The 72,089-nt window shown below is 42.8% G+C and overlaps 1 pseudogene; it reads left to right on the top strand.

Annotated features, from left to right (window-relative positions):
- The first annotated feature begins 50,136 nt into the window (after nt 1-50,136).
- LOC136646407 (5S ribosomal RNA) lies at nt 50,137-50,253 on the top strand (annotated as a pseudogene).
- The last annotated feature ends 21,836 nt before the right edge of the window (nt 50,254-72,089 follow it).

Genomic DNA, 72,089 nt, shown 5'->3' with positions numbered 1-72,089 from the left:
CAATCTGGCTGGCCTAAATAAAAGCCATTGTTTTGGGGGAAAGTGGCATGTCCTAAATTGTTAAGAGAAATTGTGAGACAGGCTAAGGTTAACAACTTTGAATATATCATTTGCAAAAGTGGTGCAATACCTGATCAGTAGATACTCACTCGCTCCCCCCTCCCACACACACAGTGAATCCTATTTGTTCATGAGGATTTAGTAGGTGGAGGCCTGTTCTATTTGGCCCATTTTTTCTAATGATGCAAACACAGTTTGGAAAAGTGGCATCTGTGGTAACAGAATTTGCTGGTAGGTAACTCTAGGAGGAGAGCGGAGGAACTTGCAATATAAGTCCACCATCCCTTGCTCCTCCACCAAAGCAGAAGGTCAAATCATGCAAGATACAGTGATTGGTGTGTTGTATTACTATTCAGGACACAAATGTACAAGATCCAGCTAGGTAGTTATGAATTCAGACCCATTGAGCATCAGCCACGCCTAGTGAATAGGCATAACAAGATTGGTACCATAAATAACCATCTGATAGGGGAAAGTTTCTTTCATGAACTACTAACTAGCCCAGGGGTGTTAAACTTGTTTCATACAATGGGCTGAATGGCATTCATGGTGTCTTCTGAGGGTCAGAAGTTACGTTGTTAAGCAGGAAGTGACATCATTAAACTGCTGCTGGCCAGGTGCTTTGTTCTCAAATAGGAACATCGACTGCAAATGATAGAAGAGAAAATATGAAAATCTTGATCATATTTTCAAGATATGAGAGAGTTTGGCCACCTTTTCAACAGCGCTACTTATGCTGAGGTGTCACTTCACAACTCAGCACCTGAGAGAAACTCTGCAAAATGTTACCTTTTTGAGATGAGGAGGACCTGTTGAAATCTCTAGTATGGCTTTCATTGGTCACCTGAAGATCAATGTTGATTTCAGTCCATTCCTTGAGGATTGGCAATCCTACTTGATATAGTTAAGTGGAATGAGATTTTGACTGTAAAAACGTTGGGGGGGGGGGTGAGTCTCAACTCTGATGAAAGTTAATGTTAAAATTTCTAAATCTATTGTTTTCCAGAACTTCTGAAATAATTTTTTGAATATTTATTCACAGACAATACCTCACTTCATGAATCATCACCTTATCTTTTTATGGTTTTGTCATTGATTATACAAACTTTTCACTGCATTTTATTGTGACACATTTTGGATCTTAACTTTGCATGATAGATCCCTTGCATAGTTTAATGCTCCATTTGTATACAAAATAAATCACACCACCGTGCACAAGTCAAACATAACTGACACTTATCCTTTTTAACATTAAATACAACTTCCAAACCTTGAGACAAATTCTGTAAAAGCTCATTCAAATGGCAGTTTTACTAATGTCCATGTAATATATATGATCATCTTCTCCTGTGCAGCAGAATTTATGATCTCACAATAATGTTGCCTAAGTGCCAGTAATTCTTTTTTAAAACAGCCTGTCCCCAGCCTTGTATGAAGACATTATACAGATCTGTGGAGCATTAGAATTCACAACATCGGTAAATACTTTCCTAAACTATTCTGATATGCAAGTTAAAATGTAGCAATATGATTTATATTCTAATTAAGCATTCCAAAATTATACCGCATTAAGCGTCTGAACTGTCTACTCAATCTTGAACAATACTCAGATATTCATTTTGCTATGTGTCACATTTCCTGTCTCTAGGCACACTTAAGCAGTTTAGCATTGGCAAGAAAATATTTTGTTTTCCTTTCGTAACTTGGCAAGCTGATCAAATGTGCAGCCAAGAATGATATAAAGAACCTCCAACTCTCTCTGTTCAATTTGTCATTCTTTCATCCATCACACTTCAAGAAGATGAATTATCAGTCTTTTTTCATTAGAATCCAACCCAGATCATTCAAACAGGGATGCAGAACAGCAACATCCCTCTGGTGGGGTGGTGGAAAACTAAATTTCCTGCTCCCATCCAGTGGGAAAACTTGGGTTTTTCAGCTGTCAGGATGGTGTATATTTTAATGATGTGTTTGAATAAACAGAGCTATGGTTTTGAGTGTTCATTCATCCACAACTGGCTTTTATGATATGCTCATTTACTTGTACTCACCAGGGTGTGCATTCACAGTTTTGTAACTCCCAATAAAGGGCAGGTTAAGCAAGTAGTTTTTGTTATATGACCTGCTAACTGGGCTAAGGGGCACCTTTTAAAGTGGTAGATCCCTTATACTTACGGCCCAATCCTACTCTTGTGCTGCACCAACACAGCAGCCGCTATGTTGGCACTAGATGTCGCAAATGTGCCATAAAGCATGTTTTAAGCATCCTCCCATAGACCTCCCACTGCCAGCAGGAAGGCCTGTACTATTACGCTAGTGCTCTGTAGCTGGTGCAAGTATGAGGTGAAAAAAGGGATGGCGAGGCTTGAAAAAGAGGGGATCCAGCACACCAGGGATCCCTCCTGCTGCCTCCTTGCCCCATGCCTTTCCACTCCCCACTCACCCACCCCATCCCTGTTGCAAGGCTGATAAGCAACTCAAGAACAACTTGGTACACAGGGATGAAGGTTCACAGTATTTATTTGAATTGTATACAATTGGCCCACCGGACTCATGTCCAAAGCATGGACCCCGAAGTGATGGGGTCCAGAACTCTTATACAATTCTTGGTCCTTTGTTTGGAAATCTAAGAACATAAGAACAGCCCCACTGGATCAGACCACAGGCCCATCTAGTCCAGCTTCCTGTATCTCACACCAGCCCACCAAATGCCCCAGGGAGCACATCAGATAACAAGCAACCTGCATCGTGGTGCCCTCCCTTGCATTGGCTTTCTGACATAGCCCATTTCTAAAATCAGGAGGTTGCACATACACATCATGGCTTGTAACCCCTAATGGATTTCCCCCCCCAGAAACTTGTCCAATCCCCTTTTAAAGGCATCTAGACCAGATGCCGTCACCACATCCTGTGGCAAGGAGTTCCACAGACCGACCACATGCTAAATAAAGAAATATTTATTTTTATTTTTCACATTTTTGTACCGCCCTTCCTCCAAAGAGCTCAGGGCGGTGTACACAACTGCTCCCCTCCTTCTTGTTCTCACAACAACCCTGTGAGGTAGGTGAGGCTGAGAGGAAGTGACTGGCCCAAGGTCACCCAGGAAGCTTCATGGCTAAGGGGGGATTTGAACCTGGATCATCTAGGTCTAAGTCCACCACCCAAACCATTACACCACCCTGGCAAAATATTTTCTTTTGTCTGTCCTAACCCTTCCAACACTCAATTTTAGTGGATGTCCCCTGGTTCTGGTGTTATGTGAGAGTGTAAAGAGCATTCTCTCTATCCACTTTATCCTTCCCATACATAATTTTGTATGTCTCAATCATGCCCCCCCCCCAGGCATCTCTTTTCCAGGCTGAAGAGGCCCAAACACCATAGCCTTTCCTCATAAGGAAGGTGCCCCAGCCCAGTAATCATCTTAGTTGCCCTCTTTTGCACCTTTTCCATTTCCACTATATCCTTTTTGAGATGCGGTGACCAGAACTGGACACGATACTCCAGGTGTGGCCTTACTATCGATTTGTACAACAGCATTATAATATTAGCTGTTTTGTTCTCAATATCTTTTCTAATGATCCCAAGCATAGAATTGGCCTTCTTTACTGCTGCCGCACATTGGGTTGACACTTTCATTGACCTGTCCACCACCACCACAAGATCTCTCTCCTGATCTGTCACAGGCAGCTCAGAACCCATCAGCCTGTATGTGAAGTTTTGCTTTTTTGCCCCAATGTGCATGACTTTACACTTACTGACATTGAAGCGCATCTGCCATTTTGCTGCCCATTCTGCCAGCCTGGAGAGATCCTTCTGGAGCTCCTCACAATCACTTCTGGTCTTCACCACTCGGAAAAATTTGGCGTCATCTGCAAACTTTGCCACCCCACTGCTCACCCCTGTCTCCAGGTCATTTATGAAGAGGTTGAAAAGCACCGGTCCCAGGACAGATCCTTGGGGCACACTGCTTTTCACCTCTCTCCATTGTGAAAATTGCCCATTGACACCCACTCTCTGCTTCCTGGCCTCCAACCAGTTCTCAATCCATGAGAGGACCTGTCCTCTAATTCCCTGACTGTGGAGTTTTTTCAGTAGGCTTTGGTGAGGGACCGTGTTGAACGCCTTCTGAAAGTCCAGATACATAATGTCCATGGGTTTTCCCACATCCACATGCCTGTTGACCTTTTCAAAGAATTCTATAAGGTTTCTTATAGAAACCTCCCAACTCCTACCACCTAGCAAGGAGATCAGCAATGCAGATGACAAGCAGCAATAGGAGGCTCAGCTAAGTGGGCTGAGCTCCAGCATGCACTTTTTGCAAGCTCAAAAAAGCCCTTCCTTATGGCACGTTTGCAACCCTCCTGGCCCGGCACAAGGGACTTGCGCTGGCCCAAATCATTTCTAGGATTGCACCCTAAGGTGGCTCCTTTCTGACCACAAACATGATTCTCTTTCCCTGCAGTCAAACTGCAGTGATGAACACTGACGTGAGCAGCTGAGCAACAACATGGCAACTATGACTATGTTTGCTTCTTCTTCTTCAGACAATATGGGTCTCCCAGTCTCAGGGTGACCAGATGTCATAACCACAAAAGAGGACATGGCACCCCAAAATGTAGGACAACCAAGAAAATGTAGGACACGGCAAAATAAAAGCTAAAAACACTCATATTGATTTCATGTGGTTAACTTAAACACTATATTACTTGTTATTAAATTCAAAACTATATTACATATAATTTATTACATATTTACAAGAAGGCTCTGCACTGCCTGCTTACAGGAAAAAGGACATTTAAGTTCTCTTCCAGGACATGAGGCTAAAAAAGAGGACATGTCCTGGAAAAAGAGGGCATCCGGTCACCCTGCCCAGTCTGCCTGCATCACTTTGTCCCAGGGCTTTCCAAGGACACCCGTACACGTATGCACATTCAGAAATCTTTATTATTATTTATTTGTTCTAAAGTACCAGAGAGATAGGTGTGAATGGAAGCGAGTATTCTGTATTTCACCAGCCTGTATGGAATTCAAAATGGCATAGAACTGTAATCTCTCTAAAGTGAAATATGTGTGGACCAACCAACAGTTAAGCATTTCTTCTCAATGTATTTGAGTTTTCAAAAGAAAACAAATATTGAAAAAACATAATACATACTTCCCTACAGTTTCTAACTTTTCACAGCGGTTTACTAGGAGTTCTTGAAAATTAGCTCCCTTGCTTATCATTCTCTGTTGGTTTTGTTTTTTTTTAAAGCAAAATAAAACCAATTAATACAGTATCAACAGTTGGGAAATGGTATGGTTTCTCATTATAGCAGTCCATGCTGTGGCTCTACATGTAAAGTAGTTTGGCAAGCAGCTTTATATCAAGATGTTTTCACAACCAGCATCATATAAACCATACACACACACACTGAGAGGAAATTGCTCTAATGATGTAAATATTGCCACCTTCAGAGATGCATGCAATTTTACAAAAGTGAGCATGGGTTAGTCTATCATTTCATTTTCTTTGAATTTCTTTGGAATTCTTTTGTTGGTTCTGGAGTTGCTGCATCTAGACAACAGACAGCCCATTACCATACCCTAATCCTGACAAGCATTTTTATTTCTTTGCACTTAATGCATGAATAATAATGTGTATGCATGTGTACATGGCACTGGATGCCTGCCAGAAGAGCACAACCCAGGCCATGACTTAGAAGTCGGAATGATGGCAAGAGACCTTGGATCCACAGGCCAAAAAGAAGGCCACACTTTTAACTGTCAGAGCAATCACCTCCCCATCAAGCTGATTTGGAAGAAGTCTCTCCTTGGACAATTCCATGAGTGGCCACATTTGCTTGCACAGCACATTTGACCCTGTGAACAAAAGCAGCAGGTTGGGAGCTTCATGACTTGGAACAAACAAAGTCATTAACAGCACAAAAGAAAGGTCTCCAACCTTAGGTGACTTCACCAACTCTATGGCCAAATTCAATCAAATAGGGACATGACAGTCAAAGCTACTAGACTCAAAGACATCCAGAAAATCAACCAGATCCAACAGTGCCCCAGCTCCAACTGACCACTTTTATGTTTCAGGGCTCTGACTATCCCTCTTAGACTCTTCCCACCCCCACCCGTTTGCAGAGAAATGATCCTCCAAGGAACAGCCTTTGAGTCTGGTGTTGGACACTCATTCACTTGTGTCTGACATGTTCAAGCACCAAAATACAAAAAGTTCTGCCCATGTTGGTGTCTTGATGCTTCAGGTGAGTCTGGTTCAAAAGGGGGTTCAGGTTCAGTTTCCCACTGTTAGAGTCTGGGCTGTGCACCTGACAGCTAGTGCCGGTGACAGAGATCTGATAGCCTTTCCCTCTCTGAATCGGAGTACTAGCTGTCACTCAGGGGTCATCACACCACTCTGAGAAGTCTTATGTTCATGTTACATGTTTGATAGTATGGCAAATATGTTTGTGTGTGATTGTCTCAACTGTGTGAACGGTGCAATTGTCTCAATGTCCTGGGAAAGTGTTATCAGTGGCCTCTCGCAGTGTACAACAAATAACACAGAAAGAAACATCATAGATGATAACACAAGACAGGCCCAAGTCTTTAAAATAGCCCTTTGGATTATGTCCAGTGTTTTCAGCTGCAAGAGACAGTCTATATTTCCCAACAACAGCTCTATCCTGGTTAATCCCGAGGAAGCCTTCAAAATTCAATTTAATTCCTATTTTGAAAAGTGAAGACAGGCCAAATCTTCAATTTGAAAATAACAGGAAAAACTGGGTGCTTGCCTGTGAGAAAATCTGAAACAAATGGTATGAACCAGAGAGACAGCCATGCACAATATTGTGCACAGCCAGGCACCATTTTCTCCCACCTCTACTAATCGAATGTTGCTTTGTTATGGATACTAATTTGCATCTAAATGCAAACAAACAAACAAAACAAACCATTCAGAAATAGTCATTATGTCAATTTCCATATGTACACCACCTTAGACATGAGTCTGCACATTTTTTTTTATTCTGCCCCTGGCCTTCATGAGTTACATTTCCTACCCACACATAGAGCTAGTTCCCATGTCAGTTTCTAAGGGGGGAAAAGCAGTGATTTGCTCTTTTTCATTCACCATAAAAATTTGGAAGAAGGAAGGCACATAAAACAGTTGTTTGCTGTGCATGACACAGCTAACTGGGGGGGGGGCATATATTTGCAGACTTAGGCTTCCATGTGTTTATACCTAGCTAGTCATGTGTGCAAAGAACACATGCTGCACACACCATTCTCTTTTCAGATCCAGATTTCAGAGTTGTGCGATAAGGACCCTCTTCAAGATGCAGTCTTCCACCCTCCTCTCTTTCTGAACCCCTGGGCACATGATTATTAAGTATATGGCAACACTACCATGTTCTTGGTTGTTTTGTGTATGCCTAGTTGGGTTGTGGAATACGATCATATATGGTTGAAGATCATTGGATCAAAAACTTTAGAATTTCAGAGAAAGTATGAAGCACAAAATACATCAGAAAATGCATGAATATCACAAGTACATTGTCAGTAAATCCAAGGATGGTTTTCAGCCAGAGCTGTCTGCTACATTTCAAATTCGAATAGTATTGGTGGAGTTACTAGTGAAACTGACATAGCCTCATAAGATAATGTGTTTCCATTTGTCTGATGCACATTGATGAATGTGAATCATTCAGCAAGACATTCAGTACTGAATCCCTTTTCTGTAAAATCTCACAGGATGCCAAGAAATGCAGTTTCTTGTCATGGTGTTAAAGCAAAAACTCAAGAGCCCCAAAGCATATGGTTAATCCTTATTATTTGTGATAAGTTCTGTGCTGGAAAAGATTTTCTGCTTTCTGAGCTGCTTCTCAATGGCATTTCTATTACCAAAAAAAGCAATAATAATTGGTAACATAATTCCCTGAGCCCAATCATGATCAGTCAAAACCTGAAGAAAATGTAAATTCTCCCCACACCCCTAACATAAAACAGCCATAAGGTAAAGAACTGTCCTTCTACTTGCACTTCCCATAAACATAGCTTCCAACTACTGAACTTCTCACACATAAAATATACATCTGGTCTAAAACTGTCACACACTGGCTGTTTCACTGCCGCTTTTATATACCTTGATTCCACAACTCTAAAACAATGTCAGGCTCATTCTGAAATAAAATTTACATTCCTCTGTGCATAGCAAATTAAATTTCCTTCCAGAACAAACAAGACTGACATTTTTTTTAAAAAGACCAAAAACCCTTTTCTTTTGAATACAGATGTGGATTACACTAATTGGAGTCTTGTCAACCAAATATTCTCAGCACCCCATCAGTCAATTTCCCCCCTTTTCTCAGTAAACATGCCTTCCCATTTACAAATAGAATTAATTCAGTCTTCTTTCTTGCTTCTTACAGCTGAAACTTGCAAAGAGAAAGGACAAGGCAAACCATGTCTCTTCTGCCCTAGCATATGCAATGAAATGGTACAGGACTGAAATGCTCCTGGATTCATTTATTGATATTTTTTTTTCACCCCACTGCAACCTAAAGGCTGAGGGGACGTGATAAGCGAGAACTTGTTTCAAAGTGAATGATGTGCTTAATGAGGAGAGGAGATCTAAATATTAAATATTGCAGCAGGCAAGGAGAGGATTTGAAAGATATAATTTCAAATGCAGAACATCTTTAAAAAAAAAAAAAAAAGCCTGCTTCTTTGGGCATAGCCTCCAAAATTCATTGAATAAAGTGGCCAAAACGAAAGATGTGTTGGCAGTACATTCTAAATTACCAATAACTTGTTATTGATTCAGTTTGTATGTAAACTCAGATAAACCATCTTGGATGTGGTGCTACGGCAACTCGGGACCCAATCCTATCCAACTTTCCAGCACTAGTGCAGCCACAATGCAGCCCCAAGGTAAGGGAACAAATGTTCCTATACCTTGTGGAGGCCTCTGTGACTGCCTTCCCACCACAGGATGCAGTGCACACCCCATTGGCACAGCTGCATCAGCCCTGCAAAATTGGATAGGATTGGGCCCTCACAGCCCAAACAGCTGAAACTATAGACTGCCTAAAAATTACAGAGTCCTTTTCCATATAAGGAACAAAAGTGATTCTTATTAACAGAGAATAATGGAAGTTCCTGACTTACAGTTACAGATGTGGTTGTGAGGATGTATGGAATGCCAGACAAATTTCAAGGGTAGATAATACTACGCTTAATACTAAGGGTGTGAAATAGTAATTGACCTGGGGGAAAGCATCATAATCTTTAGACTGATAACAATGGACAATCTTGGTTGAGATCAATAGACTATCTTACTTGGTTTTTTAAACCAGATTTAATTTTCATTGTTTTCTATCTGTATTTGATTCATTATCTATATAGGTTCCCCTTCAAAAGCAGTAATGTGTAACAAAAAAGAAAACCACTCAGTTCAGAGTTATCCAACAACCTAGGAATGTGTGGCTGCTGTCAGTGCCATACTACGCAATAATTCATTTCTAATTATTTCGAATTCATTTCCAAGCTAGGGTGCAAGCAGTTTCTCCTCATCACAGACCCACAGAAGTTCTACAATGAAGAGGTAAATGTGTTCAGTAGTGCTCCCTTCGTTACTGCATGTATTCTATCACAGTTAAATTGGGTTCTAGGACTAGGGCCTAATAAGCTCTGGTCCTTACCCAGTTTGTATCAGTAAGACACCTTCAGTAAAATTGTGGAAATGGAGCCAATATCACAAGCTGTGTGCTGTCTTTACCATATTTGCATCCCATTTCCAAGACCAATGCTGGCTTGAGGCTGAAATCATTCACATCCTGAGAGAACAGGTTTCCATAGCAACTCCTAATTTGGAAAAAGACATATGTTTCTGAGTAGTTCAGCAATACTGCAACATCAGGCCTGCTGAACATCAGGCCTGCTGCTATTTGGACACCACACCAATGATGCACTGATGACAGCACAATGTTTTGTCTTATCCCTGTCCAGGCAATGCTGTCTTTGGAGCAGCCCTCCCAGAAACACCAACACTATCCATGGAAACCCTGACACAGCAGGTCATCCATGGATCAGTGTCCTGACATTGGCTTGTCATTGGTGCTATGTCAACAGGTCAGCAATGTGATATAGGTGTGTCGGCAATGTGATGTCCAAGAAGCTAATCACATCCACCCAGCCCCAGTGCCAGAAGTCAGAGAAGTGATAACAGGGTGAACCAAGAAGAGGGAAGTGTCAACAGGGTGAATCAAGAAAAGAGCTTGGACAACACAGCAACAGGAACCACCACTAACCATTGCGAGATGATCTAAGAACACAGTCAGTCTCTCTCTCTCTCTCTCTCTCTCTCTCTCTCTCTCTCTCTCTCTCTGTTTCTCACACACACACACACACACACCTGACATGACATAAGGTTGCCATGGCACCATATATGCTACAGGAGCTACTGTTGCATCAGCAGCAAAAGCGCAAAAGCAAAGAGCTACTAGGAATCTCCATAACCAAGATTCAAGTCCTCATATCCCACTCACACCAGCACACACATCCAAGAAATACCTTTGGTGAACAGAGAAAGGGTAATAAGGTAGCTCTCTCAGAAGAGGACAGCCATGTGAAACACTCCATGACAAGGAGCCCCTCTGGGGGCATTCATCAGCTGGAAGGAACCCTTCTGCCAGGGAAGAGACTGGGATTATTCACAAGGGGAGCCTCAGTAGCATTCAAGCAAAGCAGGGTGCTGAAAGCTCACTGCACAAAGACACTGGCTGGGAGCCAGGCAAGAGAGGTTTGAGCCCAGACACGGGATTTGCCTTAACCAGAGAGGCACTCACCTTCTGGACAACTTTTCATGCACCTTTTGCATGAACAGCCATGGCAGGGGAAAAAAGATGGGGAGGCAGGTCAAGCCAGGTATGCCACAAAGTTACTCTCTAACCCAGTGATTTTCAGCCTTTTCCAGCTCAAGGCACACTGACAAGGTGCTAAAATTGTCGAGGCACACCATCAGTTTTTTGACCATTGACAAGGCACACCATGCTGCTGGTAGGGAGCTCAAATTCCTCAATTGCCCTCCTAATAAATGACCCTCCCCAAGATCCTGTGGCACACCTGAGAACCATCTGTGGCACACCAGTTTGCCATGGCCCAGTGGTTGAAAATCACTGCTCTAACCTCTCCCCCAGTCACAGCAGGCCAAAGAGTACCTCATCTGGCATTAAAATTTTGTATCAACACAGAGACATCTGAGAGTTTGCAGCACATGGTTCAATCATTGGGCTGGCATGAGACACATAGTGTCGAACACAGTGGCAGGCCTCCCTAGTCACATCCACACAAACCCCATGACCTTTGCTTCATCATTGGCACCAGCCAGTGCAGCTGTCAGAATACTGTCTTTCCTGTTCTCTGCAAGCTCCTGTTATACACCATGGTGCAGAGAACAGGGAGCGGATGACCTCAGAGGAATGTCTTCTCCTTGGAGCCCAATGAGTCTTGGAATGAGGATGCTGCGTATTCAGACAACAGACAGGCCCCTGCAGAATCCCACCCTGAGACTAGATGAAGTAACTAAGGGCCCAATCCTATGTGTGCCTACTAAGAAGTAAGTCCCATTATAGTCAATGGGGCTTACTCTCAGGTAAGTGTGCATAGGATTGCAGCCTAAGGTGGAAAGAAGGGATCTTATTCTGCTAACAAGGAGATGGCAGTGTTCTAGTTAAAGTTTTTACTGAACTCTGTCAGTGACAGAGTAGCCTCTGAAAGAGAAGCATTCAAGTGGGATTGCCAGCTATCTCCTCCCAGCAGGGCTGCTGTGTCATTGCAAGTTATCCAACAGACAGCCAAGTCACAGGTGCCAGTGAATATATAAATTCACTATGATATAGTAAGGCAGTGGTTCTCAAACTGAGATACCGCGATGCCCCAGCCTGAGGGCCCTGGACTCTGCCCCCTTAAAGGGCAGGGGCAGGGGGAAGGCAGCTACATGATCCCCAGGATCGTGTCGCTAAGGGGGGCACAGGAACGGGCATGCACTTACCAGTCCCTGCAGCAGCCTCCTGGGGGTTCAGGGAGCCCTGCGCAACCCTCTGCAAGGCTCCCCAAGCTTTAGAAATTGAAAGTGGAGCAATCACACCCCACTTCCCGGTTTGCAATCACGAACTGGAGGTGGGGTGCAATCGCCATCATTTTATAAAGCTTGGGGAGCCCTGCGGAGGGTCATGAAGGGCTCCCTGTACCCCCAGGAGGCTGCTGCAGGGACTGGTAAGTGCATGCCAGTCCCTACACCGCCCTTAGCAACACGATCCTGGGGATCACATCGCTGCCTTCCCCCACCCCCGCTGCCTGCCCTGCTCCCCCATAAGGACTTACAGCGGTTCTCAAGCTCCCTGGGAGTTTGAGAATCACTGTGGGAAGGTAGAACCAGGCCCTCAGCTGTCATGATGAGGACACAGTTTTGTAACAGAATTTTGTGTAGTCATGCAAAACTCAATAGCATGACAGTGCACAGGAACTGGAACATTCTTTACATTCTCAACAGTTATTTTGGCCACAGCCCCTTAGGCGCTCTTTTCAGGTTCCAGGGCCCTCCTGTCAAACAAAGATAGCACATGAACAGATAAACATAAAATCCCCTTCTCAGTCTGTGAGACAGTCTGTGGCACCCTTCAAATGTGTCAGGCTCCTCATGGGCCATCTGGTCCCCATTAGAATAGCTGCTTACTCTATATTCTGAAACTCTCACAGACAAATTATCAGGACAGTTCTTCTGGATTGTTGTATGACAGTCATTGTGTAAGGCCACACCTGGAGTATTGTGTCCAGTTCTGGTCTCCACATCTCAAAAAAGACATAGTGGAAATGGAAAAGGTGCAAAAGAGAGCGACTAAGATGATTACGGGGCTGGGGCACCTTCCTTACGAGGAAAGGCTATGGCGTTTGGGCCTCTTCAGCCTAGAAAAGAGGCGCCTGAGGGGGGACATGATTGAGACATACAAAATTATGCAGGGGATGGACAGAGTGGATAGGGAGATGCTCTTTACACTCTCACATAACACCAGAACCAGGGGACATCCACTAAAATTGAGTTAGGACAGACAAAAGAAAATATTTCTTTACTCAGCGTGTGGTTGGTCTGTGGAACTCCTTGCCACAGGATGTGGTGACGGCATCTGGCCTGGACGCCTTTAAAAGGGGATGGGACACGTTTCTGGAGGAAAAATCCATTACGGGTTACAAGCCATGATGTGTATGCGCAACCTCCTGATTTTAGAAATGGGCTATGTCAGAAGGCCAGATGCAAGGGAGGGCACCAGGATGAGGTCTCTTGTTATCTGGTGTGCTCCCTGGGGCATTTGGTGGGCCGCTGTGAGATACAGGAAGCTGGACTAGATGGGCCTATGGCCTGATCCAGTGGGGCTGTTCTTATGTTCTTATGTTCTTATTGTTGATGGTCTTAGCCCTCCCTTTTGCTAATACAACCCTCTAACTTGAAAAAAAATCTTGCTTTTTTTAGTTTTGTATAACTTCTTGCTAGTCTTCTCAAGCAATCCCAGCTTCTGAAGCATTACTGGGTTGCTTCTGAAAACACTCACCTTCCTTTAGCTAAGGTCTTGGAATAGAAGAAGTGCAATGCAACAAAAGGGAGTCTAAACAGGCATAAACTGATCTGACCAGTAGGTGTCACTGCTTGCCCCACCATGATAACACAATAAACACCATGCAGAAAGTGTAAGCAAAACAGGTGGGGCTTGTGGTCGAAGAGGCAATCTGTTGATTGCATATATATTTAAACCTGTACAAAATAGAGATTCATGCCGTCATTTCTATATGCTTCTCAACTTTCAGTCAAATTTCATTCTACATAAACCACAACCACTCCATCTAGGTATTTGCAGTACACACAGGTTAAAATTATTGAAAAACTCTCTGTTGCAAGTAATGTGCTTGCCTCTGATGGATGTCACATAAGAATATGTTACTATTGAGAGGAAATTGGTAAATTAAGTTGCATTTTAATAAATTTTGCAAAAACACACAGAAAAGAACTTCAGTCTTTGTACCCAAAGATCTTTTTAACAGAAGCTTTTTATTGTTGTTAATTGATAGATAGTACATGATCAAGCTAGTAACCACAGAGGGGTCTAAGTGTCAAAGCCCGCTAGACACATTCTGCTGTGGTTTTGGGTTGTTTGGCATGCTGTCATCACCCTGCACTATTTGTTCAAAGTGAAAAAAATATTCCAGGTGCTGAAGTCCACATTTGCATTCACATACAGTTTGATCCACAAGGTATAAAGCAAGACAACATATTTAGGATCTCTAGACAGTTAAAATATAGCTAATTTCTAAGTCATTGGTAAGTCCCAACTTTTAGGATAGAAGCAATAGCCCAATGGAAGAGCATTTGCTTTTCATGCAGAGGGTCCCAGTTTCAATCCCTGCCGTCTTCAGATTTGGTAGGAGCCCATTCTAGAATCCTAGAGAGCTGCTAGACTAAGCAAGGGGTATCACTTGGTATGAAGTATCTGCCTCTATGCCTAAGAATAAAAAAAGTATCTTGTTGAATCAACCCATGGTCCTTCTCATCCCACATTCTTTGTACGTATGCACTAATGACTTCTCAGTGGTCAAGAGTGGACATGGCCTGCATCCCCTACTGTATATAACTCAGGGGCCCTTGATTAACGCAAGTTTATAACACACAGTCTTTGTTTTGCTTTTCTTAGAAAAAAAGGGGGGGAATAAGAATCACTTCCAGTAATATTGTCAGAAGAAATATTAGATCTGACAGGCCCTGAAAGGAGCACTCAGCAAGTTGGGCTATGACATTAGTTTCTCAGTGGTGACAATTGTTTAGTGGAAACAATCTATTTAAAAATGCCACCACAAAGCAATATTTCTGTCCTATAAGCTTAATAATGGGCAAGGGTAGCAGTTTAAAATAAGGTATCGTCTTCCGTTCTATCCGTTCATAAACTTCTTCCTGCACTTCTTAACTGTTTGCATTGTGGCTTTCCCTCCAGGGTCTATAATAGTCTTACAAAATAAATCAGCAAAAGCTAGCATTCATTTCTTTCCATCACACTGGGATAAAGCAGATGCAACTAAGAAGAATGTGCTCTAGTAAGCCATAACTGTGGAGAGGGTTTGTTGGAGACATAATGCTAGCAAAATGGTTTAAATGCAAAACAGGGCGTGCATTTCATTTGCATTAGTGACTCTCCCAATGCTAATCTCAAGAGATAAGTGAAATTACAGTTGATTGCACCTAAACAGCCTCTTGTGCAGCATTTCTCAGAAAATCAGGAACCCAGCAGCAGAATATAGTCTCGTGCAGAAGCTGTTCAAGGGTCAGGGAGCAAAGCTTTATGAATTTGGGGAGAGGGAAAAGATTATCAAGGATAAAAGGATGATCCTTCATATCAGGTTTTATGACATTGTGTAAACGGCATGGATTCAATCTAAAGATTATTCTATCCATACAGACAGCATGGCAGGAAAAAGCATTGGGTCAGCCAACATGTGTCTTTTGGTTTGCAAAAGGCATCTGTCATCTTCCTGGATAAGTTAACTTTCTTGGACTTATTAATTTTTAAGTAAGTCTATATCACTATAAAACCACAAATACCACATTTGCAGAAAGGCAAGCTGTGGAAAAAAAGGAAGCATCCGTCATGGTAGAATTAGACTGGCAGAATCTTAAACTTTGAAAGAGTCTCCATAGGTCATCCCAAGAGTCCTTACAGGTGCAATATCCTAATGTCCATCCAAGCTTGTTATGGATAGCCTTGGGCAGGATTCAAGAGCCTGTCTATATATCTGATTCTGGGGCTGCTGCTGTTTAAGAAATGGTTACACTTACACATAGGCACTACTTCATTAAGTTCAATGGGGCTGACTCCCAGGAAAGCATGCACAGAATTGCAGCCTAAAGGCCCAATCCAATGCAGTGCATGCTGGCTCACTGCCAGTGTTAACTGTCGCAAACATGCCGTAAGGCATGTTTGCAGCCCTCAGCACCTGTACTAGCTCAGTGCCAGCTGGCTCTGGGATAGCAATGGTGGAGCACCGGTGTTTCGCCGCTTGGTAGTTGCATGGACTGCCAGGCAGCGAGATAGGTAGAGGCATGGGGGATGCAGGGAGGTGTTTCGGGGCGGGGAGGCAGAGGGAGTGTGGGAGAGGGCGGAGAGGAGGCGTGCCAGCGGAGGGAGCAGGGTGGGACCAGTGGAGCTTTGCTCTGCCAGATCCTGAGCCTCCCTTTAATAAGTCCCTTATTCTTTTGTTGTATATATACAACTGACAGATGTATTCATTTGCTTTGTGTCCTGCCAGCAATGGAAGAAAATGTACAGAATAAGTGGACTCCAGTCTTAGTTGATTCAGGGTCCAACTAGTTTTTGTTGCTTGGGTGGACCAAAGAAAATGTCAAGCCAGGATGCTCCACCTTTTTCATGAGATAAGCCACAAGTTGTTGAAACAAGAGCATCTGCCAAAATGACAACAGATTTCCAAGCATTGCAGTTTCTCAAGTTTGTTATGCTAATTGAAGCCTTGGGTGATGCATGGTTTTTAATGTGTCAATGTACATTCTGCTCCAGTTCCTTTCTAAGATGGGATTTCTCAAGTCTACATTTTTTGCATTTGTTCAGGATCAAAAGATATTCTGATCTGTATCTATATCTGTAATGTAATCTTTATAAGAAGTTGTGAATCATATTGCATTTGCAGAGCCTGAATGATAATGTTAATTTTCTTTTCAGCACTGCTTATCTTTAGTGAGCAGAGCAAATTGGCTATCCCTTTTAAAAACACATAGGTGATGGGATCTCTTAACCTTAAATCTTTCTAAAAATAACTTGATTTCATACCTGGTTAATATGAACTGTTTGTACATGAATAACTTCTGCGAGGAAAATCCCAGCAATGTTATTCTTACAATTTGCCATCATATTTATCTGTATAAGGACTTTGTAAGTCAACCTGCACCCAGAATTGAGCAGCCAATTAGACTGCAATGAGCAACCAGTTAGTCTCTAGAGGACTAAAGTAATGGACTTTGAACTGCTCTTGTTATATGATGGGCATTGATATGGGGCAACTCAGAGCAGTCCTAACTCTGTTCTCGACCAGCGCAGCAGCTGCTGTGCCAGCCAAAGGTGTCGTAAACATGCTGTGAACCACATTCAAGGCATCTGGAGAGGAGGCTATGCTGGCGGTGAGGCCTACGCTTTCCCACTGATGCTGCATCCTGATGATCAGCCAGATGGCGAAAGCTAAGGGTGCGCTGGGTGGCAGAGGGGTGTGGGGAGGGCGGCGGGGAGGTAGGAGGGGTATTTCTGGGAAAAGGGAAGGTGGAATGGGGATGCATAAGGTCAGGGAGGGGAGCAGAATTGGTGAAGGTCTCCTCTACCATATCATAACCCCCCTCCCAGCTCTCCTGGTGTTACACCGGGCTTTGCGTCAGCTATATAGCTAGTGCAAATCTGAGAAGCTCCATAAGGCAGGCTGGGGCTTGACACGGAGAAAGGGAAAAATATCCCCTTATCCCAAGGAAACCTTCAGCCGCTTCCTAACCTGCACCGGATACAGCACAGGTCATGTGCCAGTGCGGGTTAGGATTGGGCTGTCAAGGTCTTTTGTCACCTTCACAAGGTGACAAAACATCTCCTTCACCCCACAAGCGTGGTTATATACTGGACAGCATGATAACATGACCTCATGCGTCTGCAGATCACATAACACAATAAAGTCTTCAACTGAGCCACCATCAGAAAACAGAAATGCAGAGCAGGGAACATAAGAATACAATCCAAACTGTGAATGACAGGTACAATTATAAGGTTAACCATATTAACCATTTACGAATCTCTGGAAAACATTTATCCATGTTACAGATAATGACTGAGAGATTACTTCTGTACATGGAAGCTCATGAATCTTAATCAGAGCACTCCTGAGTAGCAACCACAACCATAAAAGGCAGCCTTTTAATGGCAACCAAGCATACTTAAGCTTAGCAAAACACACACACGGGACAAATGCAGAGATGTCACAAGAGATGTTGGTACAAGGAAAACAGAAATATAGAGGTCATGCATAGAGGGCACAAGCAGAAGAGAGTTTAGAGGGGACGGAGAGAAACACAAAAAGTGGTATTTGAAGCCCTGAACACACAGACAGACGCACATATCAAGGCAATATCAGGAAGAAAGATGCTGATAATGATACTGAAAAGTGAAGCTTGACCACCACCAGCTGCTGGTCACCATCTCCAGGCCTGCTGCAGTTTCCCTATCACTATAACTGGCCTGCCACTACTATCACTTTTGCCAAGAGCCCCACTACCACTGCTACACTACTCCAGATGAGGGTAGGAGATGATCCATTGTGTCTGTACATGTACACAGCGCCACAGTACCCCCTGACCTCTCCCAATGCAACTCTGGGCATTACCATGTCCACCAGTGCTCAGGGTTCAGTCCAGCCCAGGGAACTCTTTGGGCATTGGCCGTGGCTGACACCAACCCCAACCCTGCTTGCTATTATCTTCCTCTTGACTGCCTGAGCCTCCTTCTTGCCACTGTTTTTTCATCACCACCATCCTACTGTGGGCTGGGCTGGGCTGGGCTGGGCGTGAGCCAAGTTGTTTCATGGATCCATGATAAAGACAAACTTTGATTACTTGTTCTACTGGAAATTGTACAAGTCACTGTCATTGCTTTCCTTACAAGTTTTCACAGTTCACAAACCAGCTTAAAACCCCGTTGTTATGTTCAGAATATTTACAGTATATGCTACTGTAAATATGATTATGCAGGTCTGTCCTCCCCCCCCCCCCCGTCTTGGGAGGCATAAGCAGAATGAGTATTCTTTACCCTATTTCTGTACAGTATTATTTAGCCCTTATGGGACATGACCAGAACATGCAGAATCTCATTGGAAAGACCCCATGATTAAAATAAGCACCACCTCCCCTTTTCCTGAGCAGGAATGAACGAGAAATCTTACAGATGCCTACCAAACCCCAATCAACAGTATCAAGTGCTGCAATCCTGTACACACCTGGGAATAAGTCCAATTGAACTCAGTAGGACTTACTTCTGAATAGAGAGGCAAAGGCTTGTACCATCAGCTAATCTGAGACAAAACTGTAGGCCAGTGCTTCCCAAACTTGTAAGCACTGGGACTCACTTTTTAAATGACAATCACAACCCACAGACAAAAAATATATCTAGAAATGAATATTTTATTAATAAAATGTTAATAAAGTCCTGTGCTCCCGAGGCTGCTAGAGACCTTACATATAGTATGTGTGTGTAGACCAGAGATCCTCAAACTTTTTGGGAGATTTACTCCCTCTCTTACAAAAAGAGAGGGCAGCAACGCAATCCCCTGGTTCATGTTGCAAAGGGAGGGGCGAGGGGGGATGCTTTCACTTACTTTCCACAGAGTTAGAGCTGCAGCAAGCTCCAGGAGGTGTGGGGAGCCCTATGCGGCCCTCCTCAGGGCTCCGCGAGGATTGGAATCTTCAAACGGAGCAATTGCAAAGCACTTCCATTTTAATACACTGAGAAAATATTGGAAAGATTAAAAAGAAGTAATCTTTGATGTCTGGTGTGGATACTCCATTTGTTCAAATCATTGCAGTTACTGTGATTATGCTATACTGTGATTATGCTAGAAGATCTGCAACTCTCATTTCTATATTATTATTAAAATCTTGGTTTCTTTGCATTAAAAAAAACTGAAAATAAATAATGCAGAAACACGACATGCAAAAAGGAATGTTTTGGACATATAATGTTAGATTTAATTTACACCTGGGTGCCAGTATACTTTATGCCCACTTAAAAAGCTCATTATACTGCTTTTCTAGGAATGGGTTAGCAAGCTTATGTCCAAGGTACACTAAGCACTGATAGGTACTATGGCTATGAGTGCTGGCAATATTAATTTCATTTCCTTTTTTTTGTGTGACAATTGGGAATAGTTTATGCTGGGTAAAAATAGTTATTTCAGGAGGAATCCTGGGGATGGGGTGTTGCTTTTGCTTGTAGATGTAATGTGTACATCCAAAAATAATCTGTGGCCAGATGGCAGGGAAATAAGCCACATAAAAGCTGAAAAGAGCAGGGACTGACATCGTTTCCTTAAAGTCAGCAGTAGTAGCAGTATAACCGTATATGATACAAAGAACTCTTTGATCAACGTAACTTGTACAGTGGCATCTGGGCAATCAACTTGCTAACATGGAACAATCCTTCATTCTAACTTTGCTCTCTAATCACCTTCACCCACATTCCAAACCCTCTTCTTAATTTGTAATGGTCTTTCTTATGTTCTATTACTGCTAGTAGTACTTAAATACCCTCTGTTATTTCTCCCCTATTCCTTAATAAGTCTCATCATTTATCAAATGTTTGCAATCTATTGCAAATTAAACGCCCCTTGTTCTTCTGATGGATGAATTTGCCATTCGTGCAGTGCAATCCTGGCCAGATTTACTTGGAAGGAACTCCTATGAGCTCAGAGACACTGTCAAGTCAGGATGCATGGGCTTCAGATTATTTTAGTATATTATTATGAATATTTATATATACTTTTCAACAAAAAAAAGCTCACAAGGTGGTTTACAGAGAAAATCAAATGACTAAATATATCATAGTACTGGGCTGCCCAACACTACCATCCCCCAATGGTTTTCCAACTGTTCCACAGATAAATGATTACAAGGAAAGGAATTCAATTAGCCTAGAGGAAAGGAAGCATGTCTGTTAAGAATAAGCCACAAATAGCCATGAACAACAACAGTTTTAAAGCTGAAAGTACTGAGTCATCTGAACTACTCACATGTACCAAGTGGGACCAAATCCTGTGGTTTCCTTGGTATGGGCAAATTGATTTAGGACCTAATCCCATCCTGGACAGCCCAGACCATACACCTCTGCTTGTCAGTGCATACTGCCTGCTGTGGGGGAGGAACCAGACTACCCAGAAGATGCAAGTCAAAATATTTATTTAGCTCTCTGTAGGCCATCTGGTCTTCATTGGGTTTCCTCAGTCCAACACCAGCTCTTTAGCTGGTATAGGTTGAAGGAGACTTCTGGTTGTGGGTCCAGGCCAGGAAGGGGGATAGGATCTCAGCATGCATGCTGCCACCAAGATCCTCCCCTTCCCACCCCTGACCCAGCTTGCTCACTGCCCTGATCTTCCCACAATCTTCCCCTGAACTGCTGCCACCACTGCCTTACTGGTCACAGTGGAGAAGAAGGCCGTTCAGCAGGTGGCTGTTGCCCACGCACAGTCTCTAGTCATTTGCCCTGGTGGTTGCAGCCCACCAAATGGTGGAGTGGCTTTCCTGCTGTAGGCCCAGTACTTATCTGATGGATCACAGGATCATCAAAGTAAGCAATGGATAGGACTGGGTTGTTAATCTATGAAACCTCATTCAAGAACAGAACAAAGTATTATTTTTGTTTTGCTTAGCGGAGTGACTGTTAACCACAGATTGATTCTGTGGTGTTTACAAAGGAACTCCAGTCAAATTTAATTGTACTTGCCAGTAGAAGTCAGTATGTGTCACATTACACAGAATTCAAAACCACATGTTTAAACACAAATGTGCACAGTGTGCAATTGTGTCTTGTGGAGTACATCTGTACTCCATGTGGACATTCATAGTGCAGTCCAATATACGTCTACTCAGCAATAAGCTCTACTTATTTCTGTGGACTTAGGGCCCAATCCTATCCAATGTTCCAGCACTGGTGCAGCTGCAATGCTGCCCCAAGGTAATGGAACATATGTTCCCATGTCTTGAGGAGGCCTCTGTGATGGCCACCCCACCACAGGATGCAGTGCATGCCCCATTGGCAGGGCTGCACTGGCACTGGAAAATTGGATAGGATTGGGCCCTTAATCCTGGTTAAGAGTGTGTAGGATTCAATGTCTAGAAATCAGCTATTTTCCCTCTTTACAAAGATCACTTTTAGCAACCCGTTCACATGGCTTGTGTTTGAAAGAGGGCCAATGAGGAGCCCTTTCAAACAGCATAAAGAAATGATGTGGCTGGGGTAGAGGAACAAGCTGAAGCAGCAACATGAAAGTTAGCAAGAGTATGCTAACGAAGTAGTGCAATCCTAACCTGCGCTGGAACAGGCAGACAAACTGGCCTGTGCTGTATCCAACACAGGTTAGGTGTGGACTGAGGTGCAACGGAGTAAGGGGACTTAAGTCCCCTTACCCTGAGTATTGTCCAGCCAGCCCTCTGGAGTTACTCGGATTTGCGCCAGCGAAATCGCTGGCATAGATCCAAGCAGTCTGTGTAAGACCAGGGATGGGGGTTAGGATCCGGCCTAAACCCCCCTCCCTGGACCAGTTTGCGCACTGGCCCATCCTCCCCCACCTAAGGAGGCGCAAATGTGCCTTATGGCTATTTTGCCAGATTCATGGTCCAAGCTTCACTTAGAGAATTATGCCCACTTTAAGCGAGTTAGCTCCCCTTTATTCCCCCGACAATGGCCCTAGTTCTGCACTGCTGGACTCCACCACTAGCGTAGCTTGCCTGTTCAACCTGCAGAGGTCCTCCTTCCTCACCTCTCCTACCAGCAGCTTCTTCAACCACCACAGCAACACTTTGGTCCTCAGCAGGTCTTGGGCATGGCAGCCACACACCAATCAGTCCAGCAGTCCCCATTCCAGCAATCCTCAGAAGTCCATTTGCCCAACTGTCCATTAGTCAGTTAGTTCATTGGTCAGTCAACAGGTTCAGTAGTCCATCAGTTAGTCCATTAGTTCCTCAGCCCATTAATCCCTCAGTTTAAAACTTGCTTCTCAAGCTTTCTTCCTTCTACTACCCACAACCTCTTTCCTTCCTGCAGGTGATGCTTTTAACCCTGAGGGTTTTTTTTTGCCTCCAAATGGCTGCAGCTGTGCAGCACATTCACTGCAATCTAAGGCCCTGGTGCTAACCCTATGCTTGGCTGCCAGAGCAAGAAGCCACTGTTGACACCACACCCTATCTCCTCGAGGGATCCTGTGCATTTCCATTACCATGGCACAGGGACTTGTGATGGCCCAACGAGCGCCTAGGATTGTGCTTTAAATTGTTGAACTTAACCAACAAAATGAATCAGGTCACCAAACGGAGCAATACCCAAAATGAATAGTTTTAATTTTGTGTTGTACATCTCTAACCGTGTCCAAGGAACAGAATGGTTTTCAAGAGTCAGGCAAACAGGGAATAGAAGGATGCTTGAAGATGGGATGTGGCTGGACTTAGCTTGCCAAGTTGTAATGCTTATAAGCCCTGTTGGCTACAGTGGAAGGTTTATACTGGGGCCCAGTGGCAGCTGCTTCACATACCAGGAACTTCAGAACTGTATTCATGGGCAAGAATGTATGACAAGAACTCAACCCCACTTGCTTTATATTCTGACTTGTATATCTATACATTTTAGTCAAAAAAGATATTCTGGTGTGGTAATCAAAGAGTTATTGTCGAGTAACAAGAAAATGTTTTTCTTAAAAAATGCAGGGGGAAAAAAATCCCACCTTGAAACCATGATTATATCCTCAGAACACAAACAAGATTTGTAGTGTTTAACGTCTGCGGTCCAATTTTTCAAAGCCAATACTGAAAGCGCACTTGCCAATTGTGACCTGTGGACAGTTTTTCATGATTTGTGGAATTCTCAACTCCCAAGAAGATTCAGGACCTGCCGGCGGAATTACATTGCCCGATTGTCAAATGTTCTCATCGTACTGACTTCAACCATGCTTGAACTTGCTTTGACCTTGAAGTTTACAAGCGAATGAGATTGGTTATGTAAGTGAGAACATATAAATATGACCGAAACAGCCAGCAGTATAGATTCATGTGTGTCTCTCTGGCAGACCTGGAAGCCAACTGACCAAGTGGAGAGAAAACCATTCTCCATTGCCTGCAGGGCTCTTGTTAATAACACTTGACTACATCAGTTACTTAAGAATATTTTAGTAATAGAGAAAGACTATGTTTAACCCTTTCATTTGATTATGCTGCATTTTGATTGATGCATGTAAGATGACATGCAGTCTTTCATTCAGAGGCATGGGGCACATCCCATGTGGGATGAATTTTCTGGGCTTATTTTGCACATATATTTAGCAACAACAACTCATTGTTATATTTAGTTGACACAAAGTCCAATCCTATGGGTGCATTATGCCAGCAGAATGTGTGTTCCACCAGTATAATGCACTTTGCAGCTGTCGCAAGCACCGCACCACCAGACTGTGCAGCCTGGCCAGATGGCTGTCACAAATGTGACATGGTCAGAGCAAGCAGCAAGTGGCTGGGTTCATGTAAAGATGGACCGAGGATACCTGCTGGCGTAGGTAAAACTGCAAAGGGGTTGGAAGTGAAGCAGGGAGAGGTGAGTGGTGAGTGGGCAGAACAGGGAGGAGATGGGGCAGGTGGAGGATGAATTGGGCCCAGGTCAGGGGAAGGTTCAGTAGTAGTGGCATCTACTGAATCCTAACCTCCCTTCTCAGGCCCAATCCACCTTAATGGGTCAACGTGAACTTGCACCAGTGATATCACTGGCGAAGGTCCAAGGTGACCCATGGCAGCAGTGGGGGATTACCACAAGAAAGCCCCAACATGCCAAAACTCCTTTGCAGGATACAACAGGCACTACGTTGGCTCTGCTGCATTGCCACACAGGGAGTTATGGTGGATTGGGCTGCAATATTGCCTCTTGACAGATCAAATACTTTTTTATCTTACCAAAGGCCAAATTTAAATGACTTTCTCACATTCTGAAAGAAGTATACACTGAGATAACTTACAACTTAATAAAGAAAAACTAACAGTGACTGTTAAGAAGCAAACCATTTTTAACATGTCTTTCTCAGTCCCTATTACAGTAGCACATCCGAATCAATATTCCCATTTAAAAATACACTGTATGTAATTTGCAGCACTCACCAACTGAAAGTGATCCCTTGCTTGATTTAAATGATTTATATCCCACCATTCTCTCCAATCAAATATAGAGCTCCTAGCGGCAACATAGAGAAAAACATAGTAAAATGCCAAAATTTCCTTTCAAAAATGTCAATATTCTTAATAATAATATTAAAATTGAAACAAAATATAAAGTGCAATAAGCATAGCACAATAAAGAATAGAACAATTAACAAAAAAAAATTAAAACAAAATATAACCAAAAAACCCGAAAGCAACTAATTGAGACGGCCAGGCAGAAAAGAAAAATCTTTTCTGGGTACAGGATGTCACTGGAAGGTAAACGGGATGGGGCAGTTCTTAATCACACTTGGAAAGCATTCCATACTAAAGGTGCTACAGCAGAGAAGGCCCTGGTCCTCATTGCCATCAATCTGGCTTCCACCAGGAGGCAGCACACACAGCAGGGTCCCCACGGCTGATCTTAGGGGATTGGTCACTTTGTTTGGGAGAAGGTGGTTACTCAAATATCGTGGTCCGGAGCTATATAAGGCTTTAAAGGTCAAAACAGCACCTTGAATTGGGCCCATAAGCAGATTAGTAGCCAGTTCAACTGGAGAGACAGCAGATGGGCCGAGTCAAATTGCCTAGTTTCCAAGACTACGTGGGCCACCACATTCTGCACGGTAACTTTTGGACACTCTTCTGAGTTTGATGTCACCAAGGCATGGATAGGTCCAATTGGCTCAGATATGACTGCAGTTAGTGCACCAGCCTAAACTGGACAAAGGTCCCCTGGCCACTGAGACCACCAGGGAATTCAGGAGCAGTGGAAAGTCCAGGAAAGTCCTCTCTCAAGTTGTAGACTTACTCCTGCAGAGGAAATTCAACCTCATTCAGAACAGGTTGATATTCCTATACTTGCATCATGGGTTTCAGAACCCAGAGGACCTCCTTGTTGTCCAGGTTTAATCTCAGCTTGTTAACCCATATCCAAATCCTCACCGCCTCCAGACAAAGCTTCTGTTAACATTAATCAATTATTTTATTATTTATACACAGCTGAAACCTAGTCAAGCTTGCATCTCTAATTGTCGTTCCTGCATTAAATTACAAATCATATTCACAACCGAAACAGACATCTCATTTATAGATATTCATATTTATTGTGTGTGGTCCTCGTGGAAACGAATGTCAGTGTAATCCTATGCGAGCAGCAATCTGTTTATTCAATTTTTTCATTATTGCAATGTTTATTACTCACATCTCATTGATTCATCAGCCATATAATTAAATTAAGCTGGATAGTACTGATTTTCAAATCCCATTGTTCAATTTGAGTCACAATTTGTTTGGAAGCATATTTCAGATTGTATCATGTAAGACTGTAAAATCACCCGACGTTAATTTGAACTTACGGTATGTTGAAATACTTCTCAACCCCTTTGTTTTATGCTCTTCCTTCTTCTGATACTTTCTCACCAATTGTTCCATAATAGTCACTTTTACTCTATCAACTGAAATATTTTTCTATATCTACAAATCAGTTCTGCATTGGGGTAATCTTTCTCCTCTTCATAGAGAAAATGCCTGATCTATCCAAAGTCTTATATCTTGAACCATAAACCATGTACAGTGCCCCAAAGAAATAGATTAGGATAGACATCTAGAAATCTTTGCATTAAACCAAGTGTTTCCCTAATAGCATTACTAACAACTGAGGGCCCAATTCTGAGTTCCCCTGAGCACCAGTGCTGAGCCCTGGGTGTTGCAAACATACTGTAAGGCATGTCCACAGCACCCAAAGAGGAGGGGCCGCCGGCACTGTATTCCCACAGCTCCAGGTGGCAGTGAGTAGTTTTGGGGCGGGGGGAGGTGGGTAGTGGGCAGTATGGGGTAGGGGGAGGGTGGGGCGGAGTAGACACTAGCCTGGGAGGCTACACAGAGGATCTCAGGTCTGTGCCAGCAAAACAGCCAGTGCAGGCCAAAGAAGCCCCATTGCGGAGCCTAGGGCTTCCGCCAGGGGAAGGGGACGAAAGTCCCTTCTCCCAAGGAGACCTCCACCAACCTCAGCAGTGCTGCTGAATGCAACAGTAGCTGTTTTGGTGCCACTACACCCAGGGAGCCACAGAAGATAGGATTGGGTTGTAATACTCCTGTAAAGCAAGTACAATGGATACCTGCTTCTTTGACATTAAATTATGTATGGGGGGGTATAGGGAAATGAAGACTGCCTGAAAAATAGTCAAGTATATCAGTCAAATCATGATCATTTCTCTAGCACAGCACATCTACCCTAGACAGGCTTACTCAAAGTTGTATTCCTGTACTACTCTATTCATTCCCAAATAATTTCAAAGTAAAAATAAGAAGACTAAACTATTCATAATAAGATAACATACCAAAGATGAGAAATATTTGGGGGGAGGGGGGACTATTTGTGCTTAAGTAGGAACACTGACATTATATGTATTGGACAAAATCTTTTCTTTATGACTATAGTACATTGGATCCAACAAACAAGGTTGGTGCAAGAACACAGCCCTGCTTCACGCCGCTTCGGATGTCAAAGGGGTCTGATGTGGAGCCATCGAAGACAACAGTGCCCTTCATGTCTTTGTGGAAGGATCTGATGATGCTGAGGAGCCTGGGTGGACATCCGATCTTGGGGAGGATCTTGAAGAGGCCGTCCCTGCTGACCAGGTCGAAAGCCTTCGTGAGATCTATGAAGGCTATAAAGAGTGGCTGTCATTGTTCCCTGCATTTTTCCTGAGTACAGAGTACACTTCTGTCCTGAGTACACTTCTGTACTGCAGCGAGTCATGGACTCTCCGCTCACAACAGGAGAGGAAACTGAACGCTTTCCACATGTGCTGCCTCCGACGCATTCTCGGCATCACCTGGCAGGACAAAGTTCCAAACAACACAGTCCTGGAACGTGCTGGAATCCCTAGCATGTATGCACTGCTGAAACAGAGACGCCTGCGTTGGCTCGGTCATGTCGTGAGAATGGATGATGGCCGGATCCCAAAGGATCTCCTCTATGGAGAACTCGTGCAAGGAAAGCGCCCTACAGGTAGACCACAGCTGCGATACAAGGACATCTGCAAGAGGGATCTGAAGGCCTTAGGAATGAACCTCAACAGGTGGGAAACCCTGGCCTCTGAGCGGCCCACTTGGAGGCAGGCTGTGCAGCATGGCCTTTCCCAGTTTGAAGAGACACTTGGTCAACAGTCTGAGGCAAAGAGGCAAAGAAGGAAGGCCCATAGCCAGGGAGACAAACCAGGGACAGACTGCACTTGCTCCCGGTGTGGAAGGGATTGTCACTCTCAAGGATTGGCCTTTTCAGTCACACTAGATGCTGTGCCAGAACCACCTTTCAGAGCGCGATACCATAGTCTTTCGAGACTGAAGGTTGCCAATACATTGGATCCAAACAAACCAAAATGGGAACAGAAGACCTCTCCATTCACACAAAGGCCATAGTTTTTGCAGCAGTCTCTTGCAGCCCATACCACATCCTAGTCTAGTCTGGAATTACTGATGGAAGACCTTAATTACGGAAGGTCTACTCATGCTCACAAAGTTTACTGACCTCAGAAGAGACCTCAGAAGTAGCTTTTTAGGACCATGGAAGGCACAGCAGAGAGGGAAAGCCCCACTCCATGGGGAAAACTCTACCTGCAGTTCTTAGGATCCAACCCAAATTTTTATCTCCCTGTCTAAGTGGCTATTGAATGGAGAATCAGCCACATCAGATAAAATCATACAAACTAAGAATCTATGCATGTCATCTGTAATTCATATGCTTATCAACTCTTGACATGTAAACAACTGAGTAAATGTGACCTACCCATGACACTTAAGTTCAAGGAGCACAGAAGTACAGAATTCTATGTGTGTCTATATACTGGCCCTTAGTTTCAAAATGTCTCCTTCCAGTCTGAATATTGTTTTGAAGTAATAGGGAAGCTTTGATAACTAAAGGTGCAATCCTAACTAGTAGTAAACAACTGAGTAAATGTGACCTACCCATGACACTACCGTGACACCGTAAAACACTTTTGAGCCACCCTGGAGGCAGTTAGGCTGGCGCAAAGAACTTGCGCCAACCTAACTGTGCCATTGTGGGCCCCAGGGATGGCAAGTTTGCCCCAGCTGAGCTTGGCCAGAACAGGGGGGAGCTGGCAGGGAGGAGGTGCTTTGGGGCCGCTCCATTCTCCTTGGATTTGCGTCACATCTTGAGGAGGCACAAGTCCAAGGAGACCCATTAGGGCTTTGGTGGCTTACCCAGGGGTAAGGGGAAGAGTTTTCCCTTGCCTCTGGCTGAGGCAATTCTGGCCCCAATCTTGCACTGGATGCAGCGCAGGCCTTCTGGCTGCAGAGGAAGGTAATGCAGTACATGGCCATGTACAGTTTCTCAACCATCTAAAATACTTTCCCAAAATAACTTCAAATGGGAGGGGAGCTGTTTGCAAAATCAGAACCCCTGGTTCAGCTCAGTCCTTGATCAAATCCTTCCATGGGTTACCTTAAAGGCATTTTTCTGCCCAGCAGCTGGAGACAAATAACTAGTTTTCTTTGGCACAAAACAATTACTTTTTGTTAATATGTTCTTTCTGTATTGGTGGATTGGAGCAAAGCAACTCTTTCTTTTAAAGATGAGTGTAGTTCACATACACTTCAAATTACACTTTACAAAGGGAGAATGAAAAAAGAAAGGGAAAGGAAATCTAATTACTCTGTTTCCTAACACTGTTATTTAAAACGTTTAATTTCATAAAGTATAGAATTAAACAATTAAGTGAACCACTCATCTTGCAACAAAGAGGCTATTACCGAGGAGACCACATCAAACACACACACAACACAAAAGTTCAGAGTTCCTTAAATTCACCCTCAACTTCACTGTTTTTCATACCAATATTTCAAAGAATGAAATGACACCCATAAAATGTAAGAATTAAACACATGAGCCACTTGGCACCACTTCAGACAAAGGAGTTCAAACATTTTGCTCTTTGTCTGTCTGTCTGCACTGCTCATACTACCTTTTCAAGGTCTCTGAAAGAGTCGGGGTTTTTATATGAGTCATTTTGGATGAGATCTTTTCTTTTTGACAAAGAAATCCTGAACCAGGAACCGATCACAATAGTAATTAAAGCAGACTGTGTTTCTATGAGTGTTTTTCTCTCTCCCCCCCCCCCATTACAGATTTGAATAGAGCAAGTCTTTCCACTTGAAAGGTTTTCACAAGCGCATCCGGACCTGTGGGACTATTGTTTAAAAAATCTAGTCACCTGGAAAACAAAACTACATGCTTCATAAATATCGGAGGACTGCTCTTCACGTTTCTCCTCCCTTCTGTCTGTCAGGTGACAGGTTTATTCAGGGCCGTGATTATTTTCTGTTTTCTTAAAAGGTTAAAACCCAAATGAACCGAACTAGGCCCTCAAATCTAAAAATAAACATGCTTCATCTGAAATAGTCTTGTTCTTGTGCAACAGTTACCCAAGTTTATGACTTGTGCTGACAGAATAGTGTTTTGTGAACAAGTAACCTAGTGTTACAAGAAGAATCAAAAGGTACGTATTTGCCTAAGGAAGGTCAAGCTTTTGGGTGCACACACACACAGAGAGTTACACATACACACAAGCAAACAAGTTGAAATGCATACAGCAGGAGCTTAGCTTTGGAAGACACTGAAGTTCTGATGGGAAATGGCAGGTATTTCCTTATACAATGTAAGAGCTGAGCAAGGCAAACATGTTTGATTGACAAGACAATTATTTACCCTTGATGGAGAACAGCGAAGGAAACAAAAGTCCTCTTTGGTTCAGGAAGCTTGAGGAACACTGAAGCTGGCCAAATCACTGGCCACTGTACCTGTTTCTATGTGTGCTTGCTCAAACTATAAATGCAAAAAAAAAAATCCCAGAGGTGCTAGATTTATTTAATTTATTTATTCTACAATATTTCTATCCCGCCTCTCATCCCACAAAAATGGGAACATTGTGTTGCCTAGGATCCAACTAGAACAGTGTTTCCAAGGTTTGTCCGCTGTATCACTTCACATGGTCCACCTATTCAAAGTACCACTGGAAGTAACTGGCAATGACATCATCACCAGTTACTTCTGGGTTAGGAGGCCAGATGCAACGCGACAAACACTGGTAAGAGGCTCAGAGTGGACAGGTGGGCTTTTTTGAGCGCAGAAAAGCATGCTTTGGAGCTCTGCTCACTGAACTGAGCCTGCTACTGCTGTTTGTTGTGTTGCATTCCTGGAATCGCTGCTGAGCGGTAGGTGTCCCTGGGTTCTGCAAGTACCACCAGTCACCACCTCAAGTACCACTGGTGATACCTGTACTACTGGTCGAGAAGGTACAGGTTTCCATTTCTGGCCTGACAACTGTCAGGCTATTTGGCATATTCAAATCATGTTGGTTTTATAGGCCTAACAGTGTTCTGAAAACATACCCAATGATCTCCTAGATTTTTGTTGAATTAAAGGTGCAGTTATCAGATCAGCTCCTTATTTGCAGCACTGCTGAAGTCAAAAGGGCGACACCAAAGAGGGCAAGACTGAAGTGTTTCTGAATTGTTGGAAAACTACCAACAGTCTCCTTTTTAGTTGACTTTTTAATTGCTACACATGCTATTGAGACATAAGTGTTGATTGGAAATCCTTAGGTTGTTATGATTTGAAATCCTATGGAATTTATTTCTGACTGTTGTTTATTTCACAGTACTTGATACTGTCTGACACAATATGCATTCCCATGTAATTTATGTTCTGAATAAGTTCTAGATGATTGTCATAAAATTCTACTTTAAGATTTAGGATGAAATTCTATCCATACTTATCTGGGAGTAAGTTCTATTGACTATAATGAGACTTACTTCTGAGTAGACATGCATCGGATTTTGGGCTGTTAGTGCTGAACATTTTGTGCTTATCATATAAGTTTTGGAGATTATCTGATGAACACATAGACTTAGCACTTGTCTCAGCATTAGTTACCTAATAACAAATTCTGAGGCACCTTCTGAGTGTAGTAACCAGATAATCTCTAAAACCGATCGGATAAAACAAAACCTCAGAAAAACACCTCCTATTTGATTCAAGTAGTGGAATAGTTGTCTTATTTGAGGACACAATACCAACTCAGAAATACAGCACATTGAGCTAAGGCTAGATCTGTGTTCAAGCTGAAGACGTACAAAATATGCCTAGCTAACCTTATCTGAAGAAAGCTGACATTCCTTTTTGACATTCAACATCTTATGTTCTGCTGACATTTCAAAGGTTTCATCCACCGGAAGGAAAAAAAATAGCTTTTTTAGTATCTTTCCCTGTTTTAGTAGCTATCAAATGACACTAACCTACACTCTTTGACTGTAGTTCAAGTGGATTTCAAATAGTTTATTTTGATTATCTGAACATTGCCATTTCAACATACTGGCAGCCATCTGAGAAGATTCCAGAAAATAGTTACTGGGCCAGACCTTATAAATGTAGCTAATTACTAATGGGTAAAATGACAACTGGTACACTCTTGTTATTTTAGGGTTGTTTCAGTAAATATAAGCATCATATCACTTGTAGTTATTTACTGCACAAGAAAAGGATTTGTTTAAAGCAGTGGTTCGCAGACTTTTTAGCACTGGGACCCACTTTTTAGAATGACAAACTATCAGGACCCAACAAAAGCGATGTCATTAACCTGGAAGTGTTGTCATGGTTGGAAGTGACATCATTAAACAGGAAAATTTTAACACCCCCATATGACAAAATCAAATCAAAACACAACAATTAATTAAATAAATAAGGGTACAACCCTGACTTGCGCTGGAGCAGGGAGGCTGACAGGTCTGTGCTATATCCGGCACACGTTTGGGGCCAAAATCGGTGCAACCTGAAGCAAGGGGAAAACTATCTCCTTACCCTATGTCACACTGCACTGGTTCCAATGGGTCTACTTGGATCTGGGCCACCTCAGGAGGTGGCTCAAATCCAAGTAGAGTCCATGCCACTCAGAAACGGAGTCAGGATCCAGCATAACTGCCGGATCCTGGCTCTGCCTCCCACTCCCTGCCTGCCCACCCCCAAGAATGCCCACTGCCCACCCTCCCCACCCCAAAAGCATCCTCCCCACCCTCTCCACGTGCCCCCTCGACCCCTGCGTCAGCAGAGCTGCACCTGCTAAACTCCCCTCTTGTTTCCAGTGGTTAAAGATACATGCATTCTGTCCTCTATTGCATCTTGTCACCCTGCCTCTGACCATGGCCAAGAGAAAGTTCAGCCACTATGTTTCTAACCTTTGGATCAGCCAATCAGAAGAATAAAATCTGAATTCCTCCAAAATCCAATAGAATGAATGGCTAGTTAGAACCAATGTTCCAGCATGTATTGAATTTTCCTGACACACCACTGCCAGACTGAAGGTCTGGCACTTTCTAGGCACTCTACCCCTATGTCCCTTTTTGGCACTCTACCCCTTTTTGGACAGCTCTCTCTCTCTCTCTCTCTCTCTCTCTCTCTCTCACCCACACACACACACACACCCCTCTCAAAGTACACAGAAAAGTCAGAAACATGGGTTCTGTGTTGGTCCCTTCCCTATCTCCACAACATGGCAGTATCAGTAGATCACCATAGGTCCAAAATTTCAAGTAATGTGTGCTTCAGACCCGATCACACTGGTTGCACTAATATTACTTTGGTTATATGTAGCACGTTAGAAAATTTCAAGCACTCCACACATTTACTTCAATAACATCTATAAGGAAAGACAGTGTTATTTCAAGTTGGAGATGGGAGGCTTAGCCTGAAAAACTCACAGAAGGTCACTGAGGGATTTATAGCTGAAATTTGATATTTGAACAAGGAATTTCTTTACTCACATTCATTGTAACCACTAGACAATTTTCCTTCCAAACGGAGCAGCTTATACTTCTTAGAGTATTAGTTTTACAGATCTGGCATGCTAAAGGAAAATAGATTAATGCAAAGAGTAATAATAAAATTACTTCTTTGCTGTTCTTGAACTGATCACGTTACGTTCAGTGAAAACAATTCAGAAGATATTCCAGATGATCTGTGCATTTAGATAAAGGGTTTATTTAAAACTTTATTTGTCTCAGCTAAGATGCTGTTTCCTCCCAACAATCATGGGAAATAGTACAATGGTAAATGCAGCCTTCCACAGGAGTATGTCTACCTGATCAGGATTCATAGTCTAATGCACAGGCCTGAAGGTTCAACCACACATTATGCTAGAACAGTCTTTCTCAAACTGTGGGTTAGAACCCACTCAGTGGGCATGCAACTCTTTCCCTTGTGCTATTATTCTAATGAAAACTGTCCCCGTCTCAAAGTGGCTATTAGCCTTGAGTGATCAGCTTCCATATGCTCTGAGAGGAAATTCCAGTGGCTTTGCAGGGTGGGTGGGGGCTACCTTACCTGAATCGCTCAGACCATCTTACAGTGGTCCATGCACTGGGGCATCAATATATTGCTGTAAAACACACTTTTTGGGGGGGGGGGGAGGCTGCCTCTGTTTGGAAACTGCAATTAGTGCAGAATGTACTTCACACAGTGTTTCTGGAACTGTGGATTGGGACCCATTAGGTGGGTTACAACTCAATTTTAGGTGGGTTCCCATTCATTTCAATGTGTATTTTATTTTTTTTAATATATTAGACTTGATGCTACCATGGTATGTGACTGCACTTGGGGAAATGTTACAGATCTGTCCTTTTAACAGGCTACTATGTATATGCTTTTAACAATGATAATCAATGGAGTTTAGTCCAGGGTAAATGTGGATAGGATTGCAGCCTTTGGGATGGGGAATTTTTTTAAACAGATCAGCAACTGCTTGGGAGGGTAGGAGAGTTCTTATTGAGTTTACATAAATTTTTTAACTTATACTTATTGTAAACTTTTAATTTACTTAATTTTGTCATATGGGGAGTGTTAAAAATTTTCCTGCTTGATGATGTTACTTCTGGCCATGACATGACATCACTTCCAGGTTAATGACATTGCTTCCATTGACATTGCTAGATCCTGAAAGATTTGTCATTCTAGATCATGAAAGATTGTCATTCTAAAAAGTGGGTCCTGATAGGTCCTGGTCTTTGAGAACCCCTGCTTATAGAGTCCAATTTTGACAGGTTTCTTATCTCTTACATATACTGAAGCCATTCACTCGTTCCAACACCATATTTTTTTATGCGCCTGGACAGATTAGACACCATCATGGGAATACATACAGTACACTTGCAAACGTTGTGACACAATTTCACCTTTGCTTTTCCAAAGATGATCCCATGAAAAAGATCCAATAAGAATAAAAAAAATAAAAATCAGGCTACAGAACTGGAACACAATCTGGAACAGATATTCCTTCAGGGGGCGAAGCCATTTACAAGGTGTCTCCTCTTAGCAAAAGGTCTGCTTTACATCAAATTAATAGAACAGCTCATTTTTAAAAGTTGTGACCATATCTGCGTAAACTTCTTAGGAATAGCTACATTCAGTCCTGTCGCCTTATACTTTCCAGCCTGACAATGATTCATTTGGCACTGCCAGAACATCATTTAAGAATTTTCCTTTTCCTTGTTAGTCACTTTTTAGTGTTTTTCGCTCTACTTTTGGCTTTATATTGGCAATAGATCTTCTGTTCCAAGTAGGAGTTGTTTCACTAAAGTCCTGGCACCTCCTAGATTGAACATTATTTTTATACATTGCTATTACAATTCCATTAGCCTGGAGCTTTTAGGTACTATTGCACTCTGGAGGTCTCATTAGGATCTGAAAATCATCAATCAGTTCAAGAAAGGCTGCTTGTAGCAGCTACCCCCAGTGTGTATTTCAACTGAAGGAAGAAATGATGCTGTCTGCTTGGAAAACTGCATAATCCAAGCAAATCTGTTGTCTTTTAAGTGTTCTACAGAGCACACAAGCCAACCTTTATACAATGCAGTTTTACAAAGGTTAGTGAAACTAATCACTGTTGCCAGCAAAGAAATACTCAGTATCTTAGCATATGGTTTCTGTTACCAGTGTTTAAAGGGTGGTTAATAGAGAAATAAGTTATAAGCAGATTCAGAAAATGGCAATCATAACAGTTAAATGCTGCAGCTTTTTGCAGCCAAGAAAGTTTCTGGCCGGGATACTTCCAAGCAAAATGATGTGCTCTATGTGAAATGAAAACCTAGGCAAAGCAAGCTTGAATATGATTGACCAGGTTAATTCCTTGTATAACCCATGTCCAATAATTAAAAAAAAAAAATACATCCTGTTGGAACAAGATGTGGAAGCTTGTGTAAAGTTATCTGAAATAATTGATGTACATGCATAAGTGGCAACTTCAGAAAGTGAATTACAGGCATTTTGAAGGCAAGAACCTTTTTTTCATAATGGCATCTTGGACCACCTGGAACAACCATACTCTCAAGGAGAACCAGTTGGACAAAGCCATGATCAGGTACAGCATCATAAAGGAAAAGTATTTTTTTCCATCAAAAAGAAAACATTGAATAATTGACTCATTCTTACCGCTTCATGGCTTAGGGCTAAAGAGAAGAAAAAAACAAAACAAAAAACAAAAATGATATATGAAATGTTTGTATTTGCAAATAGAAACTCATCTCTTAGTCCTATCAGACTGCAGAAGTACGTCCACTAAAGCAATCTTTGCTGTGGTTTTAATTCATGTTCGTAACGGATACTTCAGCCAAAGTAACTTAAACCTTCCAGTTCTCCTAGTGCTTTCTCACCCAAGAAAACTCAGTTTGGAAAGGCCAGAAAGCCTTGCTTTAAGCAATTTGGACCATAAGCAAAGTGTCAGGATTTTCCTGATTTCCACATAGTTTGCCAGTTCTTTTGTTTCAAAGCTAACCAAAGCAAGCACCAATTTCTTACAAACTGAGCAACTCATAAGTAAGTTTTGAATAAGATGTTTGTTCTGACTCCAGCTGAACCAGTCTGAAACAACCAATTAATTCCAAATTTGCATCTGTGTATACATTATGTATACGTTATGTGTACATACTGTATCAATACATACTGTTGTGTATTTTCTTATTAAGATGCCTTGGCCTTTGGCCAATAATCGGAAATGTGTTTGCATCTGAATAATTAACTCTTTCTTATGGCTTCTTTTAGCTTCATAACTTATGAGCATTAGCCATTAATCCCCACCATGCTAGTCCACACCAATTGAGATGCTGGCCCCTGTGCTGCCTGGGGCCAGGACCACAAAATACTGGGACCTGCTCCACCCACCACTCATTAATTTTTGTTTCCTTTTTGTTTTCTTAAGGCCCCTTTATAGGCCTTCTAAGGAGAAAACCAAAAGTGATGTTTTTAGGCCTTCTGAGGGCCAGAGAGGCCGCACGCCTCCCCAGACCCCAGTAGTCACTTCTGGTTTTAACCAAAAACTAGAAGTAGTTTTAGAAGGTCCTCAGAAGGTCCTGTAGAGGGCATATAAGAGAACAAAAAAAAAAAAAAGTGGCAGGGGAGTGGGCCTTGGTGCTGCCCCCTACTGGTGGCACCCCAGGGCATTTGCCCTCCCTGATCTCCCCCCCCCCCCGTATTCGAGTGGTCCACACTAATCCAGTATAGTACCAGTACCATTGAAATTACATCAGTGCAATCTAAAAAACAAAGGGCCCAATCCTCTCCAACTTTCCAGCACCAGTGGCACTGCAATACAATCCTGAGGTAAGGGAACAAATGTTCCCCATACTTTGAGGAGGCCTCTGTGACTGCCTCGCCACTACAGTGCATGCACCATTGGCACAGCTGCACTGGAAAACTGGATAGGATTGGGCCCTAAGGATCTTGAGAAGCAAACAGTGATGGACCTCAGTAAAGGTCCACAAGTATTCAGGAAAGGAATTCCCCTTTACTCTCAACAGTTCCTAGGGCATAGCAATTCACCTCCTGTAACTGTGACTGGGAGCTCTTGCTCTTTGAATTGACCTCTGGGAGGCCAAGTTTTGTGCACCTGTAGTTTGGGGGGAAACCCATACTACAAGTGCACAAAACTGGCTAATCCAACTTCATGAACTGTATTCTTCTTCGCTGACCAGCCACATGTATTGAGTTCAAAAGAGGACTTCCACTCCAAACGATCCTAGAAAATCTCAGTACACAAGAAGGGGTTTCAATCAACTTCAGAATGAGTTCTATTATTATTTTCGCATTGCATCATATATCTTGCAGCCAAAGACAAAGAGCAACTGCTCCTAGGAAAGCTGGGATTAATTTCTTGTGCTTTTTATCATATAGGCCAATGCGATATGACTGGAGGGGGTTGGCAACGGAAATGACCTTTTCAGTATTTTTTTCCTATGGCTTTTCTTTGCAGAGTTCAAAGCATAAAGAAATGGCAATTACCCATAAAATCCAATGAAGCCGTGAAACACAATCACCGATATGCAACAACAGAGCGAGAAATAACAGGGCAAGAGTTGATCATTCCAGTCACTTATTTATTTGACTGCGAACAGAACTGGCAGATGCAGTGGTGATGTCCTGCTGGGTTTTTGTGGCACTGAAGTGCTCCTGTGGGGCTTTCAGCCAAAGGAAATGTGTTTGCTCTTCCCCACTCTCACTCAGGGCCTGCTTTAGAGGTGTGTGAGCTGGGCAGTTGCCCCAGGACACTAGGTAGGCTGAGCCCCAGAAGGGTGCAGTCTGGATGAGATCCAGGCCCTCCAGGGGGAGGGGGAAACTCAGAAAACCACAGATCGTAAGTCCCCAGCAGCACCTTTTTCTGGACACTGAAGAGCTTTCCCTGGGAAGGAGGGAACTTTATCCAGAGTGACTTCTGCAAGTGGCTCATGCACCTGATGTTCTGGATACTGCCCTTGGAAAACTATTAGCTGCAGGAGATCAGCTGGAAACCTTTGAATCATGACTATTTTTTGGTACGGCGGTTTTCTGCATTGTGACCAATGATAACTCAAGCTACATTTGAAGATATAGTTATTGCCAACGGCCAAGTGAAACTGAGGACGTGGCTCTTGCTCCAGATGAAACCAAACATCATTTATCAAACACTTTTACTGAAAGAATTTTACACAACATTAAGAAGCTGAAAAGACACTGGCTTTTCGATTCTAAAAATACTAAGCTGGTTTTTTGCTTCTCCTGCAAAACATTATCAGCAGGTGGGGGAGGAACCAGGGCAGGAGGGGGGTGGGTCTGGTGCAGCCCTGGTCTGCTCTATCCTACCCTCTGTGTCGGGCTGCAAATCCCGACACAGAGCTCCTCCAGTCTGCGTTGGCAAAATAACCCTTGTGGGGCTTGGAAGTCTCCTGATGGTAAAGGGCCACTTGTTCCCTTGTCCTCCTAGTGCCACAGTCCCAATTTAATTTGAGGCTCCTCACTGTGCATGCATGTGTAAACAAATGTCAACATTAAAGAGAGGGGAAATCTGTTCACTGATCTCCAAATAGTCTATCTAGTTTGACCTTGTTTCTTCTAGCTCCCATCAGGAAAACAAAAAGAAATTCCAGCTTTGGCAAAGCATTTTATTTACAGCGCCACAAACTTATCTTCATTTTCAAGTCTCAGATCTACAATAGAAATATTTAGGCAATTTAAGGTAAACTGCAACTGGTTTGTTTTTTTGTTTTTTTTAATAAAAAAGACAAATTATTTTCCTAGTTGTGGAAAAAAAAGAAAAAACCACTGTTATCAATCATGTCATAAATAACAGAGAGCCATGAATTTTTTTTTAAGTAGTCATTTGCATTTATTTAACACGCTGTAGGCCATTCTGTCTAACTACACAGGCCATTCTGCTAAAGCATTTAAAGCAGTGGTTCCCAAACTGGTGGGTCACGACCCACCAGCCTGGAAGCATTGATCAATTAAGGCAGCAGAGGAAGGCAGCAACACAAACCCCAGGATCACGCTGCTGCTGGGAGAAGGGGTGATTTTGCACTTACCTGTAGCCAGAGCTTCAGTCCTGGGGGTGTAGGGAGCACTCTGCAGGCTTCCCATGCCTGCAAAACTGTAAAAAGAGAGAGCGAGAGAGAGAGAGAGAGAGAGAGAAGAAGGGCACTTCTGGTTTCATCACAAAAACCAGAAGTGCCTTTCCCCCCTTTTTACAGTTTTGCAGGCACGGGAAACCCTGTAGAGGGCTCCCCACACCACACAGGACTGCAAAGCTGACTGCAGGTAAGTAAAAATCCTCTCTGCCGTCCCTGGCAGCAGCCCGATCCCAGGATCATGTTGTTGCCTTCCCCCCACCCCTGCAACAACTTACAGTGCTCCCAACTCCCTTGTAGAAGTTTGGGAAGCCCTGATTTAAAGAATTGTAAGATGTATATACAGTCATTGAAATTCAATGTTCAGTTCATACTGTCAAAAAAATACGACCCTTTTCCTTCCCACTCCTGTTTCCCATTGCATTCCGGAAAAGCAGGAAAACTTACATGAGCAGAGCATCAGCAAATGTGTTCTACATTCCCAGAACTATGGCAGCTTCCACCAAAATATGGGGTCTTCTTAGCTGGCAGACAGGAAAGAACATGAACTCTGAAAGTAGGTCGGCACATGGCTTTTTGCATGGAAGGTTCTTTGCATGGGGTTTAATGAGGTCCTCCCTTTCAGTCATTTCATAGGTCAAGATGGCTAAGAAAGCAAGAGCCTGGAGATTGTAAAGAAGTGTTAATTAGAAGTTAAAGATGCTAAACTGTTAAAGAGGTGCTGAAGTGCAAGTAATTAGTTCTAATTAGATGTGGGAAGAATTAGAGCATGGGGTGCTTGGTAATTTGTCACATGTACACAGGAGGTTGTGCTATCCATTTTGACAGGAAATTATATATTAAGGGGCTGTTGTTTCATTGATGGGTCATAATTCCTAGAATATTTACCATTCCATGGCTGAAGAAGTCAGGAGCTTAGGCCTGGTGTCTCGTCGTATTTTCTAAAGTTTCAAAGATTTTTCTTGGAAGGCAAGATAAGTAAAGAAGGCAATTGGTGTCTGTGGATTGCTATTAAAGGGAAATAAAACACCCAAATTTGCAAATCATTTGTATTACCATATGCCCATATTACAAACTTCTCTAGCGAATGACAAAAAATTAGAATATTTTGCCACTCAGTGTTCTCACAATGACAGATTACCCATAAAGTTATTTTCTCTTTATCACTTTTCAAAATTAACATAATTTTTAGAATGTATGTGTGTGTGTGCATCATGTATGTATAAACTCACAATGCAATTTGTTTCTTAATACAAATAATAGCACCATGTGTGATTGTAGATAATTCCTGAACATTAGACATTATATTGAATTCCCTGACACTACAATTCCTGTTATTTCCTTAATAACATGAAAGACATGTTCTTTCCAGCCTCTTTCAACCATAAACCATCTTGTATTCATACAATTTCACTTTTAGAACTGTTCCTCCACTATTTCCCCTCTACAGACCTCTTTCCAGGCTGTCAGTGTCCATAACTCACACCCTGGTTCTCCTTAAAAACTGATTGAATCTTTCACCAAGCTAGACAAGCTGCAACTCATATATATGATCATATTTCATAAAGTGGATGGACCATCTGCCTCTCAGACAGCTCCTTGTAGCTTTGATCAAGTGTTCTGTGCCATCAAATTTTCTTCTCATATTTAGTTGAGTGACCTCATAGTGGTTGCTGCCTTGATGTATCACCAAGGTCTTGAAAATAACTGTGCCATTCCTAAATAAAACCTCCGGCCGCTGCATCTGTGCCAATGGAGCGCGCACTACATCCAATGGTGGGAGTGTCAGTTGTGGAGATCTCCTTATAGTAGGGGAATTTTTGTTTCCTTACCTTGGTCAAGCCTCTGCCCAATCCTGCCCAATTAACAGCCCAATCCTGAGCTGCCTGGAGTGTGGGGTTGCCATGGCAGCCACGGCATCCAACTCACCCCAGGCAACTGCTGCCTCCTTGGGACAAGGGGACTTTTGTCCCCTTCCCCCGCATACGGAAAGTAGCCCCGCAATGGAACTACTCAATTTTGCGCCTGCTACCAAGCTCAGCTCCTCCAGATCCAGAGCCTGCCTTCCTCCTCTCTCCCTCCTCCCACCACACCTTCTCCCCACCCTCTGCCTGCCTGCCTTCCCCCACCCCAGAATGCCTCCTCCCCACCCCCACACCCCACTGATCTCTCCACTGCCCAGCGGTCCAGTCAACCAGGCTCGCACTGGGCTAGCTCTGGCACTGGGCTGGCACTAAGCCTCGCAAACATGCCTTATGGCATGTTTGCGACAGTATGCGCCGGCAGTAAACCGGTGTGCAGAGCTCAGGATTGGGCTCTGAGTCTCTTTGGATCTGTGCTAACCATTTTGCTGGTGCAGAACCTCAGAGAGTAAGAGATAGGGGAGGGAGTGTGGATAGGATTCTGGCACACACCAGTGCCACTGGGACCCACCCCCTCCCTCCTCCATGCCAAGTGCTGCTTCCCCTTACTTGGTGATGTTTAGCTTCACTTCTCTGCTCCATACTTTTTCTTTTACTCCATTCCTTTTCTAACCCAGAGAAGGAGAGAAGGAGGAGAAGTGGTGGAGGCAAGAAGGCAGATGGCGGTCAGCATCCCTTATCAGTCTTCTGCCTGATGTGATCCGCTCAGTCGTTCTCATGGACTGGCCAATACAGGTTACATCTGTGTTCTTGTGATCCAAACATATTTCCAGTTCAAAAGAAACCTGAGTGTTCCTGGTTGGGTCACTTGTGTAAATTAAATCTCCCTGGCTTCAAATGGTGAATAATGCTACATCTATTGCCTTCCGTCTGTTTAAATTAGAGTGCAATTTCTATTGTTTGGAGAACAAAAGGCACTGAGGAGAAGGAAGCTTATAGTTCATGGTCCAGATTTAGGTGGAACAACCCATTCATTCTGGGAACAAGGGTGGAGATATTTAGACTGGCTGAATTACAATCCAAATGTCCAAAACAAAAGATGGAACAGGCAATACTATGGATTCTTTAATGCGTGTTTGTGGTCACTGGTGATGTCTTTGCTCTCAGGGAATGTCACAGCTTGTACTTGTACAAAGACACACATTGCCAGTTTATAGCAAAGGAAAATGAATTTATTCCAGTTGGGATTCACATAATCACTGGATAGAGCCAGAGAATGTAAGAATGTAAGATGTGGTTTTGTATGTTTTGACAGATATTTCCTTCAATTATCATGTTTAAATCTATTAGGCAGAATGTAACATGGATATATTTGTTGTACATGGACATGTATATTGTAAATACTTTACACTCCAGGGCAGGGGTGTCAAACATAAGGCCCATGGTTCAAATGTGACCGCAGGAAGCAATTTATCCCTCCCGTTAAAATTGGGCTCTCCCAGCATGATAATTGGGCTCTCTCATATCTTGAAAATAGGAACAAAATTTGCACATTTTCTCTTCTGTCTTTTACAGCTAGTGAGTTTCTTTGTGAGAATGAAGTGCTTACTACTGGCCATCATCTACTTAATGCAGTAGTTTTCAGACTGGGGCATCGCAACACCCCAGCCCGAAGGCCCTGGCCTCTTTCTCCTTAAGGGGCAGGGGCAAGGGGGAGGCAGGGAGGAAGCAGAGGCACAGCAATTCCCAGGTTCGCACTGCTCAGGAGGGCTGCAGGGACAGGGATGTACTCACCAGTCCCTGCAGTAGCTATCCTGGGGTGTGGGGAGCCTTGCATGAGCATCTACGGGGCTCCCCAGCTCATTAGAAACGAAAGCAGAGCGATCACGCCCTGTCTCTGCAAAACCGGAAGTGGAGTGCCATCGCTCCACTTTCACTTCTAAAGAACTGGGGAGCCCTGCAGACGCTCGCGAAAGGCTCCCAGCACCCCTGACTGGCTGCCGCAAGGACTGGTGAGTGCATCCCAGTCCTGGCAGCCCTCCTGAGCGCTGCGATCGCTGCCTTCCCCCCACCCCCGCTGCCTCCCCTCCGCCCCCACAAGGACTTACAGTGGTGCAAACTCTCCTAGAGAATTTGAAAACCGCTGGCTTAATGATATCACTTTCTGCTCAATAATGTCACTTCCGCCCCTCAGAATGCACCATAAATGCTAACTTTGGCCCTCTGTATGAAACTAGTTTGACATCCCTGCTCCAGGATCACCACTTTCTAAGGATTATTGTTTGCTTATTGTTATTGTAAGCACTGAAGATTTCAACAGATAAATGCAAGCTAAGTATTTAATCGGCACCCTGCTCATGTTTGCAACTGTTCCATGTTCCTATCTTTCTGCTCAGTGGAAATAACAGATGAAGGTTCAGGAGGAGACAGGGGGGGGGAAAGGCAAAATACATTTGCAGAAGAATTTTCTGAATTTGTAATTGAGCATTCAGCTACATGTGGTTATATGCTAAATTCTTATCAGTCACTGCATTTCTAGGCCTGGTTCTCCCTCTCTGTTATTACTGTATTTGCAGATAGGATTAACATTCATATTTTATAAAGAGCTGAGATCTTCATCTGTGTAAAAGATCTATGTCAAAAATCATATTTGAATATGATTAAGATCCATTTGATGTCAGCAGAAGCTCAAGCACTGACAATTTTGACTGTCCTTTTTTATATAAAATTTGAATTATCTCTCACTATATAGAATCAGATAGGCAGTTCAATATGATACATCTTCTGAAGAATAAATATATATTAAAACCCTATAGGCCTTTTCACACAATTGATACATTTAGAGCAATGGTTCTCAAACTTTTACTTATTTTATTTTTCACCACCCTTCCTCCAAAGAGCTCAGGGTGGTGGACACTGCTGCTCCCCTCCTTTTTTCCTCACAACAACCCTGTGAAGTAGGTGAGGCTGAGAGAGAGTGACTGGCCCAAGGTCACTCAGGAAGCTTCATAGCTAAGGGGGGATTTGAACCTGGGTCTTCCAGGTCTGAGTCCACCTCCCAAACCACTACACCACCCTGGTTCTCTTTTTGCACAGGGACCCACTTTTTAGAATCTGTCAGCTTTTGGACATGAGAACTGCTCGTTTTTGTTTTGGTGTTACTAAGATTGTGGTTCATTTGGAAATCAAATCCATTTACAGAGAAAGAAGGAGGGAGGCAAAGAGTGGCGGATGTCAAATGCAACCTCTACAAGTCTAGTACAAGAAAGAAGCACAAACGTTCACAGTCTGTGACAAGTTCTATCTGCAATTAATTTGGAGGAGGTTCTAAAGGTTAAATTACTTCTTGACACCATTCTTTCTCCCTGAAAGATACTCCTGCATGAAGATTTTGTTATAAATGAACACATATGTTCTTTTTGGCTACAGAAATAATAAAGAATAACATAACTTTATTTAAAATATGACCTTGAGTCACGTTATGTTTGAGCCTTCATTTTAAAATGTGAGATAAAGAATACTACAACCAGTACCTACTCTTCCACAGTTAAAACCATCTTCTCTCTTTTGCTGTCTTTCTCTCTCTTAAAAATAAAAATTAAAAAAAACTGCCCCTGGAGATATTAGCATGAAGAATTCAAAGGCTATTTGACATATGGTCTCAGGGCACCACCATTATTGGGTAATGTCACTCATCACTTTGACCTTTTAGTACACTCAAGTTCATCTTCAGAATAAAACAAAGGCATAAATGTGATCAAGAAGTGGGGATATTCTACCACACTGGCCTTCTTGAGGACTTTCATGTTTACCCATGATTTACCCTGCTGACAGATGTTGTTGACTAACAAACTGATAATTAGGAACATCTAATAACTGCTGTGTGATTTATAAGGTCTTTTTCTATTGATTAGCTACTTTTCATGCATTGAAGGGATTTTTCAATATCCACTTGTAGTCTGACACAAGTATGAACTCCCGCATAGGGGCCCATGCACTCACAATGAACATAAGAAGAGCCCTGCTGGATCAGACCAAAGGCCCATCTAGACCAGCTTCCTGTATCTCACAGTGGTCTACCAGATGCCTCAGGGAGCATGCAAGACAACATGCATCCTGGTGCCCTCCCTGGCATATGGCAATGGAACACCAGGGGATAGGAATGTATAACTGCCCTTTATCTATGAGATCTATGTGACAACATGCAATTTTTTTCTATATTTTTCATGCTGTAAAGTAGCTTGCATCAAATACATATAGCCAGCTTTTAATGCCAAAGTTACACCTCAAATTTTGTATGGCATTCCTGTTTGGATGCCAGCATTAAATGACTCGATTGAAAAGATCCATTCAAATTTTTTATACAAGATCTTAGGTGTACCACATTGCATTCTTTTCGCGGCACTTTGCCTGGAGACAGGCCAATATAGCCTGGAGTTCCTAGCATGGTCCAGTTTCTTAAAATACTGGGCCAAAGTGTGCTTCAGGGCTGACCAAAACCCATTGTTAAGGGGGTTATTGACTGACTCGCTGTTATCTCCTTGCTTAGCTCTTTTTAATAAGAAAATCAGACAAATGGGTCTCGAGGAAGATCTACAAGGAGCTGCTACACTTGAGGTTTTCTATTAGGCTCCTGATAACTGATATATGAGAAAGGCAAGAGATTTTGGCAGCAGCACAAAAAAAAATGTTCGCCCCTAAATTTTCATCTTAACAATACCTTTGGCCAACAACCAAAGTACCTGACCTTCTTAGAGTGCCCCTTTTCAAGGAGGGCTTTTACATTAGCCGGATGCAATGTGTTGCCTTCTAAAGACCTACTTGGTAGGTTTAGAAATGCCCCGAAGGAAGAACGATTCTGCAATTGTGGCCTCAGAGAGACAGACTCTCTTCCACCCATTGTTCTACATTGTGTTTTCAATCAAGTGCTCAGAGACCAGTATCTCCTGTCATTGTCAAGAATCCAAAAAGGTCTCTCTGAGAACACCTTTTTACAACTTCTGCTGGCGGGTGAATCTGAATTAGTGACCCTTCCAGTTGCTAAATTTTTATATTTGAACAACTTGAAGTGGACTAAGCTGCTGGTCCTAAGCAACTTGGAGCAACCCTGTAAGTAAATTGTGTTTTAACCCTTATTATTATTTTTTTTATCTCTTTTAACATATACTTTCGTACATGACTGTCTGGAGATATTAGTTGTAAAACTATATGCCTAATAAAGGTTTGTTGTATGTTTACATATAGCCATATAGAGAGTCTTCCACTATAAATGTCCAATATTAAAATAAGCTTATCAATTGTTATAATAAAACAAATTAGAGCAAACGTGGGGCTCCTCACTTCCACAAGTTTCACTAGAAATACAGAGTTTTCCAAGGACCAAGAGTTCAGCCATGATAAACTATGGGTGCAATCCTAACCAACTTTCCAGCATTGAGGTAAGGGCTATGCAGCTCTGAAGTAAGGAAACAAACATTCCCTTACCTTGAAGAGGCCTCTGTGACTGCCATCCAACTGCAGGATGCAGCACATGCCCCACTGGCACAGCTATGTCAGGGCAGGAAAGTGGGTTAAGATTTAGACCTATGATATTATTTCTATGAATATCTTTTTATGATATTCTTTCTGGTACAGTCCGCCCTTTTTATCCATGTGGGATCTATTCCAGGACCACCATTCCTACACGGATATGTGAATCGGCCACTTCTGGTTTGATGACGAAACCAGAAGTGGCTTTCCCAGGCATCTACAGTGAGTCAAATCCTCAGAGGTTGGATCTGCAGATACCGTGGTTACACTGCGTTCACAACTGTAAATCTTAAAACAATTATTCTTGAAATTTCTGGCTCAGGGATATATATAGAAGACACCATGCTTTTTTTTAGAGGTCCTTGTGATCTGTGCTATCTTGAGTTGAGCATTCTCTTGGTCTCTCTCCCATTCTCTCTATGGATCAGCACCAGGAAGTGGCTCCAAAACTGCTGTGTAGGGATGCTCCAAAGATATCAAAGGATGAAAAGTGCTAAGAAATTCAGCGATTGACTTCAGCTCTCGTGAAAGAATCTTTGATTTTCTACATCTGAGAGATTAGATGCTGACAACAGTTAACTCTAGACAACTTCATTTACTACTAGTCCTGCTGCCAGCAGGAGGAAAAACCTGTTCTCTTGACAAGATTCAGGAATACAGATTACTTGATAAAGAGAGAAAGCAAACAGCATCAAGAATTTGCTACTCAGCAGCTAAGTTCAACTAGAAGTTCAGCAGTTAAATTCAGCTAAGAGAAAATACTCTCTCTCTCTCTCTCTCTCTCTCCACATACACACACCAAACTTGTTTTAACTTAAAGAAGCAAAAAGGGCTTATTTGTAACTCTAAATCATTTATACAGCGTTGGTTGACCTGTAAAATTTTGAGCTAAATGCCATATTATTAAGATGATCAGAGTGGGTGGTCTTGGCATGCCATTTCTGATTAATTAGGGGAAATGTTGGCAAGAGTAACTCAAATGCATTTATAAATAGATACATTAAAAATCATTTTGTGGTTTTTTTTTTGTGGAACTTATCTGATGTTTACAATGCATATTGTTCAAGGTGGGAATATAGTATAGCATATGTATTAGTAGTTGGCAACCTTCAGTCTCAAAAGACTATGGTATCACGCTCTGAATGGTGGTTCTGGAACAGCATCTAGTGTGGCTGAAAAGGCCGATTCGGGAGTGACAATCCCTTCCACACCGGGAGCAAGTGCAGTCTGTCCCTGGTCTGTCTCCCTGGCTATGGGCCTTCCTTCTTTGCCTCTTTGCCTCAGACTGTTGGCCAAGTGTCTCTTCAAACTGGGAAAGGCCATGCTGCACAGCCTGCCTCCAAGCGGGCTGCTCAGAGGCCAGGGTTTCCCACCTGTTGAGGTCCACTCCTAAGGCCTTCAGATCCCTCTTGCAGATGACCTTGTATCACAGCTGTGGTCTACCTGTAGGGTGCTTTCCTTGCACAAGTTCTCCATAGAGGAGATCCTTTGGGATCCAGCCAGAAAAGGGGATACTAGGTCCCAGTTTCCTTGGTCCACTGATGCCGGACAAAAGCATCATAGCTCAATTTCTCCTCAAAGTTTGAGGACTAGGAGCTTGATCCTGACAGGCTTGCGCCGACCTACTGCCAGCATGCATGGTTGCAAATGGGCCATAAGGAATGCCTGCAACAGTCAGTGCTGGCCTGGCACTGAAGCTGGCTCAGTGCAAGCCTGCGCTGGGCCAGTGCTGATTGGAGGCTGGGCAGATACCACCTGGCACTCCATCAGGGCTGGGAGTGAGGCATACTGGGGTGGAGGAAGGGCAGGGGGAAGGCGTGGGGGGGAGAAGGAGCACGGCAGGAGAGGGTGGAGATCACAGCAGGCCCTGCCACCATATCCTATCCCTCCTCCTGGTCTGGGAGACCCAACATGGGTATCCTCAAATCTGCACCCGCTCAACAGTAGGCGCAGATCTGAGGAGACCCATTGGGGCTGCCTGATTGCTACATGGGGTAAGGGAGTATAAGCTCCTTTACTCCGAGGAGACCTGGCACTGCTTCCCAGTCCCATGGGATGCAGCAGTAGCCATTTTGGCACTGCTGCAGCCCTAGGTGCTGAGAAGCTCAGAATTGGGTTGTAAAGGCCTAATCTTATCCAACTTTCCAGCACCAGTGAAACCACAATGCAGCAGCCCTGAGGCAAGGAAACAAATGTTCCCTTCCCTTGTGAGGTCTCTGTGACTGTCCCTCCATTGCAGGATGCAGCGCATGCCCCTTTGGTATGGCTGCATCATTACTGGAAAGCTGGATAGGATTGGGCCCATAGTCAGTGTTTAGCTATGAGTTAAGGGAGTGGAAATCACCAGTGGAAAGTTGGATAGGATTGGGCCCATAGTCAGTGTTAGCTATGAGTTAAGAGAGGTCACAGCTCAGTGGAAGAGCCCTTGCTTTGCAGGTCCAACCTTCACATAGGGTAGAAGAAAAAAAAATACTGACTAAAACCATGGAGAGCCACTGCCAGGCAGTGTTAATAATACTGACATTGAACAATGGTCTGACTCAAAATGGCAGCTTCTCATGTCCAGTTGGTATTGACTCCACTGGAAGAAAAACTCTTTGGTCCATTGCAACGATAAAAATGTGTGTTTTCCTCAACAGGCAGAAGGAAAAAGTGACCTGGGCTCCTACCTTCTAGAAAACCAAAAGGATCAAATTTCATTGGCCACCAACGCTTATGGAAGAGGGCAGCAACTGTTACCCTGCACATGCCTGATCTTGTCTGATCTTGGAAGCTAAGCAGGGTCAAGCCTGGTTAGTACTTGGATGGGAGACCGCCTGGGAATACCGGGTGCTGTAGGCTTATACCATAGTCTTTCGAGACTGAAGGTTGCCAACCATGTTCCAGTGGCAGAGCACAGGCACTGCTTGGAGAAAATTACAGCTTCAGTTCCTGGCCTTTTTAGGACAGGCAGGACTGAGACAGCCTTTCATGGATTCCAAGACCTATGAAACACCTCTCAACTGCCACTACTCTGTTTCCAGTCCCCAGAGACTCCTTTTTCAAATCCTCTTAACCAAGAACCAACATGACCCCTAATACTGTTAAAGAATTAAACAATCTAGTAATCACTAGAAAAAACATGACTGTCCAGAGCATGTGGAAGAACCCAAAGTCCAGAATTCTAATTACAAAATTGAAGTGAATTTTCAAAGGAAATCAGAGTTTAGATGGTAATATCATAAAAAAGAAGAAAAATTCTTTAAAATATGCTATATGGCAACAATCAAAAGATATCTTGGGCACTGACTGATTAGGAAGTGATTTACAAATAGGATCCTTTGAAACTTTCTTTTTTCCTGAGAAAATCTGTATGATCAAGACATCTTCAAAACGGAAGTGCCTCATGATTCATCAGACAAAGAAATCGAAAATAAGGAAGCTCATCCCATAATTGTCAAGCATCAGCTTCCCTGTTCAGGAAACAAGTTCCTTTTAATGAATAAGGAACACCTGTTAAATAGAAAGAAGCAGTCTTGTTGGCAAAAAAAAAAAAATTTGCATGTACCAATCTGTGGCAGCCTCAGATACACAGCCAGGATTGTACCACCAAGTGAAAAAACTCAATTTCATTCCAAGCTCTTTGTGCACTCCAAAGGGTGGAGCTTGAACCAAGCGCCCTTTAAAGGCTGAGCATCAGGTACTGAACATACACATATACACTAAAAGTAGGCTGATGTAAGGCATCCATTTAGCCTTTCAGGACAGGCAGGACTGAGACAGCCTTTCATGGATTCCAAGACCTATGAAACACCTCTCAGCTGCCACTACTCTGCAACCAAGAGGTGCTCCTCTTTCATTTAGCAGGGGGAGAGTAACTGGCCCTCCTCACCCCAGCAGTGAATTTTCTAGTGGCTGTCTGCTGGTGTTTTGCATCTTTTAGATTGTGAGCCCTTTTGGGAAAGAGAGCCATTAGTTACTTGACTTTGTCTGTAAACCGCTTTGTGAACTTTTGTTGAAAAGCGGTATATAAATACTGTTAATAATAATAATAATAATAATAATAATAATAATAATAATAATAATAATAATAATGCAGATACTCGCCTATAAGTCGACCCCACAGATAAGTCGAGGGCACACTGGTTTGCCATGAATGGTCTTCAGGTGTGCCATGAGAGTTTGCGGGAGGGTCATTTGTTAGTAGGTCTAATAGGGATGTGAGTCCCCCACCAACAGCATGGTGTGCCTTGTCAATTGTCAAAATACTGATGGTGTGCCTTGACAATTTTAGTACCTTGTCAATGTGGCGTGAGACAGAACAGGTTGAAAATCACTGTTTTACAGGCTGCTTAAAGTTGAGTTAGCAGCACCTGAACAGTGATGTGTGGGGACAGTTTGAAGCTTTTGTTACCTTTGACAGACCTTGATGCACAATGGGAAAGAGACATACGCCCACATCCAATGAAATATTTGCACATTCAATGATCATTCAGGATAGATGTAAATTTACCAAATAAATTGATGGGAAGAGCAGAAACACAAAAGCCCTATATTTTAACATATACTGTAGTTCCACCCTGAGCTGAAACCCATTCTTAGTTACAAAAGAAGAATACAAAATGTGTATTTTATTTTTTAGGCAGTGATTAAAATCTAAAGATGCAATCCTCTGTACACTCACTTGGAAGTCAGTTCCATTGAACAAAGTAAGCCATGAAACTGAACCTTCCCTTTCATTTACATTTAGCCTTGAGGTAAAACAAGAAAATTACAAAGCAGATTTTTAATTATTAATGCGGGGGGGACGGGGGGGACAAGTTACATTTAAAAATTTACCTCCCGAAAAATCTGGAGATAACTAAAATAAAGAGATGTATCAGACTGTAAGTCATTCGGGACAAATCCCAGACCTAGGGGTTTGGAACTGGGTCATAACTAGGCCCAACATGCTGACTGAGGATTTTTGGCTTCTCAGTATGAATTAATATAAATATTGGCAATTCATTTCGTTCTGTTTATGATATTCTATTCTGCTCAGACATTCTATAGATTCTAATCTTTAATACAGCCATCCCATTTTTAACCTTCATAGCAATAACAGACATGTACTACTTTCTATAAAGTTTAGAATCAGAAGGAGAAGAAAATAATATTTGATTATTTAGCAAGAAGCTTTGTTCCTGGCCATACTGCTTCTATAAAGATTGTATTTGCAGACAAATGACAGAAAGTATCCATAACACAGACTATTTACCTGTTTGTGTGAAACCACATAAGCCTTCAAACAAATTATGGTTGACACTGTGGCCAAGAGACCATTCTTTTTTTCTGTTGCAGTCAAACAGGACGGAGCCTCTGGGGTTTGGCTCTTTCGTCTGGGCGGATGCACAGTGCTGTCAATTCTTTTCAAAACAAGAGTAAGATTAAACACCAGAAAATGAGTAAAACTCAAATAAGCGCCTATAAACTTCACAAATGGTGATTTATTGCAGCAGCAGCATTGTGTTGATCATTGATTCAACCGTATGATCTCAAAAATGGTTAGAGCCAGTTTGCAGACAGCTCCCTCGCCTTGGCACCCTGACATCTGTGTTTAATAGAACCACAGTTTCCAGTTGTTTTCAGAGAAAATACTAAAAATAAGACAGAAGATGTTCTGTCTCGCATCTAAGAGTGTGCGTCTGGGAAGAGGGAGGCTTCATGGTGGTCAACCCCACAGTGGCAGAATCATGGCTGTCATCATTCTGGAAAGTTCCTTCGGCTCTGCCTTGAAAGTTCTGACTCTACAGGGTTCTGTGGAACAATGAGACACATTTACATACGGTTGGAAGAGCTTGGATCTAAAACACATGACTGAAATATGATGCTGTTCTAAGAGATTATTCCTCTAACCCCAGTCTGTTTGGCAAAAAAAAAAAAAAAAGCCAGAAACATTAACATGTGCTTGGTTTACAACTTCAAAACAATTATTAAAACCTCAGTTTTATAAAAGTCTCATTCTCAGTAATCATTCATTACTGATGATTTAATTTATGATTCTGAATATGTACTTTAGTTGTCTAGATCAGGGGTGCCCAAAGTTTTTGGCAGGAGGGCCACATCATCTCTCTGACACTGTTTCAGGGGCCGGGGGGGGGGAGGCGGAAAAGAATTAATTTTTCATTTAAAATTTGAATAAATTTAGTTTACATAAATGAATATATTAAAGATGAACTTAGATGAATGAATGAAGGTCTTCCAATAGCTCAAGGCCTATAAAAGGCCTTGCACAAAGCAAGGCTGGCCTTTCCTTTGCTGCTACTACTGCATCACAGACGTGAAACAGCAAGCAGTGGAGGGAGACCTCATCCCACAGCTCATGCAAGAGGTCAAACAGTTGCCCACACGCTGAGAGCAGTTGCGTTGGGCCAGTGCGGGCTCCAGCAAGTGTCCGGAGGACCAGAGGCTCATTGGAGACTGGGGGCTGCCTGAGGGCCGCAATAAGAGTCCTCAAGGGCCGCAAGTGGTCCCAGGGCAAGGGTTTAGGTACCCCTGGCTTAGATAAAGGTAATGAATGTAGGAAAGTTGAAATATAGGAAGAAGCCTGAGAGATAGATTACATTTTCTCAAAATGGTCTTATGTCTTCTATCACCTCCACCCACCGAAATCTTCATAAAACTGTTGACATGCAACTGGACATAACGTAGCACTGATGTGATCATTACCATTGTGCCTGGTTGTCACTGAAAAGCACTTGTGCATGATTAGGGTTTCACATGGTGCCAGTAATGCTATCATCTACTTCCCACATAGGTTGGCAAGAGTCCATAGGAAATACTATGTAATGCTGAAGTTCCCTGGAGGCCTGCACTCAATGCTGGCACCAGTTGCTGGGGTCTCTGGGTCAAGGCATGCACAGGTCCTCCATGACATCCCCTACTCCTACCCATTCCATATTTGTAGTATATGAATGTTTTTGAGCATCCACCCTGATGAGGTAACATTTCCCAATGGACACATCTTGCTACCCTCGTTAAATTGATCAATTCAAGCTGCAGAAGGATGAGTACTGTACCAGCTTATGCCACAGCTGCTAAATCATGAGGTCATCCATGGGCAGTAGGATGCTTCTGCTGGAATTCACAGGACAGAAGACCCTAAGCTTTTCCTTACAATACAAAATGGCTATCTTCTTGAAACAGACAAAGAGAAAGATAAGAACAGAAACAGAGACAGTGATCATGCTCTCTTCCCTGCCCTCATACCATGGCCCCAACAGCAGCCAAGAAGCAACAGGAGGAAGGAGAAGAGGCAGAAAGAGACAAGTTACAACTGACGTAGCAGCAATCATCAGAGAAGCCACCCAGAGGTGGCTTTTCTTGGGGGGGAGGGGGTCCCAGAGGGAGGTTATTATGAATGTTTGTGTGTGTGAGCGCGAGTGCGAGTGAGGGGGGAGAAAACAGTTCCTCAAACATTCTCTGTTTTTGTTCATAATTGTAGATCACTGGCATTCCTCAAAGGAGGGGGGCAAAACACTAAGTTTTGCTTGGTGTAAAACTTTTGCAGCTGTGACTGGCTCTGCAGGCAAGGGGGAGAGGTCGCTTTACTCCGGCATTTGGACAGCTGCAAAACTTAGCATTTTGTACACACACACACACATACACACACACTCCCCCCAGGAATGCTAATATTGTAGATTCTAATCTGAATCGGACCTGGAGAAGATTGCCCTTCTCTATCTCCTGGGTTCCAGAGATAGGATTCCAAAGTTCTGTTTTTAGTCTGTAAAAGTGGTAGAAGGAAAAGTGCCTGGGTGGAATTTTGAGAGAGCCAGAAAGTGCCACAAGGAAGTTCAGCATTCCTTTCCTCCTGTTCCTTCTTAGATGCAAACCAGCCCTTCCCATAGGAGACTTAGAACAGATAAGGGCAACTGGAGGAGCTTCACTGCATATAGCTGAGGTGTAACATGCACTTTTCTTCTAAGCGGAACACATCTCCATATAAGGACCAACCTGACTGGAACTGATCAAAGGATGTGCTTGCTGCACAGGGTGGTGGGCAGCCAACACATATCAAATTGCCTTGGGTGAATAGGCTGAACAACCTGAAGTTTAATTTTCATGAACGTTTTTATCAACCCACTCATCCCCATCAAGAAATAATGCTGAGAAGGTCCATTCAATTAAAGTTCATGAATCATTTCTCGTAGATTTCTAGAATGCAATTGAGAACCAAAGTACTTATGTGCATCTCTTGATGCCTGACACATTTTTGAATCTGCAAGCATTGCCCAGACTAGTCTCATGGCAGTTTGCTTGGGCTGAGGGTAAGGAAGCTTGAGATCCCACAGACTTTAGGGAAAAGTCCAAACTTTGGGATGTGTGGAATGGATCCTGGGGGAGGGGAGGATTGGGGGCAGCAATGCATGCCAGCTCCTATCCTCCTCTCTGGGTCAAGTCCACTGATAAGGGGAGATATGAATGGCCAGCAACATAACTTGCGCAGGTCCGAGTTGCCTCATTGCCCATGCTGGGGTGTACCCTGGGGCAAGGGGATGAATATCCCCTTAACCAAGAAGACCTTCAGCATGGGCAATCCATGCACAGGATGCAGAATGGGTTGCACTTGCCCCACTGCATTGGCCTGGGGGGGGGGAGGATAGGATTGGGATGTAAGGCACAGTCTCATACCATGGCTGGAACATTGGTGCTTTCCCACTTGACATTTTTCTTTCCACCCCCCCCCCCCTGCCACAAAAACCTTAATTTTTCAGCCACTTTGTTTCCCTGGGTAACTTTCCTGATTTCCTTTCATTCTGTTCTCCCTTCTTTTCCCCTTCCTCGGAATGTGCCATTAAGCATCTCCTATCATCTCCTTAATGTGCCATTAAGCATGTCCTATTATTGTGGCATCCTTGGCACCTTGCCTTCTCCCTCCTTTCATGCCATTCTACTGAGTTGTCATGAGCCACTGCTGTGGGTTCCTGCGCACACAATAGGTTTCCCCCATGTGCACATGTCACTCCTGCCTTAGAGCATGCCTGGAAACACATCAGCCTGGTAACACATCAGAAAAGGTGTTATTTTAAGAGTCTGCTTATGCATATTAGAATAAACATCAGTGCACCGCAAAAAGAAAAACATCACTGAATTCCACAACTGGTTTGTAAAGTGCAGCATTTGCACACATAATTGACACCCTTGATACAGAATGCTCTACTCACTCCTATAAGCTGACGTCTTTCTGGTGTCAGGTAGAGTAACTTGTATTCACCAAGCTTTCAGTTTGGCATCTTAAAGTTTTTCCTTGATTCTGTTTTCCTGGAGTTTTATAGATATTTGGACTCTTTGCCTTCTGTTGTGGTAGCACTCTAGCTTTTTTATGTGTCATATTTTTTATCACAAATAAAAATATAAATTTTATGCATTTGTATTTTACACATTTTACACATTGTTACACAAACAAATTTCACACATACTTAATTTTTGTAAGACAGCATATACATTCAATAAATACATTAGCACACTGCAGGGCAACTTAAACGTGTCTTTTTCATGTGCAACAACATGAAGTTCAATCCCTAACAATGGCTCAAAACATTTATGGACATGATATCACCAGCAGGTGATTGTGGCAGGATCAGGTGCAAACAGGCCTGAAAAACACTTGCAAAAGAAGGTAGGTAGGAAAACCAGGAAGGCAATGCGGCAATTCTATGCACACTTGCCTTAAAGTAAGCCCCACTGAATTCCATTGAGTAGGATTGTGCTGTAAGTTTTGCATTCCCTCTTAATTTATTTTCATTTTGCCATCTTTTAAAGAATTTTTGTTTTTGTATTTCTGTCCTCTGTTTTCTATCAGACTTTCCATCCTTACAAATTTGATGCGTATGATCTCTTCTTCTCCAGCCATATTAAGAGACAGCTGGTTTCCATTCCATACACAGGTCAAGTGTAGTCACATGATATCAAATCATGTGGGTTTGTGGACAGATCTAGTATTCAAACATGAATCTCCTCAGGTTCATGAACATATGCACTGGAATAGCTATCAGTAAAACAGGCCTACTCTCCAAAACATAAACCGAGACATGTTTTGCACCATCTGAAATAATATATCCCTTCTTCTGAAAGATGTATATTGTTGCCTTTTCATCTTTACATTATGCTGCTTTGTGTGGCCATTTTTTTCTGTATAGTTTATGTATGAGGTCATATAGTTGCCAGGCAGGAGTATTCCTTCTAATCAACTGGAGCTAGTCAATGACCTAAGAAATACCCGTGTGACTAACAGTATAGTCAGACTCTGTTCTGCAAATCAGATATATAAGTAGCAAATATCATGTATTCATCATCAGGGCTCAAAAAACAGTCCAGCAAACTTCACCAGCAAGTAAGAGAAGCAATCTGATCTACCAGAAGGTTCTTAAGGACTTTGAAACTAAAGACACAATCTTTTGTGTGTCTACTCAAACATTAGCCCCTCTGAGTTCAGTGGGACATACTCCCATCTAGGACTGCAGCACTAATTAATTAAGGTTTAAACTTAACCGAATTAAGGTTTCCAATCAGCCTTCATTGTTTCCTGAGACTGTTCAGTTCCTGTGAGATATCAGGGTTGCTGAAGAAGCTATGATAGCTCTACTTGCAAATTTCCCTACATGGCATCAGAGTATATTGGCCAATTAAACTGAAAGAGAGGAAAGAGATTGAGGAGGAGATTGCCACAGTGAGGAGAGTAGACGGCAAGGAAGGGAAAACAGATGGTCAGAAAGGAGACTTGACATTATGTTCATAGCTTATTGATCTGCAGACACTTTTGTGGATATGTATGGAGACAGTAACGGCTTCAAACAATGAATGCACCTTCTACTCCAGTTTCCTCCAGTCAACAACCCTAGCCCAGCCTAGGCAGTTCTTGTCTTGACTAATGGCTCATTTTATGGCCTAGGTTCTATTTCCCTGGATGTGAAGGTATCCATTGCCTGATATGTTTCATGTTATCTCTGTCTCACTGTCATGTCCCGTTTGCTTGGTCGTCCCAAAATTGCATTGCAGTACCAGCTAAACTTTTCAACTCAACCAAGAGCGAGACACATTGTGCCAGTTTTGTGCTGTGCATTCCCACACGGGTTTTATGGCTTTGTTCTTTTATATTCATATATTTCAATTTCAATATTTTGTGATTCATGAGGGGACTGAAAGAGCGTGGCTCAGAAATAAAACAAGGCCACATGTGAGTGAAAGTGTTTTTATTTTCAGAACTTATTTTACTAGAAACAAATTCTGTCAGAGGAAATAAAAGAATTTCCACAGTACTAAAATAACCCTCCTCTCCGCCAGCCCCACTGGTTGGTTGGCAACCTTCAGTCTCGAAAGACTATGGTATAAGCCTACAGCAAGCATCTGGTATTCCCAGTCGATCTCCCATCTAAGTACTAACCAGGCCTGACCCTGCTTAGCTTCCAAGTTCAGATGAGATCAGGCATGTGCAGGGTAACAGTTGTTGCTATCAGCCCCACTGCAGTGTTTGATTTTGAAAGCAGTTTTATTTATAAACTGTTTTAAGGTGAAAATCTAGACATAATGAGAAGAATCTTTATGTTTTGGCTCAAGCACTTATTCTAGCATTTACTCCACATATTTACAACATATTTCAAGCACTCATTCTAACATATTGCATCACCCGGTGTGGGAGGCCAGCATGTCACCCTATGATGATCCTCCTCCCATGCAGTGGGTGGGACAATGCACCAGGCAGTGAGTATGGTGATGTACCATTGCCCCGCCCCTGCTGGGTTTTTGGCTATAACTTTTGATAGAAGAGAGATATTTTGATGTGGTTTGTTTCACTGCATTCTGCATGAAAATACGCATTGATTGCTATATAACACAATGGTATTATTCCAAAACACCAAGATTTTATTTGGTGAGTAAATGGTGTCACCACCCCATGTGTGTCACTCAGTGCGGCCCACCCCCCCCAGCAATGCCACTGAATTGCACTCATAATGCTGCCACATACATTTAGCTATTTCTTCTCAGTGTCACCAATACCGTATTGGATCATTAAGCCATCAGAATAATCCATTACAATTAAATAATAATAGTAATAATTACATTGGACACATAAATAAGGTCACAACCAACAGAAGGAAAGCAATTCTCCTGCAATTTGCTCACAGTACTTTTGGTTGTAGCAGGAAATGGATGAGTTTCTCTTTCCTAGTTCCAACTGAAGTGATTTATCAGCATTTGGGGACCCACATGACCAAAAATGTTTCCCATTCTACACAAAAGGCATGCATCTGAAAGACCAAATTTCTCCCCAGCATACTAATTCTCTATGGGAAGGGAATGTTTTGGTATGGAGGATCATTCCATTATGAGAGATCCCATCCTGCTGGTAAGTTGTTTCCTGTTATAGGCCAGGATTATTTTTGTTATCACAAGCAAAGAACTTGTAGTCCTAGGTTGTGTCAAATCCCAGAAGCAGGAACTCAGGTGGTGACTAGCAGCAAATAAGGAGAGTTCAGGAATTTAGGCAGATGGTAACTACAGAGAAGAGGAAAAAGACTGGCCAAAGCCAAGAGCTGATAACAAGGAGTTGGACTTGTAGCTTATTGGAAGAACACAGGTTTTGCAAAACATGGAGCTACCAGTTCAGTCACTGCCAATTTCCAAGTACAGCTGGGAAATTCTGAAACTCTGGAAATCCACTGCCAGTCAGTCTGACCAGTACTGACCTAGATAGACCAATGGTCTGATCCATGATGAGGCAACTTCCTGTGTTCAGGTTATGCAATGCTGGAAGGTACTGTGACAGGGGACTTAACTAAAAGGAAGATGGTGAAAACACAGTATGGGACAACTTGATATAGGCTTATGTTGCGACAACACACACTGGCAATATAGCCATGTTTATAGGGGAGAGAACCAATACAATGCCTCCTTTTTGGAACCCAATCCTTATTCTGCATTCCTTGAGATGTGAAGGAGAAGCCCAAGCAAGCATGAATCAGCTATTAAACTGCACTTGAATGTCACTTGTGATTAGAGTGACCGGATACCATGGAGGACAGAGTGACTATACCTTTAACCAGTGTATAGAAGAGGGGATTTTTTGCAGGTGTAGCTTTTTAAAACCCTTCCATGTCAAGTTGCACCTGCCAAAATGCCCTCTTCTAAACAGTGGTTAAAGGTATAGGCACTCTGTCCTCCACTGTATCTACCACCTTGCTTGTGATACACATGTCACCTGCTTGAGAAAGTGGGAGACCGTGTCTTAACTTTTTAATTTAAATCTAATTTTGTGACCTTAGTATTTCCTTACATGGATAGTACATGGTAAGGTCTTAAGACCTTGACATTTAAGAACACATTGTCAAATTTTTAAAAAGTTTATTCTCCTTTGTTTCTTTTTTAAAATCTCTAGTTACTGTTTAAATTTTTTAACAGCTCCTTTGAGAGTTACAAAGACCTCTGAAGCATTATGTTTTCTTGGCAGGGAATTACTCTCAAACTCCCACAGTTCCAGTTTTAAAATAACACTGAAACTTTTCCTGCCATTACAATATTCCCCCAGGATTTCTGGTTTTTCGCAGTTAGGAATGACATTTATGGAGCCTGGTTATAAAGAGTACCATTTTACTAGGCTATTTAACCATACCTGCTTGATAACTCAGATAACCCAAAATTCCAAAAACTTTCTTGAATTTGCTTGGTTTTAGTTTAATCACTGGCTTTTGTTTGTTTAGACAATATACAGTAGGCCCTCCCTATCCCTATGGGTTTGAGCCCTCAGATGCCAACCCTGCACCTCAGAAGGCTTCCCGGACATGACCAGAAACCACTTTCGGATCATGCCAGCAACGTCTGGTAGTATGCGGCAGAGTTCTAAGGTGTAGGGAGGTCATCACATGGTCACATGTGATGGCCACATGCTTGGGTGGCTTTAAAGGGGAATTGGACAAAATTATAGAGAACAGTTCTCTATGTGGCTAGTAGTTATGCGCTATCTACAGGTTCAATGACAGTTTGCCTCTGAATACCAGCAGTACAGAAGAAGTATGTCTTTCTTGCTTGCTTGAGGGCTTCCCAGAGGTCTAGTTGATGCTTAGAGCTAGGATGGGATTGTCCAGAAAAGGCTGGTGGCAGGAAGAGGCGGCATTCTAGCTCCCTCCTTAGCAAAAAGACCTGCATTTTGAGCTGAGCAGTAGATTATACAGCTGCAGATTTTTGATTTGATTAATGCGGTTGTGACCCTGTTTAATTCCGGTTATTGGGTCTTCTACCCTCACTTTGGCTGGGGTGGGTGGTATTTATTTCGGTAGCTGCACTTTGCACATTATGGGGTGTCTTGCTAGGGGCCAGGGACTGAGGGCTGTGATGAATGATGAGCTCAATATGCTCTGTGTGTGAACAGAACATGCCTGTCGAGCTTTGTATCTCGCTACAGAGACTACACTTGAGGTTGACCTGGCATATTTTTCCCCCCTTTATTTCATTTGTATACATCTGTGTCTTACAGAATAAAATATAATAGCATTATTTAAAAGGCCAGGCTGTCCGGGAGGCTCTAACTTAATCTGCAATGGCCTTAACCTGCAGTGAAACCTAGATAAATCTATCCAATATTAAATATTAGCCAAAGGGCACGAATAAAATCACATTTGGATTTATAGGACTCATTGTGAAAGGAGGGGAAAAGCACATTGAATTTAGGAAGGTTGATTTATGTCTCACAGAATATTCTCTTCCAAAAAGGATTCCCTGAAGCAGCAGTTCTTTAAACAGAAATATAACCTAAATTGACCTGGAGTTGTAATAATCTTTATTTAGAAGGCAAAGAAGAATTCTATTCCATCAAAGCAGTAGCAATTGCCATAAAAGCTTCAGCTGTACATCAGATGGAGAAGGGAAGGTGAAATAAATAATTTCCTCAACTGAAAAGGAAGGGAAGTGTTCCAGAGAGGGTATAAACTCCAGTAAGGTTGCCACCCTGGCTGCAGGAGCTCTCCCTTTTAGTTCCATGTTTCAGTTCTGTCTTGGGAACATGTTGATGGCCATATAGAGATTCTAAAACTTGCATGTGCAGCATAACAGAAGTGTAATACTTAGGGCTCAATCCTCACCCACTTTCCAGCAGCAACATAAGAGCAATGCAGCTCCTAGGTAAGGAAACAAGCATTCTTTGAGGTGGCCTCTGTGAGTGCCCCCCAACAGCAAGATGCAGCACATGTCCTATTGGCACAGCTATGCCAGTGTTAGAAAGTGGGTTAGGATTTGGGCCTTAGTAACTAACCCATCTTGTGTCTGCAACCATCAGTCCCAGAACAACAGCACAAAAGTTGTTCTGTCATTCTGAGGGCAAACCAACCCAGCACAAATGGCTAGAGGCTACACATGGGCACCACCAGCATGCTGAACCTCCCCCATCCTCTACTGGAGCAGGCAGGTAGGAGGTGGGGAACAGGGCTGGGAATAACCCTGGCCATGGGCAGTTCAGAGTGGAAGATCTTGGCTACAGCCATGCACAAGCAAGATCCTATTCCCTCTTCTCGACTAGACCCACCCCTGAGACTCCCGAGACTTACGCCAGCTAAACAGCTTCAAAGCGCTAAACAGGTTCATTGGAGGCCAGGCGGCCTATGGGGAAATAAGGAAAATTCTTGCTTATCTCTCCCAGGTCATCTGGTCACCTGCCCCACAATAGCATGCAGCACATGCCCAGCAGCAGTGCTGCATGCTATGGACTGGCAGGGATAGGATTGGGCACTTCGGCTTTGAAGTTGACTGATCAGTGGCCTTTGTTCCTTAGTGCTTGCCCTGAGGAAATATGGTACTATAACAGCAAGCAGCTCCTGGCAACAATGTGGAAGAAATAAGAGAAGAAAAGGCAGCAAAGAAAATAATTTCTTATATAGTGTAGAAAGAGTGTAGTGTAGTGTAGTACTATATACTACTTATATAGTAGAAAGAGGCATAAAGCCATTTACTAATTTTACTACTAAATTACTAACCAGATTAATCCTACTAAGAGCTGAAAGGATTTGCTTTGAAAATGTGTCTTCCAAATTTTGCTGCTTTTGCTGGCGAAGGTTCTCCAGTTTTCCTGAATCCCATACCCTGAGCAATGCTTGAATTTTCTACACATGCCACAAGAATTTGGCATCCAATGATTTTTTTTTTTTTTCTGTAGCAACCATTATTTGACATCTGACTTGCAGCTATCCACATATGGCATGCACTAGATGCCAACCTTTGGCATGTTTTGACAGCTGATATGCTGTAGCACTTATTTTGCCATTTCGTTGGGTAAACGGAGTATGAACATTCACCTGTTTAACAAAGCAGAGCTCAACGGTCAAGTGTGTAAGAAGCACTAAACAAATGATTTTGGAACCAAATGTCAAAATAAAATTTTTGAGATGAATTGCCAGATTTTGAAGCTTTTCAAAATTTTGTTTTAGCTTCATGCCTGCTTTCCCCCTACTTTTTTTTTTTTAGAAGGTTCTGCTATAAACATGGCTCATTCATTTCTAATTAATGAAAAAAAGCTATCAATGAAACATGATCCAAAATATCTTATCAACTCGAACTGGATTTAAGAAAAAGAAAAATAGCCTTCCTTTCATGTGTAATGCATCCATGGGAAATATTCCAAACATAGGCATGTTGAAAGTGCAACACTGGATCGGATTCCTGATCCTAGGCAGCATTTGGATGTGTGTCAATGGTAATAATACAGGAGGAAATATATTCTAAATTGAAATAGATATCATCCTTCTACCTGCACCTGCCTACTTTGTCCAAGAACATGCACTTTGATAGCTAAAGTGCACAGCCTTAAAAATAAGATCTATTTTATTGCAAAAGGTGCTTTTTAACTTTTAAATCATTATAGGCTTATCTTCAATTTAATATGGAATTCTTCTCAAGAGGAATCCTCTTCCCTCCCAAACTGCCTTAGTAAGAAAGAGGTGTGGTAAGCATGATTTCCCTTCTTAACTGATCTCAAAGGTTGGAAAATGTCAATGAAATTTGCTCAGTAGAGACTCATAATACATTGATTCAGGAAGGAATCCAAACCTGGTCTTCAGCTGGAGCAAGTCTCTTACGCTGGCCCAGGAGTTTTGCAAATATGCCATAAGGCACATCTGCAATGACTCCAGAGTCAGGGAGGCCAGCATGAGAATGCACACCAGTCTCCCCGTGCTGGACCCAATCAGTGAGTTTGCACCAGCCAAGGGTGGCTGGCGTGGGAGGGTTGAAGATGACACGGGGAGGGTGGAATGGAGGTGTTTTGAGGTGCAGGATGGCAGGCAAAGGGCAGGCCAGGGGGCAGACCGGGCCCAGGAGGAAGGGCCAGATTCTAACACCCCTCCCCCCCAAGCAGCAGACTGTTACACGGGGCTGCTTGGTTCTCTGTCAGTAATTTTGCTGTCCCAGATTCGAGTAGACCCATTGGGGTGGCTGCCATGTGACAGGGGATAAGGGGAAATAAATCCTCTTACTCTGAGTTGCGTGGCAGCAGCCACATCCTACCCTGCTCTGGATACAGTGCAGCCCAGGATAGAATTGGGCTGCCCAAAAATGTAAGCTGTTTTTCACTACAGAGGGACCTCACAATAGCATGGCAATTTGATCCCATGAATTGGCTTGTACAATGTGCAGAGGTTTAAATGAGTTTATGGAAGTAAGAGGAAGCCAGGTTAGCCGCACAGTTCCATCTCCTCCTCCACAAGTTTATTCTTCCTAGATTGATATATGACATAGGGCTTTTGCTTTCAAGTGTTGAGCTACAAGACATTTGGGTAACTCATTCAGTTTTGATCCCCAAAGCAGAACTGCATCCCAACTGAAATAAGCCAAGGAAATTCATTTCATCCAAGAAACCCTAGAACCTCTATTGTTCTTATGATCACCTTACCACAAAATGATATATTTAAATTGGGCCACAGTTTGTGATGTATTATGATCTTGCCTAGTAGGCTTCTGTGTTCAATCTTTATTCTTTACGTTTAAAAAACGTTGGTCTTTGTTTAACTGCATCTTACTGAAACTTTTTCTATGATGTCCCTATAGATCAATTTAAAAGAGATTATTTGAATTCTAGCCATGCCCTTCAGTTTGCAGACCTTTGCTGTGTTTTGTTCTCTACAAATTTGATCAGTACACTTTCCATCCCATTCTTTTCATCCAGTCTATAAAAGAAAGAATTAATCAATGCCAGGCTCCTAAGATGCTTCTGCGAAAGTCAATTGTTTTATTTTTCTCTCTCCATCTGTTATCACCTACCCCAGTATGACTTATAGTCAATTGTTTATCCAGTAGTAGCAAATTCTGTATTTCTGTATTAAATACAGAAATAGTATTTCTGTTACAGAAGTATATTACAGAAGTAGTACTATTAATAGAAGTACTATTACAGAAGTAGTAGCAAATTCTGTATTAATTTCCCTAGTTCTTCTAAGAGTGGCATATGGACGTGCATGAGATCTTTGCATGACTCAAGGACCTGCATTTGCCTAACAATCGCTTCTATGCTTTCATTTTCTTTAATCGGGCGCTCAGATATTGAATAAAATTGAGTATCTTTCAACAATGAATCTGACTTCTGCCTCAAGGATGCATATCTTATATGAAATGAATGGAAATTCCTGGTTTGGGGAAGGGTGAGTTCTGTAGCATAGGCAGGAAAAAGAAAATATTTCATGGGCATTTGGGGCATCTGTGGGCCTGTTCATGTGTGAAAAGGCTAAAATAAAGTCAGTCTCAAGCCCAGATAGAGCCTTCATTGAGCCTTTCAATCTTGTAAGCCCCATGCTTTTGTAAGCTAGCACAAAGAATTTCTGTATATGACTAACATACGTATATCATCATGAAGAAAAACTTCCAGGGTAAGTTCATTCTCCTCATCAAAATGACCAAACTGGTTGTCCAGTTTCAGATATAACTGAATGTTTGTGATGTAGTGTCCCATGACTTACTTTTTTTTTTTTTTTGACACTGTAGACAGTTTCCTAGCCTTTTAAAATAATCAGTCCTGAGTTATTGACAGTGCAATCCAAACTCCGACTTCGGCCAGCGCAACAGACGCTGCACCAGCTGAAGGTGTTGTAAATGTTCTGTAAAGCATGTTTGCAGCATCCAGACAGTAGGTTGAACCGGCAGGGAGAACTGGGCCACCCCACCGATGCCATATTCAAAGTCCCTGCCTGCTGACAGAGGTAGGTAAAGGCCTGAGCAGCACAAGGGCATGGTGAGATTGGTGGGGAGGCAGGGAGAGGGCGTTTCTGGTCAGGGAGAGGGTGAAATGGGATCAAACTCAGCCTGGGAAGGGGCAGGATTGGCAGAGACCTCCTCCACTGGATCCTAACCTTCCCTTTGGCCCTTCAAACCTTACACCAGGCTTCCCAGATTTGCACCAGCTATATAAATGGCGTGGATCTGAGAGGCCCCATAGGGCAGGCTGGGTCTCAATACAGGGTAAGGGGAAAAATATCCCCTTACTCCCCAGCCATTTCCTAACCTGTGCTGGATACAGTGGGCAGCCCAAGACACAAAAATCCCACAATCCTCTGAGCTCATGGTGTGAAAAGCAGACTACACAGAAGACTCCCACTTTGCTGCTTAAACATAGTGTGAAACAAAAAGTGGAATGCTAAACACAAATATCAAGAATGTTCAGTTACTGGATTTCAGTTCTACCCTAGGGTAGAATAACGATAAGTGAATGACCCTTAACCCTGCTGGTGAAACTATTATAAAAGGAAGTAAGATAAAAGCAATGTTTACAGGCCCACAATATTCCCAATGTTCCAATTTGCACAGGGGACAACGATGAGTAAATGATATACTGCATACAGTATAGGTACGGCTGCCAAAGAAAGCTAATAGCTTTAGTAAGGGAGTGTTATCTGATGTCCATGTGGAAGAAAGTCCCTTATGTAAGAAATGATTAATTCAGGAAACATCTGCTATAAAACCAACTTGAAAGCAAAGAAGGTTGTAGCACAAAGCCAACATTAGAGGCATTGTGCAGGCAAAAACTTCTTCCTGTTGTGGTATCAGAGATATTTAAATTATCTGACGAGTGAAGACAACACCTGGGCTTGTGCACTCTCACTGGTGAACCTGAACTCAACCACAATAATTAAGCTAGCACTGAAGCACAAAGCAGCTAGCTGCTTAGCCCACTAAAGCCCAAAATTTTGAAGCAAACCATTCAGTTTTGACTCAATAGGTTACATTAGGTTCAATTTTTATCATCTGTATGTGGGCCACATCACACACTAGCTAGACCAGGAAAATATTCTCATGGTTGCCCATGAGTTCCTTTGCCATGCATATAATGTAACATAGACCTATGTTCTTTCTCAGGGACAAGGATACTCCTGCATGAAAACATGTAAAATATGATATTTTAAGGAGTGAAACCGTTATTGTTCATTCCTGATCACTGTGACTTTATTGTTTCGAGGTGAAAAATACACTGAAAAATGGCCTGAGCGCCGTCTCAGAACAACCTAAAAATAAGCTCCATTGGCTTCCCATTGCAATCAGGGACACTTATTTGAAGCAATGGGTTGTATATATTTTTTTAAAAGCATCTTGATTGGTGGCTGTTGTAGAGAAGATCCTGGACTAGATGCTCATGTAGTTTGACATGTTCTGGTTCATACATGCATTTGTGCCACCTACAGCCCAATCCTATATAGCCGCCCTGGGTCCCTTTGGGGAGAAGGGTGGGGAAAAATAAAGTTGTTTACTATTATTATTATTATTATTATTATTATTATTATTATTATTATTATTATTATATAGGTTGGCTGCTGGTGGAATGAATGCTGAGTCACAGGCAACTACTTTATGGCAGTCTTAAACGCACGTGCTGCCTGACCACTGATGGGAAGGCCAGAGTGGCCTTTCACATGCTGGAGGGTGGCTGAAGGTTGACAACTGAGCTAGGGCAGCAGAGAAGACAGAAAGGGGTAAGGGAGTACAGGGGGCAGGGTGGAGCAGGGGAGCAGGTGGGCCGAATAGGGTGGTAACAGGCAGGGAGGAGGCTGGAACAGGCCCAGGAAGGGGATGGTTCAGCAGCAGCTAACCCCCTTCCCAGATCTGATCCACCTTCACAGGTCAAAGTAGACTTGTGCCAGCTATAGAGCTGCTGGGGCTTACCCCAGGGCATGGGAACAAAAGCTCCTTTACCCTTAGGATGCCTCAACATGGCCAAAACTTCTCTGCAGGACATAGCAGATGCTGTGTTGGCACTGCTGCATCACCATGCAGGGAATTAGGATTGGGCTGCCCATTTCTCATCACTTCATTACTCAACATCTGGGCCCTTTACAGACATTCGAACGAATAAGAATGGACACGCATATGATGGGGAGCAGCATAGCATCTAACTCTATCTCAATGTACAATCTCAATCTACATCCATTTTTATGAAGATCTAAAGCCTTCTAAAAGATCTTTTTAGATCTAAAGATCTAAAGTCTACACACAAGTAAAAAGGAATGTATGATGGTTGGAGTTAGAGCCTGAAGCTGGGATGCCATGTACACGCACACACTTGGTTAGAATATCTGAAAAGTGTGAACTGAAAACAACTGTAAGTGTGAATTTGCTTGTGTTTGAGGAATTCTGTTATTTGGACTGTAGTGAATGATCTAGAATGGTTCATTCATGTTCAACCAAGCTGTCACTTAATGCTGCTGTCTTTGCCCAACAAACATGCATGTGTGAACAGGCCTTCAGTGAGGTCATTCTTATGTATCTATCTTTACAATGTACCTTCTCGTTTATGAATATTTACTTAAGCAACCAATGATGTGCTACATAAGCCCACAGTGTTTCCACTTTGGTGAATAATGAATGTTTGGGGAAAATGCTCACAAAACAGTAACAGAAGGCTTGTTGCTCCTTCTTGGCTTGTTGATTCTTGAAGTTTTTCATTGTAGGCCATGTGTAAAATGTATTTTCTACTATGGAAAGTTGTTCCACATGTTGAGTTTTATACACTGTTTCATTTTTATGGTGTGTATGAAATTTTATGCACACACGAAATATGCTGGCACAAGCAAACACAACAACACATGAAAATGCATAGATCATAGAGTGAGCCCTTCATGCACTATAACACTTTATACGAACCACAGATGGAAAAAAAAACAACCAGTCCTTCCACACCCAACAATATATACAGTAATGACCTCCACATGCACAGATATATAAATGCTACCACCGCATCACTGAGGATCTTGCAGTCCTTCAAAAGGGTGAGTTATGAGTATTCATGTTCATGTTTTGCAGTTGGAAGACAAAGATACATAATGAGCTCCACTAGTTACCAATGTCATACCAAGCTAAATTCAGAGCACTAATACCTTTAATCCCTTTATGGTCTAGGCCCAGGATACTTGAGAGAGTGCTTTCCGTTTTATGTCTCTTCCCAGTCATGGACCCAGTGGCAGCTCCAGATTTTTGGGGTGGTTGGGTCCTGAGAGAACAGCCCAGCAAGGGAACCCAAATGGCACTCTTTCTCTGTACTTTGGAAAATGTATGCACATAATAGTTTACCCTTTCTAGTGCCTGGACAGTGAATGGGTGACCAGTTGCATAGCTTCCCCCCTGCTCACCCCTGTGCCCTCCTCAAACACAACCAGGTTATTCACTCTGGTTGTATCCAGAGCCTGTTCTGAGGCCTTCGGGAGGCCTTAGAACATCACATCTGGTCTTCAGGTGGAAACTAGATGTGACATTTTTATTCCTTTCTAAGGCCTTCTGAGGCCCAAGGAGGCCATGGGGGGTGTGGCCCTAGAAGATGTGCCCTTTGGCAGCACTCCTTCCAACTACACTGTGGGTGATGGTTTTTCACCACCACCACTACTATAGCTATGATTGCGATATGAAGGAGCATTTTCATCAGCTGCTGCTGTCTCTCCCCATCACCTCATCATAAGACTCTTGATGGGGTTTGTGCTACTGACTGGTTTACCAGGCAACAGCAGGGAGCAGCTTGCTTTGCAGGGAAAATTGTATTTCCTTTTTATGCAAAACATCTTGAAGACATGCATTTATACCAATAGTGCTAGATGCCTGCCAGTAGAGCAAACAGCCAGACCAGAAAAATAGCTACCTACAGGGAAGATGCCACAGATTCACAGGCCAGGAAGGCAATACTTTACACTGGGACCATGTAATCATGATTTGTGGAGTCTAGTGCTCCAGGTCTGAACAGAGACCAAATCTTACTACTGGCCATTGCACTGAGGTCCTGCATACAATTGTTGTCGTCCCATCCCCCCCAATACATGCATGCTTATTACATTATTTTTAAAAGCACTGTTGGTAACAAATGCCAGTAGAATTTGTAAAACGGTGCTGGGGAAAAGTCTGCTATCCTCCAATGCCTTCTGGTATGCCATCCAGAGATCCAGAACCCAGGAAAGAGACTCATCAGGAGGTCATGGAGCACAGAGGACAGCACCATATGAGCTTTTCTTTTCCTGGCTCTATTTGACCATTCCCAATGTCCCAGATGCTAATGGAGTGGAGGAGTGAAAAAGATGTTCCACATCTGCACTGCTCCTCCACAATCACCTAGTAAGCATTTCCATGGGCCCTGGCTTACTCAGCAGTAGTGGGGAGTCAGGGTGCTGAGAGCTGGCATTGGGCCCGGGACAAGATACCTAATTGAGCCCCCTTCCTGAATTTTGTACTGTCTAGTTTGTTTCGTCATGGCCCATGCCCAGGGACTTTGCCTTCCCTTCCTGCCCCTCTCCTGAGGCTTGATGGGGAGCAGGGGCTGCAGCAAACACTTGCCACTGCAGGTGCTGTCCAGACATGACTATGAACCCATGCACAGCCATGGACCTCCAGTCCTTGCCTCCCAGGCCCAATATGCACTGCCGACCCTGTCACTTAAATGAGTTTGTGGCAAGTGTAAAGGTTCGAAATTCTGATTCACTGCTCAGTCTCTTAGCCACTACTTTTTATTCAAAGCTCAAGTAGCCAACATCCTCTCTGAAAAGCATGATTTTAAAACGTCAGACTTGCCCTGACAGCAACTGTTACCTGGCACTTGCCTGATCTCGTCTGATCTCAGAAGCTAAGCAGAGTCAGGCCTGGTTAGTACTTGGATGGGAGACCACCTGGGAATACTGGATGCTGTAGGCTTGCACCATAGTCTTTCGAGACTGAAGGTTGCCAACCATGCCCTGAATAGACCCAGGCCTATTGAGGTACAATTCATTTTTGCTCTAGCACCCCTTTTGCAGAATCTTTCAAACCATGTTTACAAATAATCAAGCTATGCACTGAACTGTATTGAAGAAAATGCTGAGGCTACCTTTCCAAGTTATTTACTTCTTTTTCTTTTTCTTTTTTTTTACAAAAGCAACTAAACAAAAGGAGACAGCTTTTCATGTACATTATGTTGGGAAAGAAAACCGAACTGATTGTTTTGAGTAACTGGGTTTAAAAAAAGTGAAGCATTTCACGGCAAAGGATACTTTATGTTACAGCAAGAGGACATTGAAAAGACATGAAATAAGACGACGACAGGTCGTTTTACTGCCTGAATAGGTATGCCTCCTTCTTGTTATAAAGGTTCAAAGCAAGCTCCTTGTGATTCAGTTGGTACCCAGGTTTGCTTCACCCAAGGTACAGTGCTCTGAAGACACTGCTTAGAATTGGATGCACAA

This window comes from Tiliqua scincoides, chromosome 3 (assembly GCF_035046505.1).
Source record: "Tiliqua scincoides isolate rTilSci1 chromosome 3, rTilSci1.hap2, whole genome shotgun sequence".
Lineage (NCBI taxonomy): Eukaryota > Metazoa > Chordata > Lepidosauria > Squamata > Scincidae > Tiliqua > Tiliqua scincoides.
Note: the sequence above shows the minus strand (reverse complement) of the source record. Positions and strands in the feature narration are given on the sequence as shown.